Source organism: Mercenaria mercenaria, chromosome 7 (assembly GCF_021730395.1).
Source record: "Mercenaria mercenaria strain notata chromosome 7, MADL_Memer_1, whole genome shotgun sequence".
In the NCBI taxonomy this organism is placed as follows: Eukaryota; Metazoa; Mollusca; class Bivalvia; order Venerida; family Veneridae; genus Mercenaria; species Mercenaria mercenaria.
The window spans coordinates 1,825,416-1,893,141 of record NC_069367.1 but is presented as its reverse complement, the minus strand read 5'-3'; the positions used below and the strand labels follow the sequence as shown (position 1 = coordinate 1,893,141).

The 67,726-nt window shown below is 34.3% G+C and overlaps 2 protein-coding genes across 2 annotated transcripts; both read left to right on the top strand.

Moving 5' to 3' along the window:
* The first annotated feature begins 8,779 nt into the window (after nucleotides 1–8,779).
* LOC128558759 (uncharacterized) lies at nucleotides 8,780–12,292 on the top strand. Its single transcript, XM_053548961.1, has 3 exons — nucleotides 8,780–8,928; nucleotides 9,696–9,869; nucleotides 10,946–12,292. Exons 1-3 carry the CDS (start codon nucleotides 8,867–8,869, stop codon nucleotides 11,166–11,168), a joined length of 459 nt encoding a protein of 152 aa, XP_053404936.1. The 5' UTR covers nucleotides 8,780–8,866; the 3' UTR covers nucleotides 11,169–12,292.
* A 20,342-nt stretch (nucleotides 12,293–32,634) lies between these two features.
* Nucleotides 32,635–42,323, top strand: LOC128558386 (uncharacterized). The gene is made up of 2 exons (XM_053547363.1): nucleotides 32,635–32,768; nucleotides 37,265–42,323. Exon 2 carries the CDS (start codon nucleotides 37,274–37,276, stop codon nucleotides 39,362–39,364), a length of 2,091 nt encoding a protein of 696 aa, XP_053403338.1. The 5' UTR covers nucleotides 32,635–32,768; nucleotides 37,265–37,273; the 3' UTR covers nucleotides 39,365–42,323.
* The last annotated feature ends 25,403 nt before the right edge of the window (nucleotides 42,324–67,726 follow it).

Genomic DNA, 67,726 nt, shown 5'->3' with positions numbered 1-67,726 from the left:
TGAAACAGTTTAACTGTTCAGGGTCACTACTAACCTCAAAGTTGAACTTGACCTGATTTTTAGCCCAAGCTGAGCTTTTGTGATCGCCCTGTGTTGTTGTCCGTCGACAGTTTTCCGTCGTCAACAGTTTGACTGTTAACTCTCTAGAGGTCACAATTTTGGCCCAATATGAATGAAACTTTGTCAGAATGTTACGCTCAATAAAATCTTGGACGAGTTTGAAATTGGGTCATCAAGCTTCAAAAATTAGGTCACCAGATCAAAACAAAAGAAAAATTTGATAACACTCAAGAGGACACCAATTTGGCCCGATCTTGATGAAACTTGGTCAGAAAGTTACTCTCAATAAAATCTTGGACAAGTTCCATATTGGGTCATATGGGTTCAAGAACTAGGTCACCAGGTCAATAAGAAACGCTTATTAACACTCCAGAGGTCACAGTTTTGGCTCAATCAATGGTCAGAATGTTACCCTCAATAAAATCTTGGATGAGTTTGATATTGGGTCATCTGGGGTAAAAAAACTAGGTCACCAGGTCAGATCAAAGGAATAGCTTGTTAACACTCTAGAGATCACAATTTTGGTCTAATCTTAATGAAACTTGATCAGAATGTTGCCCTCAATAAAATCTTGGATGAGTTTGATATTGGACCATTCTGGGATCAGAAAATAGGTCACAAAGTCAAATAAAAGGAAAAGCTTGTTAACTCTCTAGAGGCAACAATTATGACTGTATCTTCATGAAACTTGGTCAGAATATTAATCTTGATGACCTTAAGGTCAAGTTTGAATCTGGGTCATGTAGAATCAAAAAGTAGGTCACCAGGTAAATCAAAGGAAAAGCTAGTTAACACTGTTAGAGGCTACACTTGTGATCATATCTTAATGAAACTTGGTCAGAATGTTAATCTAGATGAGGTCAGGTGGGGTCAAAAACTAGGTCACCGGGTCAAATTAAAGAAAAAGCTAGTTAACGCTTTAGAGGCCACATTTATGACCATTTCATTAATAATCTGTAGGTCATGTTCAAGTCTTGGTCAGGTGGGTTCAAAAACTAGTTCACTGGGTGAATCAAAGGAAAAGCTAGTAAACACTTTAGAGGCCACATTTATGACCATATCTTAATGAAACTTGGTCAGAATTTTAATCCTGATGATCTTTAGGTCAATAGGTCAGGTGAACCATATAGGGATTCATGGCCTTCTTGTCTGATGTTATTCCTGTGTACCAAAAATTATTTAAATTTGTCTAGCCTTTGATGAGTTATTGTCTAGAAACCATGAAAACCAACAGACCCCAAGACGACAGAAGAAACCCACAGACCGACAGAAAGACTGACCGACAAACTCACTCTATACATGTAATTTCCCCCCAAAATTTATTTTGTGGGTGTATCTAAATGAAAAACCCAAATTTTTCCAGGTTAGTTACTCATTACACCCTGGATACTATTGATATTTGAACATTCAAAGAGCTTCATTCAATTCAGGTGATTACCCGAGTTACCCGACCTTCAAAAGGGTGGCAATGCTGGTAGAGTTATTTATAGTAATTAGTATTACAGTGTCATATCTTACAATAGGAGCAGTGCTCCCCCATAAAAGAAGTATTTTTAAACAGTTATTAGTTCTGTATTGTGATTTAAGGTCAGTAGGTCATACGTCAAGGTCACAGTGCCCTTGAGACTGAAATCAATAAATGGTGAATGCTTTGGCCGCTAGATGATTATCCCCCGCCAATGAAATTGGGAGTAGGGTATTGAAATGGCGTTGTCCGTGCGTGCGTCCGTCTGTCTGTGTCCACAGCCATTTCTCAGTAACTAGCAGGTAGAATTTCATAAAACTTGTAATAAACATGAACCAACACACTACGATGATGCCCATCAAGTCTTTATCTGGGTCTGCCTCTTATTTCCAGAGTTATGGCTCTTGAAATAGTATCAAATGCACATTTTTGTCCATCTGCAGCCATTTCTCAGTAACTAGCCGGTAGAATTTCATAAAACTTAAAATAAACATGAACCAACATACTGAGATGCCCATCAAGTTTTTATCTGGGTCTGCCCCTTATTTTCAGAGTTATGGCCCATGAAATAGTCAAAAATGCACATTTTCATCCATCTGCAGTCATTTCTCAGTAAGTAGCAAGAAGAATATCATAAAACATGAAATAAACATGAACCATCATACTGTGATGATGCCCTTCATTTTTTTTTTTTTTTTTTGGATTGGTCAGTTATTGCCCATTGACTGTTTAAAAATCCACAGATTCGCACATAAGAAACCAACCAGTTTGTACAATTTCATTTAACTTTTTTCATTTTTTCCCATGAACATTTATTATAAACATGTGAAGTTGTGTACCAACACAAGATCACCACCTTGCCTTGGTCACACCCCCCCCCCCCCCCCCCCCTCCCCCCCCCCCCCAAAAAAAAAAAAAAAAAAAACATCATTTCTTTCATTCCTTTTTATGCCCCCGAAGGGAGGCATATTAGTTTTCAACTGTCCGTCCGTTAGTTCGTTCGTTAGTCACAACGTTAACTTTTTGCATGAAGGCACTTCACTCGCGAACCACTTGTCACAAATTGACATACGGGCCTTATTTTATCTGTATTGTAAATGCAGGTATTGCATCATCTTTTTGTAAATTTTTGAGTTATTGAGGTAAATGTCAGATTTCACGCATGAAATACCTCTCATGTTTTTCTGTATTTCATAACTTAAATTTCCATGTAAATTTCATTAAATTCGGTTCAGTAATAAGAAAGTTGATATTTTATAAACTTCAGTAATTTATGTTTTTATCCCCAAAACCACTATAATGGGCCTCAAATTGTCAATTTAAATCCGCGCCAAAGTAGTTAGATTCCCCGGCTATATCGTGAATCCCGTGGAAACACAAATAGTCGGAGTCCACGGCTTAGCCGTGAATCCCATGAAATTTAGTATTTGGCGGGACATTATCCTTTAAATAGACTGGACTAGATATGCCTTGGGCACACCACCTTCCGACTTTATAGACGAATCTATGTCTGAATTATTTTCTTGCTAGAAATTTATGCTCGATCGAGGTAAGAAATTTATTTGTTAGATTTTTGTATGATTTTTGCATTACGATTTTTATTTGGTAAATTTTTGTGCATTCTACAGAATTCTGTAACATTTACTTTTCGGCATATGATTTTGGCTAGTTTCGGTATGTCAGGATGATTTATTAAATTTTTCAGACTTTTGTAAATTATTTCGGAAGAGGAGTCTAAACGTTTCGTTTATATAAGATGTTAGATTTATACTGAAATTTGTAACATGATATTTATAAAGTACTTTGTTTCAAAAACTTATGTCAAACATTTCGTTATTATGGAACGCCATTACTGCATTGTATTGTTATGTATAAATCTATATGGCAAGTCTAGTACCATGTAATATATTATTGTAATTTGTAATTGTGTGCCAGTCTATAGCACATCTAATAAATGTCCGTTGTAGTGTATGGCATTAGATTATTATATGGATGCCAACTATCATATATACGTTTGATTTTACATTGAATTTTGTTAATTTGTAGTTGTAAATAATAGCTGCAGTTTATCATTTCCGTATCCATAATGTTTCATCATAAACTTTCATATCTTTTTCATACTTAACTTTTGTCTTTTAAGTAAGTAAATCTTTGTAATAATGGAAGTAATAAGTGACGTATTTTAATCATGTGACGTTTGAACTTAGTAGCACATATGTTTTGTATAAGTAGCAACGTATTATTTATGGGAGCCTACGGAGGTATGGTGTACCCAAAGGAGCAGTTTTATGCCCTGACTTATTTGTTTTGCTATGGTGCTTACCATATGTTTATATATTTTAGCTTCTTCCGCCAGACGATTTTTACTGGTGATGTCATAACCCGGAAGTACAATGCCGAGGTTCACTTGTCTTCACTCGCCTGGATGTGATATTCCCAGCGCAGAGCTTACGTCCCATGGTTGTGCCGTAAACCGCAAAGACGATGATTTTTTGTTATCCTCTGAAGTCAGCTCAGGGATGCAATCACCTACCACCATAGGGAGCCAACACGGAATCAACGTATTCACGGTTTTAAAGGACTGGATTTTGAGATATGTTTGTTTGTGCTACTTAAAGTTCACAATTACATTAAAGACCTGTGTCACGTCAGATTAGAATGGACTATAAGAACTTTTGTATCTAGAGATACTGAACTTTCTTTTTTTTTCTTTCTATAAATCAGTTTTTTTTTTTTTCATATCTATTCATTGTTAATAATCATCTTATGTAAATAAATTTGTAAATATTGTAAAGGGTGTTGATTTGTTTTGATGGTTACTGTCGCCGGTACGGCCTTTCTTGTCACACCACTACACCCAGGACCTTCAAACTTCACATGCTGATAGTACTTATTGAGTACACCACCCCTACTGACTTTGGGGTCACCAGGTCAAAGGTTAAGGTCACAGGGGCCAACGTTAACTTTTTGCATGAAGGCACTTTACTCACAAACCACTGCATCCAGGACCTTCAAACTTCACATGCTGATAGTACTTATTGAGCACACTACCTCTTCTGACTTTAGGGTCACCAGGTCAAAGGTCAAGGTCACAGAGGCCAACGTTAACTTTTTGCATGAAGGCACTTTACTCGCGAACCACTGCACCCAGGACCTTCAAGCTTCACGTGTTGATAGTACTTACTGAGTACACCACCTCTACTGTCTTTGGGGTCACCAAGTCAAAAGTCAAGGTCACAGGGGCCAACGTTAACTTTTTGCATGAAGGCACTTTACTCGCGAACCACTGTACTCAGGACCTTCAAACTTCACTTGCTGATAGTACTTACTGAGTACACCACTCCTACTAACTTTGGGGTCACCAGATCAAAGGTCAAGGTCACACGGGCCAACGTTAACTTTTTGCATGAAGGCACTTTACATGCAAACCACTTCATTCAGGACCTTCAAACTTCACATGCTGATAGTACTTATTGAGTACACCACCCCTACTGACTTTAGGGTCACCAGGTCAAAGGTCAAGGTGCTTTGGGGGCATTTGTCACCATTAGTGACAGCTCTTGTTTTCAATTATTTTTTTAAAATCTTCCATGAACTTTTATCAGTATGCAAAGTTGTACCGTTCCCCCACCTCACTCCTCCATCCAGTCATGCTTACCAACCAGATCATGCATCCCTCTACCCCTGCCCCCTACCGCATTTTAAAAAAAAATCCATTAATATTTATAATCAGTGTGTGAAGTTTTATACCCTCACCTGGTCACCCCTGCTGCTCCCCAACCCCTTTCCCACAAAAAAGAAAAAAGCATTCAATTTCTGTTAAATTGATTTTGACTAATGAAATTATTTGCTTCTTAGTAACATCCTTAAGTTTTGCTAGATAAACTTTTTTGCCATTTCTCACAACAAACCCTTACAGCGGGGAATACCAATTCATTGAATTTGATTGTTCAGTAACAGTTCATACTGTTTCAAGGGTCAGTGTGTCAAAGGTCAAGGTTGCAGTGACTGAAACTAAAGGTCAAATGATTCATATTTTTAGCTCGAATATTCGAAGAATAAGTAGAGCTATCCTACTCACCACGGCGTCGGCGTCGGCGTCACACTTTGGTTAAGTTTTTCGTACCAGTCCACATTTTGACAAAGTCTTTTGAGATAAAGCTTTGAAACTTTCAACACTTGTTTACCACCACCATGACCAGTTATAGGCAAGAGCACATAACTCCATCAAGGATTTTGGCTGAATTATGGCCCATTTTGACTTAGAAATCGTGGTTAAGTTTTTCGTACCAGTTCATATTTTGACAAAGTCTTTCAAGATAAAGCTTTGAAACTTTCAACACTTGTTTACCATCACCATGGCCAGTTAAAGGCAAGAGTACATAACTCCATCAAGGATTTTGGCTGAATTATGGCCCCTTTCGACTTAGAAATCTTGGTTAATATTTCGTACCAGTTCATATTTTGACAAAGTTTTTTGAGATAAAACTTTGAAACTTTCAACACCTGTTTACCATCACCATATCCAGTTATAGGCAAGAGTACATAACTCCATCATGGACTTTGGCTGAATTATGGCCCTTTTTAACTTAGAAATCTTGGTTAAGTTTTTCGTACCAGTTCATATTTTTTGTAAAGTGTTTGGACATATGGCTTTGAAACTTTTATCACTTGTTTAGTATAATAGTCCTATCTGTGGGAAAGAGTACATAACTCTGTCATCTATTTTGGCTGAATTATGGCCCTTTTGGACTTTGAAATTGGTTCTGTTTTATATAAGTCCACGTTTTGTCAAAACTATTTGACATATGGCTTTTAAACTTTGACACTTGTTTATCATTATGATTTCCATCTGTAGGCAAGAGTACATAACTATTTTTGACTGAATTTATGGCCCTTTTTGGACTTTGAAATTGGTTCATACATTGCCATTTAGTGCAAGACTTATCGAAATCAAAGAAATACAGGAACATTGTTTGTCTAATCTATTTATTTCTTTTGTCTGAATATCTGTGGAAATATTTTGACCCCATTCTTCAATCAATTCTTCGAATAGTCGAGCGCGCTGTCATCAGACAGCTCTTGTTTTTATAAACAAGTCAAAAGTTTTACATGTACTTATATAGGAAAAAAAACTTTAAAAATCTTCTTGTGTAAAACGACAAGACCTAGGCCTTTGATATTTGGTATGTAACATTGCCTTGTGGTCCTCTACCAAAATTGTTCAAATTATAACTCTGAGTTGAAAAGAGACCCTGCCCCAGGGTTGTCTCAGGTTTTTCATGTACATGTACTTATTTAGGTATTTAGGGAAAAAATCTTTAAAAATCTTCTTGTCTGACCATGCAAGGCCTAGGCTTTAAAATTTGATATTTGGTATGTTGCATTGCCTTGTGGTCCTCTGCCAAAACTGTTCAAATTATGCCCCTGGGGTGAAGAGGCCCCGTCCTGAGGGTGACTTGTTACATGAGTTATATAGCAATGCTCAGGTGAGTTTTTCTGATCGCTCAATGTCCGTCGTCTGTTGTATTTTGTCTGTCAACATTTAGCTTGTGTATGCAATAGAGGCTGTATTTTCCAACTGACCTTCATGAAATTTGGTCAGAATGATAACCTTGATGAAATCTAGGCCAAGTTCGAAAATGGGTCATCGCGGATCAAAAACTAGGTCACTAGTTCAAATCAAAGAAAAACCTTGTGTATCCCATAGAGGCAGTATTTTTCAATTAATCTTCATGAGTATTGGTCAGAATGATTATCTTGATAAAATCTAGACCAAGATCGAAATTGAGTCATCTCAGTTCAAAAACTAGGTCACTAGTTCAAATCAAAGAAAAACCTTGTGTATGCGATAGAGGCTGTATTTTGCAATTAATCTTCATGAATATTGGTCAGAATGATTATCTTGATGAAATCTAGGCCAAGATTGAAAATGGGTCATCTCGAGTCAAAAACTAGGTCACTAGGTCAAATCAAATAAAAACCTTGTGTATGCCATAGAGGCTGTATTTTTCAATTAATCTTCATGAATATTGGTCAGATTGATAACCCTGATAAAATCTAGGCCGATTTCAAAAATGGGTCATCTCGGGTCAAAAATTAGGTCACTAGGTCAAATCAAAGAAAACCCTTGTGTATACCATAGAGGCTGTATTTTTCAATTAATCTTCATGAATGTTGGTCAGAATGATAACCTTGATGAAATCTAGGCCGAGTTCGAAAATGGGTCATCTGGGTTCAAAATTAGGTCACTAGTTCAAATCAAAGAAAAACCTTGTGTCTGCGATAGAGGCTGTTTTTTTTTTAATTAATCTTCATGAATATTGGTCAGAATGATTATCTTGATGAAATCTAGGCCAAGATCGAAAATGGGTTATCTCGGGTAAAAAACTAGGTCACTAGGTCAAATCAAATAAAAACCTTGTGTATGCCATAGAGGCTGTATTTTTCAATTAATCTTCATGAATTTTGATCAGATTGACAACCTTGATGAAATCTAGGCCGAGTTAAAAAAATGGGTCATCTCGGGTCAAAAACTAGGTCACTAGGTCAAATCAAAGAAAAACCTTGTGTATGCCATAGAGGCTGTATTTTTCAATTGATCTTCATGACATTTAGTCAGAATGATTGCATTGATGAAATGTAGGTCAAATTTGAATATGGGTCATTTCGGTTCAAAAAATAGGTCAATATGTCAAATCTAAGAAAAACTTTGTGTATGCGATAGAGGCAATATTTTTCAATTGATCTTCCTGAAATTTGGTCAGAATGATTGCCTTGATGAAATCTAGATCGACTTCGAATATGGGTCATCTGAGATCAAAAACTAGGTCACTAGGTCAAATTAAAGAAAAACCTTGTGTATGCGATAGAGGCTTAATTTTCAACTGATCTTTATAAAATTTTGTCAGAATGATAACCTTGATGAAATCTAGGTCAAGTTCGAATATGGGTCATCTGGGTTTAAAAACTAGGTCACTAAGTGAAATCAAGGAAAAACCTTTTGTATGCAATATGGACTGCATTTTACACTGGATTTCATAAAAATTTTGTCAGAATAGTTGCCTTGATGAAGGCTAGGTCAAGTTCGAATATGAGTAGTCTGGGGTCAAAAACTAGGTCACTAGGTCAATTCAAAGAAAATACTTATTTATACTGAAGATTTTTTGCTCCAATTATAATGATAATTGGTCAGAATATTTTTTTCCATGAAATCAAAAAGGTCAAACATGTTTACACTGTTATGGTGTGTTTCTCAGGTGAGCGACTTAGGGCCATCTTGGCCCTCTTGTCTTTATTTCAGTAAATGGATGGGTTAATTCTTTCTGGACCAAAGATTCTATGGCAACATACAGGGATAAACTGAAATCTCCAACAAAATGTTCATGTTGTACCTCACAATGGTGAGTATACCTCACAGAAAATAGTGCCAGTAGCCATGTCATTGATGTTGCTGACTTAAATCATTTGTTCCTAAGGTAGCTGATTGGTTTAAATTGCAGACTTAAAAAGCATTTGTACCTCACAAAGAGTAAGGGTAATTCACAGAAAATAGTGTCTGAGCTAATTGGTTAAAATAGCTTACTTGAAAGTGCTTGTACCTCACAATGGTGAGTATACCTCACAGAAAATAGGGTCATTAGCTGGTTGGTTAATGTTGCTGACTTGAAAGCGTTTGTACCTCACAGTGGTGAGTATGCCTCACAGAAAATAGGGCCAGTAGCTGGTTGGTTAATATTGCTGACTTGAAAGCGTTTGTACCTCTCAGTGGTGAGTGTACCTCACAGAAAAAAGGGCCAGTAAATGGGTGGTAATTATTGCTGACTTGAAAGGGTTTGCACCTCACAATGGTGAGTATGTCTCACAAAAGATAAACCCAGTAGCTGAATGGTTAATGTAACTGACTTGAGCCATTTGTACCTCACAATGGTGGTAATGCCTCACAAAAAATAGTTCTAATAGCTGAGTGCTTAAAGTTGCTGAGTTAAAACCATGTGTACATTTTTGCTGCTGGTTAAAGCCTTCATATTGTCATATCACATGTATATCATGTGATAGTTTCTGGTTTATTAACATTTCAAAACAAATCAAATATAAAGAAATTCTAATAGAGTTGATCCAGTCAGGCTTTGGCTGGGAAATTGTATATTCTTTTGCTTTTGAATTTCAGTATGTGCAATACAATGTTATCATTCCTGGTGTTTGGTATCGTGTTCTTTATTGCAATGATGGATCCACAGGGCTTCCTAGATATGCTAGAAAAATTTGCCTCTTTGACAATTAACCTTGAGGTTGCACTCTTCATCTTCTTGGTGTTTATGAAGTCAAGGAATAAGGAAAATAGGTAAGAGATATAACTTGAGAATATCTATTTTTTTTTGTCTGAAATCATTAGTCGTCCACCTCTGATTCATGTGGAGAGGTTTACAGTTACTTGCAGAGAGCAGGTTTGTACTGGTACAGAGTCCAGGAACACTTGTTAACTGCCTGCTGATACATGACTGAAATACTGTTAAAAATGGTGTTAACCCCAAGACAAACAAACTTTATTTGGTTCTACCTTGGCAATAAAATTATGAAATAGATAAAGAACCAAACTAAGTTGCAATGAATTTTTTTACATTTTTCTACACATCTAAAGCTTCCGCTTTCAGTGCCACCTTTTTGTACTATTTGGTGTATTATATACCTGTATCACTGGAACTAAAATTCAAACTTCAAGTAAGCCCTTTTTATTTAGATATATTTGTAGCTAACTGCATCAAAGTACACTGTCTGAACAGATATTTAAAATATAATTTTCTGAAAAAAGAGTTATTTTATCTGGAAAAAATGATTGTGATCCTGTAAAAAGGCTTGAAAAAAATGGAGACAATTCTTAAAATTTCATTGTAGGTTTGATGACTATGTACATAGTATCTCATGCAAACCATGCACTTTTTACTTCTAGGCATGAATAAATCATGCATAATTACTGCAGTGGTTAGCAGTTTGTAGAGAAAAAATGTAAATATCAAATGCAGTTAATGCCCTAAGGAAAGTGCGACATTTGTTATGGTTAAAGTTGTCAACAGACAAACAACTTTTAAATAGAAGTTGAAACTCACAGAATTTCACAAGGTAAAATGTAAAATATGTTAAGAATGCTGTTGATGCTACCAATATATATGCATTAAAGAATGGCAAATATATCTAGCAATATGAGAAAATCAAAGGAAACAATTTCAGTACTGTTAGATGAATGACAGTGTTATCCTGTGTAGCAGGTAACATAGATAGTTTACTTTACCATTGCATTCGTATCACATTGACAGGATTAGGTGTTTACTTATCAATTTTATTCTGTAAACAGATAGTTTCCCTTGAGTAAAGAGGGCTTAGTGTAAGTCTCTAATACCTGTATAATTTGGTTTGTTTCAGAAATTTAAAGATTCCACTTCCAATGCCACCATTTGTGTACTACTTGGTGTATATCATACCTGTATATTTTGGTTTTGCTGTGGGGTATGATATTTACAACACTATACGAGACATTGTTATAGAACAGACTGGATCCTCACAGGGCAAGGTCATCACCCAGGGAATTACTGGCATAGCCAAAAATATCACTGGAGTCGTGAAAACTCAACAGAACATACGCTGATTAACTCAACAATGACTTCTTTAATTAGTACAGAATTAACAACATTGTCTACTACTTCTCTATTGCTAAGGTGATATTTGCTCAAAATATTTCAAGTACAGTGCCTTTATTATAGTATTTGATATGGAAAATTATTATAGTATTTATTATAGAAATTGCTATGGTGTAAGTTGACTGTTTGATTTACTTTTTCCGTACTTTGTTTCTATTTAAAGAAAGGACAATTATATTTCTATTATACATCCTTTGAAAGATTTCATATCTAAATATGTATTAGAACTTCTTAAAACTTCCAAAATATCTTGAATAGATTTGATTACTTTTACAAATACGAATTTGATAAGCACTTTCTAATATATACTTTAGTAATATATCTATAGAAAATAACTTTTATGTATACCACAGTTTATAGCATTATAGCAACATTTCCATTAAAAATGGAAACAATGGTACTTGATGTACGTGTACTTATTTTGTACAATAAAATGAATACTCTCTTAAGAAAAAAACACTGTTAGAGATTAAGTGGATCAAACTGTAAGTTTGAGCTATGTTATGTTTGTGACAGTTTATGTTATGTGTTATATAGATCTATATTTAACAGAGAACCTCGTTTTGACTTTTTTTATGCCTATCCTATGAATAGGTAGACATATTGTATTAATAAGAATAGGCAGACATATTGTATTAATAGTTTCTTTTCTTTTCTTTTTTGTTAAATGGTATATCCTTTAACACTCGGTTTGAATGAATTGAAATTTTACACAATTATTGACTTTTGGTGATCTGACATTTAGTGCACATGTTCCATAATTCTACTTTACTGTTTTAATAGTCCTTTTCATCGTCATTTTTGATTATTTTTTCTATGTAAACTATTGTTTGTGACTCCTATTTAAGCTAAAACTTTGTCTCTTTAGCTTTCGTTTGTTCATGTCATTTTGTTCATTCATTTTGATAGTAGCTGTCATCTGACAGCTAATGTTTAAATAAACATTGATTTGGTAAATGGGGAAAATAGGTTTTAGCCAAGAAAGCTACATAGTCACAAAGGAAAGAAATGCTCAAGAAAATAACCATGTTTACATTGTTCATTATAGTATAGACATTAAATTAATCATGACTATCTTCACATTCCATTGTTAAGGTAATAAAAATGAGTTTGAGGTCAGTCTGATAAACTTAAGCACCTGATTGGCTGGTTTGAACTCAGTCTTGAATTTGACCAGTGACAGTACAGCATAATTGGATTTGATCTCTATTGTATAGGAACCAGATCTGCAGTATTGGCTCAAGTAATGCAACATTTCCGAATCGTATGAATTTCATATATCTTGAAAGAAATGCTCAAGAAAATAACCATGTTCAGATTGTGCATAATAGTATAAACATGTCATTTATTCTGATTCTTAATATATCTTGAAGGAAATTTTTGTTTAGTAGAATTCAAGCAAATGGAGAATTTATCAATTTTGTTGGAACAATATTTTCTTGGACCATTAAAAGTAGAAATCCACAGAAATTATTCCTCATGAACATTAATGATTTTACAATATAGAACATATATTATTAAACTTATTTCTAGGATTTTTTGTAAAACAAAGAACATACAATTTTCTATGACATTTTTACTCTCAAGGAGAATTCAGAAAAATGTGAAAGCGCATTAAGGTTTTTCGATGTTTAATTATAAAGTTTAGGGTGGCAGATTCAGACAGATACAGTAAACAGTCAGGTTCAATGCTTTCCAAGTTATAAGATGTCTCAAAGAATTGTTTTAGTCGACTTTTAAGTACTTCGTAATGCTTTTTTTCATGCTGATTTAAGCAAATTGAACATACTGATACTTTCGTGACCAGGTAAATTTGATGTCTCGTCTGGTCAAATTCCTTTGTAGTTATAACTCGTTATGTCGAAACTAATGTATATGTTAGCTAAATACAGATTTGAGTTTATGTTACGAATATAAGACATATCCAACGTTTTTCAAAAAAAAAAATGTATATTTTAGAAATAATAAGTTCCCAAACGTGGTTTATCATAGAATAACCCGAGTTTTGAGTATATATCACGAAGGCCGTAAGCCTGAGTGATATATTATTTCGCATTAGAAGGAAAAATTCCGGTTATTCTAGGATAAATGACACTTGGGAATTTATCATTTCGATTCTAACACGACATACTAGTATCAACAGTGTTAGAAAAATATGGTAACTACTTTTTACAGACGTGCTACGCACCTGAATCGGATGACATCATTTCGTGAGTGGTTTATTGCAGAATAACTCGAGATACATTTTTCTCTACATTAATGTAGGTTATTTGCTTGTCGTGTTAGAATAAACTTTTTTGCGGTGGTTGCATGTACATATATAAGCGTGGAAATATTTTCAGTGAAAACGCTACCTCCAATTAACATTTTTAAGTCAAGTCCGGGTTATCTCAAAGCAAAAGTCTGTTCCTATGAGTTTATACTGTTTATAGCTTACAAAATACATGTAATTTAGTATTTGTGATGTTGAGTGAATTTTAACACAGTTTTCTGGAGTGATATATCGATTTGTTTGCGTAATGTAGTTTTTATATACTTATTGATTTGAAACAGGTTTCATTGTGATACACTGCATTGGAATACTGTTTTGACAATATATTATTTATTTTGGTGTGGAGTATAACAATTTATTCATTGTATATTTCTAGCCTCCTTACTGAAGAGTTCATAAGGCAGTTCTATGAATGTGCAGTCCAGTAGTTTATTAATGTTGTTTTGTTATTTAAGAAACTTGACCAGCTGCAAAGAAAATGTTATTATTTAGACGTGCTGTTTAAAGATGTTATTTTGCAGGGGGAAAATGTCAAAACTTTTCTGTTTAGTCAGACCTGTCATTAATAAAACAATGACTAAAACGTACACTTGGGAAATGAAAAATACTAAGTCTTTATCATAGGGAATCATGTGCATTTTCAAGTGAAAATTTAGTCGAAAAGCTGTTTGTGTAAAAAGGGTGGAGGAAATCAATATAGGTTTTAATGAAATGGTAACTTTCCAAATATAACTTTTCTTATTTTAACTGTGTCAGTCTCTTTTTGAAAAGTCAAACTGCATGCAGGAGTTGCTTCCCTTTAACTTCAGAAATCTCTAGCTATAGGTAGAAGAGATCAATGCACAGAAAATTGAAAAAAAAACTATTATGTTATAAGTCCGATGTCTTTATTTCTAAAGCATCAACTTCAAAAACTGATGTGGTATCAATGTTAATTTAACACATTTAAATACACTGCAACCAAAAACAGCTTTCACAAATCACTCACAAAAACACAGTATGTGCAATAAGGTGTGCATAATGCCTCCTGAACATGTGGTCTCTAGCATTTTATTTTGAATATTTATTAATATACATATTTTTGCAGTTAAATTCAAAGTACATTTGCTCTCGTACATTTCATGTATAATTTCTGAGAAAAATCATTTGATCACGCTATTTATGTACTTTTCTGAGGTCAGATTGAGTCCACAAAATGCCAAACGTTTAGACATTATGAAAGGTGTATTTTTGTTACCAGATTTACATATGCAGTGTGTATTGGTACATTTGTATAACTAATTACTCAATTATTTGATATAAAATGCAAATACAAACGTATTTTATCCTGTTTTAATACCAGTTTAGTTTGTGCTTGCATTTCTAGCAAAACAAAGGTATTACATTAATTGTACTGTAACATTTATTCACTTCTAACCAGTGAGAAAATCAAGAAGAGGAAGAAAATGAATGATTTAACAATTGCATCCTTCATTGACGATTCCAGTCCAAGTATATCTAACATTGCCATCAATGATCCAGTACTTAGGATTTTATTGAAATCATGCTGGTATTGGTTATATTGCAAAAAAATGAAACATATAATTTTAGCTTACCTGAGCCAAGGGCTTCTGGTGAGCTATAAGGATCGATGAGTGTCTGTCGTCTGTTCATATTTAGTTTGTTTCAACTTTAGCAGCCACAATTTTGAAGCAATCTTAATCAAACTTGGTCAAAATGTTTTGACCACAACACCTCTTATGAGTTTGATTGTGAATTAGATCACATCAGCATGTCAAGGTTATGTGCCTTTGATTAAAAAATGCGATATTTCACTTTGTTTATACACTAGCATCTTCATTGAATATTTCCTCACCAAATCCTAATAATATTTGTGTGTAATGTGTACGACTTCAAGGTTATGGATTAGTTAAATTATCAGCAAATCGAGATGGTCAAGAGTTATATGCCCTTGATTGATAATTTAATTCCATATTTTATCTTGTTTACACACTATCACCTTCATTTCTTCACCAACCGTAATCATATTTACATAGAATACCTTAGATAGGATAGAATATGGGCAAAGATAGGACGTTAGGGAGTTCAATTTTGAACACAATGACACAAGTAGGACCAGAGTTATGGGCCTTTGACTTTGCAAAATTCCTATCCCTAACCTTTTACTTTAGACACAGTTGTGACTTAATCTTAATGAAACTTGGTCAGAATGTTTGTCTTAATGATTTGTAGGTCAGATTTGAAACTGGGTCATGTGGGATCAAAAACTAAGTCAATAGAACACTCTAGTGGCCACAGTTGTTACTCTCAATATTTAGGAACTTTGTCAGAATGTTTGCCTAATAGTATGTGACCTCCAGGTCAAGATTGAATCTTGATTGTTGGTTTAAAAACTATGTCATCCAGTCAAATCAAATGAAAATATATTGAACACTATAGAGGCCACAGTTTTAATTCAATTTTTACGATCTTGGTCAGAATGATTTATTTCATGATCATTTGGACAAGTTCCAAACTGGGTCTCTGCTTGTGAACACTCTAGAAACTACAATTGTTTATAAAACTTAGTCAGAATGTTTGTCTTGATGATTTCTAGGACAAGTTTGAAACTGGGTTATGTTGGTTTAAAAACTAGGTCACTAGCTAGATCAAAGGAAAAACTTTTTAACACTTTAGAATCCACAGCTTAAGTTTGAAACTCGTTAGAATTGGTCCGAATATTTGTCTGGATGACATCTAGGTCAAATTCGAATCTGGATTTTTAGGGTTAAAAGCTATGCCAACTAGTCAAATCAAAGGAAAAGCTTGTAATTTAGAGGCCACATACATGACCTTCTGATGAAAGTCAGAATGTTAATCTTGATGATCTTTATGCCAAGTTCAACCCTTCAAACCTGGGTTATGTGGGGTCATTAACTAGGTCACTACGCTAGATTAAAGGAAAATCTTGTAATTACTCTTAACTAGAGACGAAACTTAAGTTTCAAGTATAAAACTCATGAGAATTAGTTACTGTCAGAATGTTTATTTTGATAAATTTTAGGTCAACTTTGGATATGGATTATCTGAGATCAGAAACTAGGTCTCTAGGTCAAGTCAAAGAAAACTTGTATATTTGCTATAGTGGCTGCATCTTTGGCTGGATATTCGTGAAATTTCTTCAGAATGATTTTCATGATGTAATCTGTGTCAAGTTTAAATCTACATTGTCTCGGTTCAAAAACTAGGTCATCCGTTAAAATCAAAGAAAAAAATATGTATGCAATAGTGGCTGCATTTTTTCATTTGATTTGCAAGTTGGTCAGCATGTTTGTCTGCACAAAAGCTCGAAAGAGTTCTTACATGTTCACATTAGGTGAAAAAAACTAGGTCCAGTACTTGACCAAGTTTGACAGAAATATAATCTGGATTTTTATGACTAAACAAAATTGTGCTCTCATCAGCATATCAAATAAGTCTGCAGTCTTTATCTCTACTAGTAATCATGACATTAACATAGCACAGGATGTAAAAATATGTTTGTTGTGCCCCCATGTGTGCTGGGGGCATATAGATTTGGTCTTGTCCGTCCGTCTGTGCGTCCGTTCGAAGTTCGTGACTCGCCTAGTTCAGAAAGTATTTAATATAAATTTATGAAACCTTGCATGAGTCTTTATCATGATATGAACTTGCGCACCTCCTATTTTTCGTCTGGCTCTGCCCACTATTTTTTTTAGAGTTATTGCCCCTGAAATAGTCAAAAATGCAGATTTTCACATTTTGACACGCCTAGCTAGGAAAGTACCGGTATTTGATATTGATTCATGAAACCTTGCATTAGTCTCACTCATGATATGAACTTGCGCACCTCCTATTTTTCATCTGGGTTTGCCCCATATTTCTAGAGTAATGGCCCCTGAAATAGTCAAAAATGCACATTTTCACCTTGTGACGCGCCTAACTCAAAAAGTATTTGATATAAATTGATTAAACTTTGCATGAGTTTTTATTATGATATGATACGCCTCCTATTTTAGAGTTATGGGCCCTGAAATAGTAAAAAAAGTAAATGATATAGATTCAGGAAACCTTGCACGAGTCTTAATCATGATATGATCTTGCACACATCATATTTTTCATCTAGGTCCGCCCCCTATTTTCAGTGTTATGGCCCCTGGAATAGTCAAAAGTGCACATTTTTACCTTGTGACGCGCCTAACTCAAAAGTATTTGATATAAATTGATTAAACCTTGCATGAATCTTTATCATGATATGGACTTGCACACCTCCTACTTTTTATCTGCCTCCGCCTCCAATTTTTAGAGTTATGACCCCTGAAATAGTCAAAACTGCACATTGTCACCTTGTGACGCACCTAGCTCGAAAAGTAAATAATATAAATGGATGAAAACTTACATGAGTCTTTATCGTGATATTAACTTGCATACCTCTTATTTATTTGCTGGTTGCTGTTCCTTATCTTATGTTTAAAATTATTGCCCCTGAAATTGTCAAAAATGCACATTTTTCACCTAAGGCCATACCAAATTGATTTGTCGTTCGTTTTGATTACGCGGTCCGGAATGATAACGGCGAAACAGGTTATATCGCTGTTTTAATGCGTCAAAGTGATATTGATCGGAATTCATGCGTTCGTAATACATGTAGCCTCAAACTCAAAAAGTCAGGAATTTATGATGTTGTTCATCATTTGTTTTAAATCTGGAGTGTCTGTGCTAATGCCTCAATTGGCCTTCGATGTGCCGGTAGGTGATGAAGTAGGCACGTTCTACGATTGTTCAATACAGAATACAGTGAAAAGAACAGAGCCCGACTTGTAAGACGTGCACGGGGATTCAATTAAAAATATTTGGATTAAACATAGAAATATTGTTCAGATAAAGTTTTCAAACTATTTGTTATCAGTTGTTTAGTTCAATATGTTAGATCTAGAGCCAAAGCAAAGTGCTTTCTTTAAAAAAAAAGGTTTGTTCACAAATCCTGACTGATCCATCACATTAAATTTAATTGTCTTGGGCCCAAATCATTTTGATTTGAACGTAACTTCTTTAGTACGGCAGTCAGATATTCTGTCAAAATACATATATTCAATTTAAAAAAAATGTTTAGCTTTTCAAATAAGTAGTGTAGATATAAAGATAATTTCTGTCGTATTGTAACCCCAATTTTCCCTGTTTGTATATTAATTGGCTGTGAATTGATTGAAAGAGGTAGGTGATGAAGTAGGCACGTTCTACGATTGTTCAATACAGAATACAGTGAAAAGAACAGAGCCCGACTTGTAAGACGTGCACGGGGATTCAATTAAAACTATTTGGATTAAACATAGAAATATTGTTCAGATAAAGTTTTCAAACTATTTGTTATCAGTTGTTTAGTTCAATATGTTAGATCTAGAGCCAAAGCAAAGTGCTTTCTTTAAAAAAAAAGTTTGTTCACAAATCCTGACTCCTTCTTAATTGAAAGACGGACAAGTCCATTATAAAAAATTATCAAGATAAGGGTTAATGTAAATTTTACTGTAAAATGATCAATATTCATAAGAGACTATTTTTTCTGATCGAGACAGTCGACAAAAATGAATATAGATAAATAAAACTCAAATTCATTTTACGATAAAAAGAGAAATCTACGAACTCTTATCCCCTGTTGATAGCTATTCTTGCTGAAACTACGGAATTTAGTGCAAACTAACATAAAAGATTTTACAGTTATTCTGAACAAATAGACAATATTCTTAAATCAAAAAGTGATTTTACAATAAATTCCGAAAAATAAACAAGATCCCTCCCTCTCAAAATAGAAAGATTAAAATTAAAAAAAAATGGTTTTTAAGGTAATTCTGAAAATAAGTTAAAAATTTTCTTCTTATACTTTTTCAAATTTTATGAATAAAACATGTTAATTGCAGAAACCCCTGACAATAAATTATGTAACTGACTTCACTTTTTAACGCTTGTCGAATGATACAACGGTATAAAACTACCTTAACAAGTAACACCCATTTTTGGACGGATTGTCGAAGACAATTTCGTCCAGTGGAACCACAATAATACGAGTTTCGGCTTTTCTAATCGATTTCTTGATAACCACCATAATTATATTTCACACTCCTCCGAAAGTATATAGTTCCCGAATTGCAGCACATAGAACAACTGAAATTACCACGCTTCACTGCGCGCTTTAATTGAATGCAGACGGTAAATGTAGTATTAACGCAAGCTGACCACTATACTAAACACGCTTTATATACAAGACAGTGTTTTTATCGTTGGATGACGGAGTTTACATTACAAAATGTATGAATGTTTTGTAAATGTGTGTATATGTTTGTACATGCACATTTGTGAAGTCTGATCATAATAGTCTGCATTGTTCATATTTAGTCATTTAATTCACAATGAACAGAGAAATATGGTAAGAAGATGATTACCCTGTTGCAGAAAAAACGAAAAAAAAAAACAGGAAAAAAAACGAATAAGACATTTACTTGTTCAACAGTCCCATCAGAAAAGGGATAATGCTGACAGAGTCAATACATTTAATGACAATCGGTCCTCCAGTGTTTACAATGCTTTGATTCTAACGCGCCAACATTCAAAGAATGTGTTGTTATGTATTTATAAATTACGAGCATGACATTTATTTGAAATAGTACATAACAAAGTAGTTTCACTTGCTGTATACTTTATTATAAAACATTTGAAATCTTTTTATTGTTATTCAAGAGCATATCTTATCGGAGTCATTTGTTTCAATCAAAGTGTTTAACTTGAGCAGAAGAACGCAGAATGTATTATTTATAGTACTATATAGACTATACTCTAAGCTTTTGTTCATAGAAATGTACGATGTTTTTAAAGAGTTGTGACGCTTTTTCGTAAAAATGACTTTGGGTGTAAAAAATTATACAATAGTGATAATGACAAATTAGACAATTTAGAAAAGTATTTAAGAGATGATTATGAAAATAACTGTCTGTTTGATATACTCAAAGAAGACGTTAGTTTTATTAGAGACGGGATCGAAAAACTTGTTAATGACTTTATAATTTATGGAAGTGATCACATTTCTAACAGACTTGTTAACAAAGTACAAATTTATGTTAGTGAAAACTACAACAGTAGAAAGTTTGACAGAAGTAGTGAGTTTATAAGAAGGATTTCCGGACGAATTTGATTTCCTATTTGTGATATGTACATTTGAATTCATTGGAAAATCTCACTTGATATTAGGGCAAGTTTTAAGAGACTTAGAACGAATTTTAAAGAATGAGTGCGTCTCAATTTTCAACCTTACAGTAGGAGACAGGAAATGGATTTACACTGATGCCAAATTCCCAGACAAGAAAATTGAATATGACTTCAAAGTTCAACATCACGGACCTGCAATAAACTGACATTTAGTTATATGCAGACATATAATAAAGGGAAATTGATGTTGATCTTACTCCAGCTTTAAGATTTGTTGATTCAAACTTGAAGAAGAATATCGGCAGCTTATCTTGCAGTAATGCAAGTCTCACAAATGCCGTCGTCTCTACTGGAAACTATTAAACTGTCGGGAATCAACTTTACCCAGGGACTATTTCTTTCCGAATTAAAGGTATCATTCACTAATTTTTGAAAAGCAGTTCATGATAGATAGTTGTCAAACCGCCATTTAAAAAAGGGAAATGTGAAAACTTCAAAGGTCGCTCAACACGACAAAAATAAATATGTTGCAGGCTCGGTTTGATTGAGCCTGTTCATGGACGGTAGTGGAAATGCATGCTATCGTCCACGCCCTCTAGCCCCCGGTTGAGCAGAACATTTACACATGCTAAAAGGACAAAAAACAATTTAGAGGCATCCGCAGATGTATTCAAACGGAGGTAAACATGGAACCTTCAATGATACACGTGTTGAGGCGTATAATTCCATGAAGAGCGGCGTTTGGTCCCCAGATAAAGTAAAGGGTTTGCCCTAAACGAGAAAACAATGGGCAGAAATAAACAAACTGGAATTTAGGAAGAGGATCTGAGGTTATGGAGCCTGCGTATCACAGGAACTGTCAAAAGACAAAATTAAAAAGCAGGCACCATATCCAAGGGGTGATTAAACAATACCCAAGGCTATGAAAGCGGGAGTATTGAAACCTCCCAGGCCGAAATGGTCATGTTGAGAAACTAAACAGTACCAATTACACGAAGGTATACAAACTGCTTAAGTACCTTATCAATGGGCGCAATCAGGGCGAGTCAATGCGCAGTGGAAATCTATCTGTTGGGTATTCTGCTTATATGATCAAGATAGCAGTGATATTTCATTATTTTGACTGCGATGTTCAAAACGAAGACAAATTAGGAGATTGCTGTTTGGCTGTGATGGCACGCTTAAGCATTTAAGAAAGCACATGTTATTTCCTAAAACTTGCGATAAGAAGATCTTCCGTATTCAGAGTTTGTGTTGAAGAAAAATAAGAGGATGAGAAATGTCTGAAACTTCTTATGAGCATGAAAAAAATCTTTCAAGGATATGCAAAGATGCTACAAAAACTACAGTTATTCCGAATGTCATTTGAAACCATTGGCGGTGAACCGGTTGGATGATAGAATGTACATGGAACAGTACTTTTCACAAGAAATGGAAGAAAAAATAAACAGAAAATTAAAATGTGTAGAAATGTGTCTAGCTATTTTTTGTATTTCATTTTTTTGGAGAAATTGTAAACTTCAGTATGTACACCTAGACATGTCTGTAAAACGGCTGTTGGTGTAAATAATGTTAAAACATCTAGTGCATGTATATCTGTTCCTTTTATAGTAGATACAAAAGAAAAAATGTCCAAGGCATTATACCGGCCAATTCATTTGGTTTTGATGTTTTCTATCTTGGTTTTGGTTTGATTGATTATATGGATGGGAATAATAAAATTTGCCCAGGTACATTGATATGTTGCATTTATAAGTACTTCCATAGCAAGACGTGAGAACAGAACAAATTTATAAAGAAATTTTCTGAAATTGGAACATTTTCTTATCTTCAGACACATACAATAACTAGCTTCTGTCCGGCTTGGAAACTCGTAGTGACTTTGAAATAAACTTGGAAACAAAATTACCCTTACTATTTACTACTTACTATTTATTTAAAAACTAGTAAAACTGTTAAACACATTGCTGCAGTGAAAATTTACATTTACATTTGGAAGTGATGCATAATAACATTGCAACACTCACATTGGTAAAGAAACTCTTCTTTAAATTCAGTGTGTACACTTGGTAGAAAAAAGTATTTAAAAAAAATATGATCCTACATGTAGTTTAATATCAGGTAGCTTTTGCAGTTAAATTGGTTTCAGAGAAAATATTTCTTTTACGTCTTCTATCATTGTTTTCAATTTTCTTCTAAACATATCAAGAATGAAATAAAACATTCATCTTTCTTAAAATGTGTATATTATTTTTTTAGTTAATTAGACGGCGAATTGCGCTCTACCTCTCTTCGGTGTCCTTAAATGAAAACTGATATTTCAGTTACCACTGGCGAAAATGGATTGTAATTTCACGCCCTTGTTTATGCTTCTGCTTCGATTTTGTAATTTTAGATTGCATTGATGCTTAATTCTAACACAATCTGATTCATTTTCCTAATAAACAAAGAAGGCTGAAAACAGTGCAATATTATACAACAATTCACTTTTCTGACGTCACAATCATTACGTCATGGCGTCAAAAGGCATAGTGGCGCGCTGGAAAAGAATCCGATTGAAAATGGACAAATATTCAATGAATGCCGTCAAGTATGTACTTTAAAGTCGCTGGTAACGTGTTAGAATCGAAATAATATATATCATTTAGTGATTTGCTCTTGAATAAAATCATTGTTTGTCGTTCAGAGGTGCATTATTATATCACTCGGGCTGAAAACAAAATTCTATACCTGCATGAGTTACAGCAAAACAAATCATTCACTCTCTATAAGTCACCTCTTATGATCATATGAGGGAAGGACATTTTTTTTCATAAACAAAATTCGTTACAGATTTTATGAGATTATATCATTAGATCTAGTATAATGATTATAGAATACTGCATCATGGAGATGAGATAGAGGTTGTGATGCGCTATGAAGTGAAAATGAGCTAGAAATCGAGGGTTTGGATACTATGGCTTTTGAGATAGATAAATATAGGAATCGAGTTTAGAAATCGAAAGCATGATTACTAATTCATAAATTGTGTCGCCCAGCTGTAGGAGTTACCAGCGTGGTTACTAGATCAAAAGGTTGGAGAAATCGACTTTGTTACAGATATTTCATTTTGTACTTAATGTAAATTTAATCATCTGCATAGATCATTTGAATGATGTATTATTATTATCAAATATGTGCGGTAGCCTATAGTAAGATAAGTATAACTGTGATGAAGCTCTGCTGTACACCGAGACTGCTAGTCTAAAACTAGAATTCTCACGAACTGTCACTCTTTACTGAATCGATCAAGAGAATATCGTAGGTCCCCTGGATTCTTTTAAAGATCTTTAAATGTTTAAAATGACAAGAGAATATAATACTAACATGCGTTCTTTTCAATATCATCAATTTGTTTGTTTAGTATTATGAAATGACTTAGCATTTCAACGATGGTAAATAGTTATATAAATTATCTGATTAAGGTAACAAAGTCCATATAGATATCTGTTCGACAAACGTCAGTGTCAAATTTTGCACATGGTAGAAATGTTGCCAAATTGATAAGAAAGTAGGACAATCGGTCAGATGATTGGAAATCCCCGGGTACATTTTAGATAAAACTGGAAATTTTACTGTACTTTCTCTAGTGTAGATTTAAGATTGTTTTTTCAATCCGCAAAAATCGTTAAAAGGTAAAATGAGAAAGATACAAGGTAATAGTAGATTTACGTGACATATGACTCGAAGTTAGATGTTGTTTTTTAGATTGATCGCCCTGCTTATTAAAACGAAGGTCGTGCGTCCATATCTAAGTACGATCATTGCAAGCCGAAAAGATTATTGAAACGTGCATACAAGTTGCAGAGTGATGTTTATCTTATCACATACATCATAAAACATAAATTAAAACCGAGTACAAAATTACAGCAAACTTGGTTTGATTAGGTCTGTTTGTGAGCGCTAACTAAATGCGTAAAACCCTTTCAATCGAATAAAACTTTCAATGGTGTAAATATCGAAACAAAGAACGCTCTTGGGACATGTTGTTGGACATGTAATTAGGAAAAAAATAGCAAAAGCAAAACTTAATACACTTGATCATTAAAGACCATGAACATTGTTTTGTTGTATTTGTGTGTTTGCATAGGCAGACAGTTTAACAACTGTCGTTCCAGAGTATAGGAACAATGTAAACGTAATATTCAATATGAGGTGGACATAGTAAAACAGCCATTTTTAACATGCCCTTAAATGTCGCATAAAAATAAACTGAAAGTTCGCCCTCTTGATGTTAAATGCTCGATCCGCCCATGAAAAGATACAAATATTAAACCTTGTTTTGCCTCATATTCTTCACGAATGGACCGGCCGGATACTTATTTTGTACATCGGCCTTCCTTACACAGAAATACCTCATCCTATGATTAATATACATTGTCGCTATAAAAAAATAGTGTTTGGCCGAAATTTTGTGTTGTATTACGCTTGAAAATTAATGTTGAATTGAGATATGAGATAACATTTCGTGTTTTGAATAGAAACAAATGCTAAGCTGCATAATCATTAAGGGTAATGCCCTGAAGAAAACAACAAGTTATTAGAGGTACAGATATTTTAATTGTCACCAATAGATTAGTGCTTACGACTCGAGCTTTAAACGTAAGGAGGCAATAGCGTTTAGTCATGTTTTGAACACAAGAGCTCCTTGATACGGATCGGTGTATCATTTCACCCATTCTACTGAAATATCAATTGAACAGTTTTAATTTAATCGTAGGAAAGTGTACAAAATGCATAAGATAACGGGAAACATTAAAACACTGATACACACTTCTACTGACATATCAATTGAGCAGACTTGATTTGTTCGTAGGAAAGTGTATAAAATTTATAGGATAGCGGGAAACATTGAACCAGCGGTTGTCACGAGTTGTACAGATTTCATTCGTGTGATATGACAGCGTCATTATGACGTCTGGCCGCTTAACCGTCTTACTTTCAAAGTTTAGCAAATAAGGACCAGAAATAACGGTATTAAAGTTTTTCGCGGGGTATTTTTAATAATCCGCGTAACAGTCAGCTTTGCAAATCGTGTTGCGGACCGGAAAGGCTCAAGTGAATGATTGAGTCGTCATGCATTCAGGACCAGGATGTTGAGTGTGGGCAACTGATCATTACGACAGAAGCGTAAAATTGACGACCCGTAAAACTGAAACCTATAGTAAAACTTTATTTTGGTGAAATGACGACGATTTCCATATAATTAAGACATGCATTTTATATCAGATCAAAACAGGAAACCTGTAAACAAGCATACACATTTTAGGCAATGACGCTTCAAAAACCCGATAAAAAATTTGTTCAGACAGCCTTTAGATTATTTGAAGAGTCGAGTAATACTTGTTTTAACGTTTTGTAGGAAGAAATGAAGAAAAGTAAATTACTTCCGTATATAAATAAACAGGGCCGGGTGTAGCATGGTAATTCTAATACTTTGTTACTGTGTATGTAAATTCTATTGTAGAAATCAAATTGAGAGAAAAACGATGATGTCAAATAATAGCTTTTATTTAACTCCATTTAACTCCTCCTACGTATCTGTTGAGCAGGCGGCATTACGGGTTCAGGTTGTTCATTTGGTTCACGAACTTCCAAAGAAGCCTGTTGTTCCCTCTGCTGACGAGGTACAGGTGCTGGTTGCTGTCGTTGTTGCTGCTGCGGTTGAGAATTTTGTCGTCGTCAGATAAATCTGCAATTATCTGATTGCGTCTGTCGGTGATATCTGGTTGGACAAAAGCATTTACAGTTTCAACTAAACGTCTTTCCTGCAGTTTTAAGGTGTCTACCTTAGTTCTGTGAAATGACAAAGTGTGTTTGCATTACAAAAGAGAAATGACTCTTATTATAAACATGAAATTTGTTATTATTTTTTATTGTTGTTTTAATTTCTACTGATTTTTCTTACATCTTTCAGACTCAGGAAAAAATACTAGTTTTAGCATTTATGGGAGAAATATAAACAAGGATGATTGACAACATTTTATAATGATCATGCACGTGTGTGTTACATGTTACTACTAAATTTGGTGGTCTTGGTATCTATTGAAACTATGTAGGGTCATTGTCATGTCGTATTGTCAACTGCAACGCGCTATGGTACTATGCAACTTTACGACACGACATGTATAAATCAACACAATTGACCAAATCATGTATTGTTAAGATGAGATGCATAAACGTAAAATGTTTTCAGTGCAATACGTTCTATACAAAGACACATAAAGTCACTGTCGTAACGTCGAACCATGACCGTACATTTGTCAGTATAGGATTCCATAGATGTCAACATTTCAATTCCCAAATATGTATTTTGAAAGTTTATTTAAAAATGAAACACCGTATTTTTGGATCATGTATATCGCCTGATCAAAAGTTTTCCAAACTTGGAGGACATCCGGTCTCTCAACTGCTTAGAACTTACGGTCTCGTAAACCTCTTGGGGAAATTGCTGGAGGTCCCATTTGACATTATACAATACTCCACTCCATTTTTTGTTGTATGTGCTTGCTAATCTCTTAAAATAAGAATTTCCACTTTCGATTCTCTAACATTCTTGCGTGCCTGACAGGATTTTCCCGTGTTTTTTCGGTGCTATAAAAACAGATCTTACAACCAGGGGTGTAAGATGATTAAGTGCTATATTTTATGAATGCATGCGTAAATTCATACAATATTATAACAAAATAACGCCTTAAAATTGACCTTCGTTTTTCTTTATATCTTCTACATATTGAAGGGTAAAGCATTCAAGAAAAACAAATCACTGCCAGCGGATAAAGAAGGGGATATCCGGTACTCGAGTAACTGTTTAGGCGGAAACGAGGCTACTGCCAAGTAACCACCTAAACAGTTACCCTCGTTCCGGATATTCCCATCTTTTCCCGCAACAAGTGAAAGGTTCTTATACTCTGCTTAGATAATAGTCCCTGCTAGAATCAACATAATTTTTAAATGCAACATTTCTAAAAGGACATTATATTTATTGCAAACAGATTTTATGATATATCAGTTCGTATACTTTTACTCCAATGGGAGGCATATGAATCAACATCGATAAACAGTCTTGCGTCTTGCGATAATGATGGTACGATAACGAAAACGCGAAATCACGGAACTACAATAACGAAGGCGTTGGTTTTAGGTTTAACGCCGTTTTCCAACGGTATTTCAGTCATGAAATTTGGGCCGGGGGGGGGGGGGGGGGGGGGAAGAGTTCTGTATCAGTATAAACCTGTTCTCTGCAAGTAACTGCCAACTTCCCCACACGAGTCAGACGAGGAGGACTAATGATATCAGACACAATGTCGTTTATGAAATAGTCACGCAGAGAATACGCCCTGCCCGAGGATCAAACTCACGACCACACGATCCGTGTACTAGATCGCGAAGACGTGATAGTACGATGAATTATGCGAAACAACGACAACGGAAACGCGATAATACTATTTATTGTCGTGTTTCGTTATCGTAATGTCGCATTGCAATCATCGTACCAACACTTTTTCCCCATCGTACTATCGTCTTATCACTATCGTTATCTCGCGTCATCGTCATCCAACTATCGTCATTATGTTCACTAGAAACATTACTGCTTATTAGCTCACCTGTCACAATCAAGCTGAATTTGTAACCACGAGTCCGTTCTTTTCCTCGTTTACACGCTAGAGAATGCATTTATTTATTTATCTATTTTTGAAATTTACCAAACATGCACAAAACTTATACCACCGTAAGATCTCGGTCGAGTTTATCAACCGACTAGACCCAAAATGGGTTCCAAATTTATTGTCCCTGACAGTGCTAAATGGCTATTTTAGCTTTTGTTGCACGAAAATACTTTCATTTAAGTTTTGATTTGCTCCAATTATGCACACAACTTATATCAGAATTAGTTCTTAAATTCTGTGTTCAATTGGTCAGATCTAGTCATGAGTTCGAGAGTTAGGGCCTCAGATTGGTCCCCCAACGGGTCGATTATGTCATTGAGAACATTATAGGGACCGCATTTATATTTTTTCTTAACAACTAACATAAGATCTCCATCAAGTTAAATAACCTGCCAGATCCACCATTGTTTCCATAGTTATGACCCCTGGTAGGACAAATATGGTTATGTAAAACAAAATTATTCGTTATTGCTCATATCTACACACACAGAAATTGTATATTTAGTCAGTGTGTACCTGCTATTGAGTTCTTTAAATCTGGATAACTTAAGAGTCACCAGGGTCAAGGAGTCACTATTTTTGCTCACATCTCGCTAATTAATCCACATAGATACTTCATATTTGGATAGATCGACGCCCCAGAATTAGAAGGGCGTAAGTGGAAAATCATAGTTTTCGGCAAAATGAAAAGAAACTGTCTATGACAGATACGCCCTTTCAATTCTAAGGGCGTAAGTGGACTTTTCTGGTACAACAATTAAGTGCAGATACGCCCTTCTTTTACTGGGATTCTGAAAAACTTTTCACTTATGCCCTTTTATCATTGGTCACAGCAGTTTGTGACAAAAATATTTTTACAGAATTATGCCCCTTGGTGTATAGTTTCTAAAAATGTATGATTCATAAAAGAGCGTAATTAACACTTACGCCCTTCTTATTCTGGGGCGTCGAGATGTGGAAAGGACATCGGACATTATGCTCGGGATTTTGCCCTAAGTTCAATGCTATTTCTTGACTTCAGTAGCTGATAGTTTTATATAACAGCTTTTAATACTGATAAATAAGTTATATTCCTATCAAACTGTCACAAAAAATAGTTTTATTTTATTTTCGTTTTCTTGAAATTCGAACAGTTTGTAACTAAGGATCATATTTTTGAAAATTTTAAAATGTGCATTTTTAGTTAAAATAAGCATTGGTATTTAAGGTATGTCTACTATGAAATATTTTAATACAATAAATAAACTGATACCATGCAGATTATCGGTTTTATTGACATTTTTCAAAATAAACGGAACGGAAAAAATAAGAGTGGAACAAAACATTTGGTCCCTAACTGTACTTCAGTTATTACCACCCGAGTGCCCATGATAACACTGATGCATATCCTATTGTTTGTTTTCTATACATCTATTGCTATACTGTATTTATACACATGTACAATACTGACCGGGCATTATGTGGAGGATTATTATTGTATACATGCAGTGGTGTAGCTGGACTTACATTGGTGTAGTTGGCCTTTTTCAGTTGAAACGGAGGGGTGCAGGAGACTGCCTATTCCACTGCGGGTTCAGGGATACCTTACTTATAGCATTTTATATCAGTGGAACTTCACTAGCTAGTATTAACATTTATATAGATATTCTTGGGGTGTCTGCGTTAGTTCTTAGAGGTCCTTACTATTTCGGTTGGCTTCGAAATAAGTTTCAGACGTGTGAGCGAATTGATGTTAATTCTGTGGGTGTTAGTGTTAGTTATGGGCGAGTCAGTATTAGTTATATGCGTGTCAGTGTAAGTTTTGGAAGCAATCAGGTTAGTTAATGAGATGGTGTCTGGTGTAGTTTTTGTTAGGGTATAGGAAATTGGATCGAATAAAAGCAAATGTTGCTCTTAAAATGCATTCTAGGTTCGCTTCAACTGTGTCCTACAAAAGTTTACATTGAAGACACATAATTATGTAATATGTCGATGCCTCTTGCTTGGTTCTTGACTTATGACAGATGCAGTTGTTTCAATCCTGATAACACTCAATCGACGGACTTAGACTGTCAAGAGGTAACAGATCTGATTGCAAAATTCATAAGATATACTTATAAGGATCTGTCTGCTTTCTAGCTTCACTTTCTATGTCCCCTATTTATTTAATTTAGTGTTTTCTGTGCTTGAAATATTTACAAAAATGAATAAAGCTGTATATATGTAAGGTTTAGGAAACACATGCAATAATTGTCAAATATTTATGTAAAAATTTATTTGCTGACACCCTGTACGTAGTTTTTTTTCAATTTTAAACACTTTCCACCCGTGACCAAGTGTCATTTTTGCAACATACGTATATAATAATTATTTACAAAGGCAGGTGAACTATTTTGTTGCGTCACTGGTGGGAAAGATGTTTAAAACGTAAAAATGATTTATGTTCATATTTTAATAGAAAAGATAATGAGAAATGTCTACAAAGTCTTCTTTTTTGTTCATAAACTTGTAAAATGAAGTCGCATTTATCAAGAAATGGTCTTCAACTATCATAACTATGCAATTTCAGAAGTCTATCTTTATACCACATTTTCCTTAATCGGATAGGCAATCTGAATATGAAAATGTCCGAGGTCATTTTTCTATTCGCATTGACACCGTAAGGCGATAGTACGATGATGATAACGCGGCAGTGCGATATTGAAATATCTCCGTCTTGATGCTTCTATAATAATCACAAGTTCAATAGATGTTGAACACGCTATAGGGGAGATAAACTATTACAAAATATTAAGCATTCTGGAGTTGAATATTTGAATTATGCGCAGGACCGATTTCCAGGAGAAAACTAATAGCTTTAATACTTTTAAATGTTTGAAAATAGTTATTACGTGGGCTGAACACGACATGTCTCTTTTAAGTATGATTTTGTGAAATACATGTGCAGGGAAATAAAATTGACTGTGTAAAAGAGATAAACACAGTTAACGTATATTTTGTAATATACTAACCTTAAGTATTCCAAGACCACCCTAATTTAGTCTGCCATCCGGTGTCCGCAATCAACGTCGATGTTAGTTGATAATATCAGTTCACAGGAGCCTGAAATTCTATCTATAATGCCCAAAAATGGCTACATATAGAAATGACCCCTCCTATATATATATAAAAAAAGAACTTTTTATAATGTTTTTCTTTTTATATATATAGGAGGGGTCATTTTTATATTTTGCCATTTTTGAGCATTATAGATAGAATTTCAGGCTCCTGTGATCAGTTACACTGCTTGTTGGTGACAGGATACGGGATATACGCTGTCGAAGAAATCCATATGAGGCGAGAGCGTAGCTCAAGCCTGATATGGATTTTCGAGACAGCGTATATCCCGTATCCTGTCACCAACAAGCAGTGTAACGATTTTATCTTGCCGACTACCTTTTACATTCTCGCTGTACTGATTGACACAGATTTTATATTATAATAAAGCTACTTACAGTGCAGACTGGAATCCTGAAATCTTCCCTGGTTTTCATGCTTTGATTATAGTTGATTAACACCAGCCATAAAATGAAAAATGAACTGTATTTTGACAGAATCACAAAACACAGAGTCTCATTTATACAGGTTATGAACTGGTTTTGAAAAACTTTTACGTTCCATCCTTTCGAAAAATCATCAGATTAGACGATGTCAGAAATGTCTTTTAAAACTTCCGCTTTAGTTCCGTTTCCTGTTAATTCCTTTATCTTGTAGGTAGATTAAATGATCCTACAACAAACTGCTGTCTTACAATTGCGTTAATTCCTTTGCTTTCCGATGATTTTACTAAAACAACATTAACATGTCAACGGTCAAGGTCAATCGCGGCCGTGCCATACAGAGTTACTGTTCTTCTATATATAATTCACTACTCACTTCACGAACCTAAATTAGACAGGAAAAATAAGAGCGGCAAGACAACACTAACTTTTTTTATCTCGGAAATGATATCTATAGCTTGGGCTTATATTCTGACTTGTTTTAATTACCCTAGCGGTGCGGCAGCCATTTTGTTTTTAATCAAATTTCATGTCTGTAATGTACTAGCAGGATATGGAATATATCCTGTCTCCACGTGACGTCTGTTGACCAATAGAAATGCAAGAATCTTGTAGGAGGCGAGATAATCTTTTATACTTGGTCATATAAAACTTTTATAGCTTTATTTCACTTGGATACCGAGTCTCATATACAATCACAACACGGGGAATTTTCAATAGATAATAATAACTGGGTCGATATGTCGTTTAAAAATCTGTTTGTACTCCTACTGATAACGTTGCATAGAATGAAATTTTATGAAGGAGAAGACAATTTGAAATTTTAACAAAAGGATTGTGTATTGCTCATCGGAGGTATGCACGTTTTAGTACAAATCTTGTGGAAAAATACTATAATGATGTATTCATGAAGTTGCTCTCTAATGTGTGTAAATAATAATGTAACTGAAAATATCTAGTAGTTGAATTTTCTCACGTTTCAGGCAACTATGTATGATAACGAGCTGTTCAGTTTATTTTCATTTCTTTAAATATTAAAGCTTGAAATGCTTACTGCATTAATCCTCATCCGACTTGTATTATGTAAAAGTCAGTGAGCTTGCAATTATTAATCTAGTGGACCATATTTAAATACAATTAAAATGCTGAACCACTGTTCATTGTAAGTGCAAGTGTCAAATTCTCTGAATTTTGAATTTAGATAAATAAGTTGTGGTATTTGTTTCCATGTTAACATTGTTTTAATTCAAGATATGACTAATTTCTACTGAGAAATGAACATTGTCAGTATACTTTTAGTATATAAATACCAAATTATCAAAGGAAACGGAAAATGGATTTTTTTTTTGTGGGGGTGGGGGTAGGAAATAGCCAAAATAGTAATCTTGTACCCAACTATATTCACAGTAACATCAGTAACTATCACCTATTGTCTTACATTTTATTTCAATCTAAGAACATAAAAGTCGCTAACATTGATAATTATTCAAAGCAAATTAGTCATAAAAATATTTGTGCAACTTGTTCTGAAATGCTCAGAACTGCTCTTTCAGGCTAAAAGCAATTTATTTTGCGCGGTAACTGACACGTCACCTCGTGACGTTGATGACTTCATTTTACCGCAACAAAGTTTCTAGCGTTTCTGTAATAATTTATTCATATATTATTGCAGCATAATTAAACCATAAAACATTACATTGTATTCAGGTTGGTTTTATTTTCAAGCACATTTAGATAGTCGTGAATATTGTTGTAAACTTTCATTTAAGGAAAATGCGCGTAAAATAAAGGGGAAAACGCATAATGGCGGATTCAGATAGACCCAGTTTTTATTATTGCTTTGTAGAGCTATTTTTCTTATTTCTTTGCATTTTTTGCTGACATTACACGATACATATATGCTTTACATGTAGGTAGGATGTTAATTATGAGATAATACCTTGACAGAATTTGTCGTGGATACTTAGATCATACACCACTACTGCAATTAAGGGTTTCATTCTTAATCTGAATTTGCAGTTTGTATATTTGAATAAAAATATTTTTCTTCAAACATGACCCCAACCCCTACCCCCAACTTTTCTTTTTCTTTTTATACAGAATTGACACTCTTCTTAAAGAGAATGTAAGTTATAGATATTTAAAATAGGCCCTGATGTGTGCTGCAACCATTGGATATATTACAATTTTATGTAGTATAAACAAGAGCATTTCTTTAGTTTGCTGTTTAGCTTCCGGTCAGGAATGCGCATATTGAAATGTTATGGTATACTACTTCCTGAAGTAAACCTGAGCATAGTAATGATGATTATAATAATAATAACGATAATGATAATAATAATAATAATGATAATAATGATAATAATAATAATAATGATAATAATGATTATAAAATAATAATAATAATAATAATAATAATAATAATTGCGAAAGTTAACTCGTTATGCAATTACAAATGAAATCACATATTAACAATGAGGCCTTCAACAAGGTACAAATTATTAAAATACATATTAAAACATAATGACACAAAAAAGAACGTATTATGTCTGAACATCTGTAGAATTTCGATTAACATATGCAGTGCAGAATTCATCAAATAAAAGCTTTTGTAACTGATTTTTAAAAGAGTTCACATTCACTGCATTTCAGATTAAAACTTGTAAAGAATTCCACACTTTCATTGATAAGAATTTGAAAGATTCCATAGCGTCTTTGTTGATTAACGAGATCTTCTTCGGTTGCCTGGAGATTTCAGGATATTTTTGGTATGATCTTTAGAAATTTAAAGGTATGTTTTATTGTATAGAAGCCCTGGAGGGACAATTAATTTCAGTACTTCCCACTTCTGACTTCGAACTTTTGCACTTGGGACTTCCTACTTCCTGCTGCTAACTTCCGCACTTCTGACTTCTAACTTCCGCACTTCTGACTTCCAGCTTCCTGACTTTCGACTTTCGACTTCTGATTTCAAACTTCCATACTTCTTACATCCGAGTTCTTGACTTCTTACTTCTTTCTTCTAACTTCCGCACTTCTGAATTCTAACTTCCTGACTTCCAACTTCCACACATCTGACTTCAAACTTTCCCTCCTTGGAAGTCGGAAGTTAAAAGTGTGAAGTTGGAAGTCGTAAGTAAGAAGTCAGGAAGTTGGAAGTCAGAAGTGCAGAAGTAGAAAATCGGAATTCAGGAAGTTGGAAGTTAGAAGTTAGAAGTTAAAAAGTCGGAAGTAAGAAATGTTAAAGTTGAAAATCAGAAGTCAAAAGTCAGGAAGTTGGAAGTTACAAGTGTAGAAGTTAGAAATAGGAAGTAAGAAGTCAAGAAGTTGGAAGTGTGAATTGCAAAAGTTAGAAATCAGAAGTGGGAAGTATGGAAATCAATTGTCCATCCATGGCTTCCATATATACCAAATGGAAAACACTGCGGTTAACATAGCCAGCAATATTTTGCAATTTCGTGAAACTGCTTGTTATTTACGTCAACCTTGAAGTATTTATATAAATTCTCGTGTTTTATAGCTGCGTTGTAAGTGGCTCTTATCAGTGAATAAATTTCGTGGTTTCGTATTGACATATTTTACCATAAAATCTCTTTTAAGATTAGAGCTAATCAATATAATACGATTTATGTTACATTTCCACAACTTTGTTATTACGTTACTCATTTTATAAATCGTCGGTCCATAGTTTGTGCTACTAACCATTCTGCAATTCAGCATTAAATTTTGATAGGTTAAAGTCAAAGAACATTTTGAAAAAAGAAATTATAAAAGACTATTTCAGTAATAAAACACTTCGGAATTCAGGTAACAGTTTTAACTATAGACCGGCAAGCCATTCAATGAGGATATATTCTTTGTATAGCATTCGTAAGTCTGAACAAGGTTTGGGTTTAAGTTACTCCATATAAAGAATTAGTTGGCATGTTTTATAGTGTAATCTGTTGCTATTTTGCATGCAAGTGAACTGTTTATTGACAAAAAATAGGAGATAAATAATAAAAATATCAATAGTTTTATACAATATACCAGGGGCTGTTCAAATGGTTGTACGTAAAACGAAAAAAGAAAACAAAACCGGCGGCAGTCGTATGTTTTTACTGATATGATTTCACACAAAGGGCTTTAATATATATTGATAAGATGTTGTGCGCATGAGATAAGACGTTGATCGCTCAAGATAAGATGTCAAATTCACGAGATAAGATGTCGAGCACACGAGATAAGTTGTCACGCACTCGAGATAAGATGTGCAGCGCTCGAGATAAAATGTCGAGCGCTCGAGATAAGATGTCAAACGCTCAAGATAAGATATCGTGTTCACGGGATAATTCACTCTGAAAAAAATGATTGCATGGCCTAAATATATCACCATAGACACCAATAGGTGTCCCGACAAACAAAATATAAAAATAAAATGTTCCGGGATCCGTTTCATTCTGTCTGTGCCTGAAAATGGAAGGTAATTCAAATCCATGAAACTCGTGTTACAAAACCCAATATTTAAAGGCATTCACAGATTTGTTCGTGGAGTATTTTCCTGTCATAAAATTGACCAATGTGTAGATAAAACGATGCAAAAGAAAGAAATAATTTGCAATTTTATGTTTTCATTATAATATGGGCATATCAGCTTGACAAACTGACACTTTGAAGCACCCCGATTTAGTACAATAGATAAACTTTAATACATCCATTTATAGGTTGCAAGTAGGAGGTTTAGACGGAAACAACATTTACAATATCGTCCGTACTTTATCTCTATAAAATATCTGAACTGTTATACTCAACCTGGTGCCGGCGTCGGTGTCACACATTTGTTAGTTTTGCGTGAATACTCGTATTTCAATAACCATTAAATGTATTAGACTGGATTTCACACATTTACCTTATAACCTGACTTAATCTTGTTAGCTAAAGTTAAAATTCATTATAAACCATAGTCCTATTTTAACAGAATATTTAGCTATTAAATCAAGCTCAGCACCTTCTATTTGTATTAAATCAATCTCCTTCCAGTCGTTAGCTCTACTGTATGAACAAAGATAGACAACTCCTTATGATTATAATGTTAATTATTGCTCTTTTCACAAACTATAAAACAGACTGCATAATTCCTAGATAGCAACTTTTTTCATAATAAGAAAACAACGCCTTTTTATTTTTAGAGGGTACTTATAATTATAGCATGTACATGTATAAGAAATAAGAAATATATGACATTTTTTATTGTAATTGAATGTTTTAATATGTATACATATCCCGTTAAAGTATGTTTTCTAATACGATACTTGTGATCAAACCTTCTTCTTTTTATAAAAGGATGAATTTACCCTTTGTTCTATTTGCAGGACAGAATCATGGATAGACTAGCAGACGAGTTACGTGTTTTTTCGCTCCGCCTGTCACGTGTCCTGGATGATATAGGAGTGAATGAGAGGACAGTTATGATAAGGAGAAGGACTGGACTTTTATTGGAAAGTCTATATACACTGGAACATTATGTCATCAGAAAATTTAATGGTGATATCACAGTATTTAAATTTGGCAGTCAAACAGAAGGAACTACTACACTAGGACTGAATTCTGACACGGATACATTAATTTGCTACAGCAGGTACAATATAATACAAGACTGGTGGCAATGGGAGCAAGGTAAAATAAACTTACTGATGCTTCGAGACAATGCAGCACCTGGTTATTGTAGACTTCAGCTGTTAAGGTCGGATATTCCTGAAGCAAGGGAAGATTTACCTGATTATAGCTTTGAATATGATGATGAAGGACGAGTTCTGATGAAAAATACACTTTTACATGTTCTTCAACCGGGAAAGATACGACATGGTCCTTCTTCATCAAGTGCAGAATTAAACGATGATCGTGTGATTGGTCTCCCTTGTAAGAGCTGGCCAACAGAAGCTTTACCATGGGTAACAAGAACTATAGCAGGCCAATGGCCTGGCAGGAATCTCAAGTGTTTTTCAGTAAACAGTGGATGCTTTGTCGTGTCTACTGGACACTGCTTGAGTGAAACTGAAAGACTAGAATGGAGAATATCTACGTCTATAGCAGAACGCTGCCTGATGTTCAACATGAATATTACACAGATCAGATGTTACGTTGTTCTAAAAATGATAATGAAAACATTTCTAAATGGAACTGTGACAAGCTATCAATGTAAAACTGTTCTGATGCATTTAGTTGAAATAACAAACTCGGAACTATGGAGAGAGGAAAATCTTATTTTTTGTATTATAATGAGTTTGCGACTTCTGCAATTACGCGTATTCATAAATAATTGTCCGCATTATTTCGTTCCAGAAAATAATTTACTAGATGGGCGATTGAATCTAGAAGCGAGACAAAATATAGTGTTCATGATAGGAAATATAATTGACAGTAAATGTATCGCAATATTAGGTATAAACATAGATGATATAGGTGATCGGCTTAATGCGACTTTGTTCCATAGGATTAGTCATTATTTTATGTCTCCAAAAGATGTTCGTTTGAACATATACAGGGGGCTACAATATGATTTGTATCAAGACACTCATATAATATTTCAGGAAATAGTAAATGGTTTAGATAATTATACTCATATTATAAATTGTAATGATATGAAAGATAACATTCGGAGGGTGTTGACATTTCGCGCAAACGGCAGATGTTCTGAACTTGCTGCAGCCGAGATTTTAGCACCTATACTATGTACAACATTAGGTACAATGTTAGCGTCTGCTGACATATCAGGTGGTCGGTGTATTTCTGCTGAATCATTACAATGGCTGTCGTTAGGTACTGACTCTGATGTTGCATCCGGACGTCTGAAACTAGCGTCTGTTCTATTCTGTTCTGGAGACATACATAGGGCGTCAGTGACTCTTCATGAGGTGGAACAAAGGTACGATACAAGAGTTACTCTGCCAATATGTGGTTACGCGAGTAAAGACATGTTTGTATATTTTAGCAACTTAAGATTTTCAGACAACTGTTTGTTGTGTTATGATTACAAAACTACATTGAATATAAATGTTGCTTTTGGGGTTGTATTTACCCGAGAGGAGAAACATTGTGTTCCCAATGGTCTGAAGTATGAAATGTTCAGATGTACAGAAGAAGAACGCCAGACCAGAGATAGAAAAGACTACTGGGTGGATTGGGCGGTTGTTGATTCACTTCCATACCTATACTACCTACAGTATATGACATATAGAAAACTTGACAATCGCGCTGGTCAGCAGAGAGCTCTAGGCAGACTGATTCATACAATTGATACTGAGCCCTACCTCCAACACAGGGAAACAGCACTGAATTTACTAGGTCAGTGTATGGAGATTGAGGATAGATTAATGGACGCATTAACCTGTTATAGACGGTCACTGAACTGGAAATCCACCCATAATGTCGCTAGATGGCATATTGTACATCTGCTTTACAGGTTTTTGTAAAGGAATAGAAGCAAAACATTTTAGATTATACTGGATTATTTTATAAGCAGAAACTTTGTTTTTACAAATTTACCATACTTGGACTCTGAAGTTATTTGATTAAAGGAATAATAAAAACAATCTTTTGACCTCTTCTGTTGTATTTTTTTCCAGATATTATCTAGATGCGCGGGACCATAGCGTGTATAGCAAAAAAGTCACCTCATCAATATAAAATAGACCGTATATAAACTAAAATGTGTCTGTAGGACACAGGGTGTGCCCCCACTGGTACATTTGTCACAAATAAGGGGAAATAATTCAAATGTTTGCAGTCTTAATGGGATATAGCCTCAAAAAATATTATGAAAAGGTTTCATTATTCTATACCACATACATGTACTTTTTGAGCTATGAGCATCACAAACAAAAAATCCACTATTTTGGCTATTTCAAGGACTTTAACTCAATTTACGTAATAAATGCTAAGATTCTCAAGAAGAATGCCAAGTGGGCAAGGTCACATTATGATATAGACTCAAGCAAGGTTTTATGAGTTTACATTAAATATTTTGAGGTATGCACATAATTAGGTAAAATATGTGCATTTTTGACAATTTGAGGGGCAGTAACTGTAAACATAGGGTAAGGAACCAGCAAATAAATAAGAGGTATGCAAGTGAATATCATGATAAAGACTCATGTAAGTTTTCATCCATTTATATCATTTACTTTTTGAGCTAGGTGCGTCAAAAGCTGAAAATGTGCATTTTTGACCATTTCATGGGTCATAATTCTGAAAATTGGAGGCGGAGGCAGATAAAAAATAGGCGGCGTGCAAGTCCATATCATGCTAAAGATACATGCAAGATTTAATCAATTTATATCAAATACATTTTTGAGTTATCTGCGTCACAAGGTAAAAATGTGCATTTTTGACTATTTTAGGGGCCATAACACTGAAAATAGGGGACGGACCCAGATGAAAAATAGGATGTGCTTAAGATCGTATCATGATTAAGACACGTGCAAGGTTTCATGTATCTATATCAAGTACTTTTTGAGCTAGGCATGTCACAAGGTGAAGATGTGCATTTTTTACTATTTCAGGGCCCATACCTCTAAACATAGGAGGCGGAGCTAGACTAAAAATAGGAGGTGTGCAAGTTCATATCATGATAAAAACTCATGCATTGATTAATCAATTTATATCAAATACTTTTTGAGTTAGGCGCGTCAAAAGGTGAAAACGTGCATTTTTGACTATTTTAGAACTATAACTCTAGAAATAGGGGCAAACCCAGATGAAAAATAGGAGGTGCGCAAGTTCATATCATGATTGAGACTAATGCAAGGCTTCATGAATCTATATCAAATACTTTCTGAGCTAGGCGTGTCAAAATGTGAAAATGTGCATTTTTGACTGTTTCACGGGCAATAACTCTAAAAATAGTGGTCAGAGCCAGACAAAAAATAGAAGGTGCGCAAGTTCATTCTTCCAAGTTCATATCATGATAAGGTTTCATCAAATTATATTAAATACTTTTTTAACTAGGCGAGTCACGATCTTCGGACGGACAGATATGACCAAATCTATATGCCCCCAGCTCTCATGGGGGTGGGGGGTGATGAACAACAAACATTCTTACATCCTGTGCTATGTTAATGACATGATTACTAGTATAGATAAAGACTGCAGACTTATTTTATATGCTGATGACAGTACAATTTTGTTTAGTCATAAAAATCCGGATTTTATTTCTGTCAAACTTGGTCAAGTACTGGAAAGTTGCTCAGCCTGGCTAATAGACAATAAGTTATTCCTTCACCTAAGTAAAACAGAATAACATTCCCCTTGGTCCAAAGCGCAAGCTAAGTAAGCTTAGATCAGCGTCTGTAATTTGCAATGGTCATAGTATAAATAGTTCTAGTCAGGTAAAATACCTTGGTTTATCAATAGACAATTTTTTATCAGGTGACTCAATTGTAAATAATATTATAACTAAAGTCAATAGAAAAGTTAAATTCTTATATAGACAAAACGGATGTCTGGATTTTAACACAAGGAAACTTTTATGTTCTGCACTTTTACAATGTCATTTTGATTATTCTTGTTCGTCCTGGTATGAAGGTCTGAATAAACGTTTAAAACACAAATTACAGGTAATGCAAAACAAAAATATTAGATTCATAAAGGGTTACTCTCCTAGGGATTCTATTACTTGGCAAGATAATGTGCATCTAAAAATGTTGAACATAGAGTGAAGTAACTAGACTCAGTCATATGCATAGAGTGTTTTATGGCACTTGTCCATCATACATGAGTGATAATTTTGTTAAAAGTTCCAGATGCACTCAGAAGAATTTTATGTTACCTGGTATTAATAATAACACTAATAAACAGACATTTTGTTATACTGGATGTAAGAAATGGAATTTTCTTCCTGAAAACATAAAAAATATTAAGAATATTAAAACTCTCAAATGGTTAGTTAAGAAATTTCTTTTGGATAAGCAAACTTCAGAAAGTAAAAGTGATTTTGTATATTACTGATTATGTATGTGATAAGTGTATCTGTGATAAATAAGTTAAACACAAATGTGATAAGTTGATAATAAAACAATGTATTAATTGTGATAAATTTTATGTAATCTGGGTATTCCTTATATTATTTTTCCTTTCTTATACTGTATCTTTTGTTAAATTAGCATGGACCCTATTGGAAATAAGCTTTTAGCTTAATGGGTTATCCATAGGTCTTTAGCTTTCTCTAAAGTATAACACCTGGCTTAGAATTTTCTGTTTTATTAAAAGTATGCATCTTACCCTAGTTTTAAATTTAGATTTGTTTTTATAACTATGTAAAGAAATTGTTTTTATATGCTGTGATATTATATTTATTGCCTTGTGTTGTGTTTTATGTTATTGATCTTAAATGTCAATAAATAAATAAAAAAATACATAGTTTCGAGAAATATAAAATCATCTAATACTTCATGATAACAAAAATTCTGACCATGTTTTATTAACAGAGATTAAAAAAGTGGCACATAAAAGGTAAACAAGCTTATTCTTTGATTTGACTGTGACCTAGTTTTTTTCACCTAATGTGACCATGTAAGAACTTTTTCGAGTTTTTGTGCAGACAAACAAGCTGACCAACTTGCAAATCAAATTAAAAAAATGCAGCCACTATTGCATACACATTTTTCTTTGATTTTAACAGATGACCTAGTTTTTGAACTGAGACGGTGTAGATTTAAACTTGACATAGATTACATCATGAAAATCATTCTGAAGAAATTTCACGAATATCCAATCAAAGATGCAGCCTTTTCCTTTGATTTAGCCAGTTGGCACAGCTTTTAACACTAAAACAAGAGTGCCATGAATGCCCTGTATCGCTCACCTGACCTACTGACCTAAAGATCATCAAGATCAACATTCTGACTAAGTTTCATTAAGATATGGTCATAAATGTCATAGATTTAGCCTCTAAAGTGTTAACAAGCTTTTCCTTTGATTTGACCTAGTTTTTTACTCCACATGACCAAGATTCAAACTTGACCTAAAGATCATCAAGATTAACATCCAAATTAAGTTTCATACAGTCATAAATGTGGCCTCTAGAGTGTTAACAAGCTTTTCCTTTGATTTAACCTAATGACCTAGTTTTTAACCCCAACTGACCCAGATTTAAGTTTGACCCACAGATCATCAAGATTAACATTCTGACCAAGTTTCATTAAGATACGGTTATAAATGTGGCCACTACAGTGTTAATAATCTTTTCATTTGATTTGACCTGGTGACCTAGTTTTTAACTCCAGATAACTAAATATCAAACTCCTCCAAGATTTAATTAAGGGTAACATTCTGACCAAGTTTCATTAAGATTGGGCCAAAACTGTGACCTCTAGAGTGTTAACAAGCTTTTCCTTCGATTTGTCCTGGTGACCTAGATTTTAATTCTACCTAATCCAGATTTAAACTTGACCTATGGATCATCAAGATTAACATTCTGACCAAGTTTCATTAAGATGTGGTCATAAATGTGGCCTCTAGAGTGTTTACTTACTTTTCCTTTGATTTGACCTGGTGACCTAGTTTTTAACACTACATAACCCAGAATTAAATCTGATCTTGCAATCATCACAATTAACATTCTGACCAAGTTTCATGAAGATATAGTCATAAATGTGGCCTCTACAGTGTTGACAAGCTTTTCCCTTGATCTGACCTGGTGGCCTAGTTGTTGACTCCAGATAACCCAATATCAAAATTTTCCAAGATTTCATTGATGGTAACATTCTGTCCAAGTTTCATTAAGATTAGGCTAAAAATGTGACCTCTAGAGTGTTAACAAGCTTTTCCTTTGATCTGACCTGGTGACCTAGTTTTTGACCCCAGATGACCCAACATAAAACTTGTCCAAGATTTTATTGAGGGTAACATTCTGACTAAGTTTCATTAAGATAAGTTCAAAATTGTGACCTCTAGAATGTTAACAGTCAAATTGTTGACGACGGACAGACGACGATGGACAACGGACAAAGGGCAATCACAAAAGCTCACCTTGAGCACTTCGTGCTCAGGTGAGTTAAAAATCCAGATTCGAATTTGACTTAGATGTCATCAAGACAAATATTCGGACCAATTCTAATGAGTATCAAACTTAAGCTGTGGACTCTAATGTGTTAAAAAGATTTTCCTTTGATCTAGCTAGTGACCTGTTTGTTTTTAAACCAACATGACCCAGTTTCAAACTTGTCCTAGAAATCATCAAGACAAACATTCTGACTAAGTTTTTATAAACAACTGTATTTTCTAGAGTGATCACAAGCTTATCTTTTTATCCGGCCTACTGACCTCGTTTTTGATCCCAGTGACCCAGTTTGGAACTTGTCTTAATGATCACGAACGAAATCATTCTGACCAAGATTCGTAAAGATTGAATTAAAACTGTGGCCTCTATAGTGTTCAAGATCTTTTCATTTGAATTGACTGGATGACATAGTTTTTAAACCAACATAATCAAGATTCAAACTTGACCCGGAGGCAAACATTCTGACAAAGATTCTTAAATATTGAGTGTAACAACTGTGGCCACTAGAGTGTTTGATTTGGTCGACCGACTTAGTTTTTGATCCCACATGACCCAGTTTCAAACCTGACCTACAGATCTAAGACAAACATTCTGACCAAGTTTCATTAAGATTAAGTCACAACTGTGTCTCAAGTAAAAGGTTAGGGATAGGGATTTTACAAAGTCAAAGGCCCAAAACTCTGGTCCTACTTGTGTCATTGTGTTCAAAACTGAACTCACTCACATCCAATCTATCCGTCTTTGCCCATATTCTATCTCATCTAAAGTACTGCGATAATACATATTCTATGTAAATATGATTAATGTTGGTGGAGAAATGAAGGTGATAGTGTGTAAACTACGCGGTAGATAAAATATGGAAAAAATATCAATCAAGGGCATATAACTCTTGTCCAGCTCAATCTGCTGATAATCTAACTCATCCATAACCTTGAAGTCATACACATTACACACAAATATTACTAGGATTTGGTGACGAAAATTCAATGAAGATGCTAGGGTATAAACAAAGTGGAATATAGCAACTTTTTTCAATCAAAGGCACATAACCTTGACATGCTGATGTGATCTAATCCACAATCAAACTCATAAGAGGTATTGTGATCAAAACATTTTGACCAAGTTTGATTAAGATTGCTTCAAAATGGTGGCTGCTAAAGTTGAAACAAACTAAATATGAACAGACTACAGACATTTATCGATCCTAATAGCTCGCCAGGAGCCCTCGGCTCTGGTGAGCTAAAAATATATATGTTTCATTTGTTTGCAATATAACTAACACCAGCATGACTTCAATAAAATCCTAAGTACTGGATCATTGATGGCAATGTTAGATATACTTGGACCGGAATCATCAATGAAGGATGCAATAAATTTCTTCCTCTTCTTGATTTTCTCACCGGTAAGAAGTGAGTATGTGATACAGTATAAATAATGCAATACCTTTGTTTTGCAAGAAATGCAAGCACAAACTAAATTGGTATTAAAACACAATAAAAATACATTTGTATTTGCATTTTTATATCACATGATTGAGTAATTAGTTATACAAATGTACCAGCACATACTGCATAGGTACAGGTGGATGTATTAACAATATTCCATAGAAATCTATCTTATAATTTTATCATAGTAAATAAATCTGGTGGAAAAAATACACTTTTCATAATGTCTAAATGTTTGGCGTTTTGTGGACTCAATCTGATTTCGGAAAAGTACATAAATAGCGTGATCAAATGATTTTTCTCAGAAATTATACATGAAATGTACCAGAACAAATGTACTTTGAATTTAGCTGCAAAATAATTAACAATGATACCACATCAGTTTTTGAAGTTGATGCTTTAGAAATAAAGAAATCGGACTTATAACATAATAGTTCTTTTCTTCAATTTTCTGTGCAGTGACCTCTCCTACCTATAGCTAGAGATTTCTAAAATTAAAGGGAAGCAACTCCTGCATGCAGTTTGACTTTTCAACTCAAAAAAAATGACACAGTTAAAATAAGAAAAGTCATATTTGGAAAGTTAACCATTTCGTTAAAAGCTATATTGATTTCCTCCACCCTTTTAAACAAACAGCTATTTCGACTAAATTTTCACTTGAAAATGCACATGATTCCCTATGATAAAAAACAAGTATTTTTCTTTTCACAAGTGTACATTTTAGTCATTGTTTTATTAATGACAGGTCTTGTTGTTGTTGTTTTGGGTTTAACGCCGTTTTTACAACATTATTTCAGTCATGTAACGGCAGGCAGTTAACTCAACCAGTGTTCCTGGATTCTATACCAGTACTAACCTGTTCTCCGCAAGCAACTGCCAACTTCCCCACATGAATCAGAGGTGGAGGACTAATGATTTCAGACACGATGTCGTTTATCAAATAGTCACGGAGAACATACATCCCGCCCGAGGATCGAACTCGCGACCCCGCTATCCGTAGATTCACGCTCTACCTACTGAGCTAAGCGGGCGGGCGTAATGACAGGTCTGACTAGACAGAAAAGTTTTGACATTTTTTCCCTGCAAAATAACATCTTTAAACAACACATCTTAATAATAACATTTTCTTTGCAGCTGGTCAAGTTTTTAATAACAAAACAACATCAATAAAATACTGTACTGCACATTCATAGAACTGCCTTATGAACTCTTCAGTAAGGAGGCTAGAAATATACAATGAATATTATGTTATACTTCATACCAAATTAAATACTATATTGTCAAAACATTATTCCAATGCAGTGTATCACAATGAAACCTGTTTCAAATCAATGAGTATATAAAAACTACATTATGCAAACAAATCGATATATCACTCCAGAAAACTGTGTTAAAATTCATTCAACATCACAAATACTAAATTACATGTATTTTGTAAGCTATAAACAGTATAAATTCATAGGAACAGACTTCTGCTTTGAGATAACCAAGCCTTGACTTAATTATGCAATATCTTGTGTGCGTCAAATTGAAATGTACTATGTCAGTGCATGCGGGGGGTATATTCATCACCTTAAGTGATAGCTCTAGTTCCTCTTACTATGTTAAATTACATGGATAAATACGTAATGTTAAAATATAATGTTAATAAGTAATATATCCATATAATGATCATGTATGTATTACCGTAATGTCAATGTACTGAGATGAAATAAAAATTGGAAAAACAAAAAACCAAGCCTTGACTTAAAAATGTTAATTGGAGATAGCGTTTTCACTGAAAATATTTCCACGCTTATATGCAACCACCGCAAAAAAAGTTTATTTTAACACGACAAGCAAATAACCTACACACAAAATCTATCTCGGGTTATTCTGCAATAAACCACACAAGTGCAATGATGTCATCCGATTCAGGTGCGTAGCACGTCCTTAAAAAGTAGTTACTATATTTTTCTAACACTGTTGATACTAGTATGTCGTGTTAGAATCGAAAAAATAAATTCCCAAGTGTGATTTATCGTAGCATAAACAGAATTTTTCGTTCTAATGGGAAATAATATATCACTCAGGCTTACGACCTTCATGATATATTCTGACGCATAAGAACTCAAAATTCGGGTTATTCTATGATAAACCACATCTGGGAACTTATTATTTCTAAAATATACATTTTAAAAATATTTCGCAAATGGAAAACGTTGGATATGTCTTATATTCGTAACATAAGCTCAAATCTGTATTTAGCTAACATATACATTTTCGACATAACGAGTTATAACTACAAAGGAATTTGACAAGACGAGACATCAAATTTACCTGGACAAGAAAGTATTAGTATGTTCAATTTGCTTAAATCTGCATGAACAAAAACATTAAACAAGAGGACCATGATGGTCCTGAATCGCTCACCTATCCCCACATGACCCAGTGTTGAACTGAGTATGACGTCGTTATTTCTATTATTTGACAAAGTGACCTAGTTTTTGAGCACATGTGACCTAGATATCATCAAGATAAAAAATTCTGACCAATTTCATGAAGATCCGTTGAAAAATATGACCTCTAGAGAGGTCAAAAGGTTTTTATATTATTTGACCTACTGACCTAGTTTTTGAAGGCATGTGACCCACTTTTAAACCTGACCTAGATATCATCAAGGTGAACATTCTCACCAATTTTCATGAAGATCTCTTGAAAAATATGGCCTCTAGAGAGGTCACAAGGTTTTTCTATTTTTCAACCTACTGACCTAGTTTTTGACTGCACATGACCCAGTTACGAACGTGACCTAGATATCATCAAGCTGAACATTCTCACCAATTTTCATGAAGATCCATTGAGAAATATGGCCTCTAGAGACATCACAAGGTTTTTCTATTTTTAGACCTACTGACCTAGTTTTTGACCGCACATGACCCAGTTTCGAACTTGATCTAGATATTATCAAGATGAACATTCTGACCAACTTTCATGAAGATCTCTTGAAAAATATGGCCTCTAGAGAGGTCACAAGGTTTTTCTATTTTTAGATCTACTGACCTAGTTATTGACTGCACGTGACCAAGTTTCAAACTTGACCTAGATATCATCAAGATGAACATTCTGACCTTTTTCAAAAACATCCCATGAAAAATATGGCCTCTAGAGAGGTCACAAAGTTTTTCTATTTTCTGACCTACTGACCTAGTTTTTGACCCCACATGACCCAGTTTCTAATTTGACCCAGATATCATCAAGGTAAACATTCTGACCAATTTTCATGAAGGTCCATTGAGAAATATGGCCTCTAGAAAGGTCACAAGGTTTTTCTATTTTTCAACCTACTGACCTAGTTTTTGACTGCACATGACCCAGTTACGAACTTGACCTAGATATCATCAAGCTGAACACTCTCACCAATTTTCATGAAGATCCATTGAGAAATATGGCCTCTAGAGACATCACAAGGTTTTTCTATTTTTAGACCTACTGACCTAGTTTTTGACCGCACATGACCCAGTTTCGAACTTGATCTAGATATTATCAAGATGAACATTCTGACCAATTTTCATGAAGATCTCTTGAAAAATATGGCCTCTAGAGAGGTCACAAGGTTTTTCTATTTTTAGATCTACTGACCTAGTTATTGACTGCACGTGACCAAGTTTCAAACTTGACCTAGATATCATCAAGATGAACATTCTGACCTTTTTCAAAAACATCCCATGAAAAATATGGCCTCTAGAGAGGTCACAAAGTTTTTCTATTTTCTGACCTACTGACCTAGTTTTTGACCCCACATGACCCAGTTTCTAATTTGACCCAGATATCATCAAGGTAAACATTCTGACCAATTTTCATGAAGGTCCATTGAGAAATATGGCCTCTAGAGAGGTCACAAGGTTTTTCTATTTTTAGATCTACTGACCTAGTTTTTGATGGCATTTGCCCCAGTTTCGACCTTGACCTAGATATCATCAAGGTGAACATTCTGACCAATTTTCATGAAGATCCATTGAGAAATATGGCCTCTAGAGAGGTCAAAATGTTTTTCTATTTTTAGACCTACTGACCTAGTTTTTGACCCCACGTGACCCAGTTTCGAATTCGACCTAGATATCATCAAGGGAACATTCTCACCAATTTTCATGAAGACCTCATGAAAAATATGGCCTCTAGAGAGGTCACAAGGTTTTTCTATTTTTAGATCTACTGACCTAGTTTTTGAACCCACGTGACCCAGTTTCGAACTTGACCTAGATATCATCAAGGTGAACATTCTGACCAATTTTCATGAAGATCCATTGAGAAATATGGCCTCTAGAGAAGTTACAAGGTTTTTCTATTTTTAGACCTACTGACCTAGTTTTTGACCCCACGTGACCCAGTTTCAAACTTGACCTAGATATCATCAAGGTTAACATCCTGACTAATTTTCATGAAGATCTCATGAAAAATATGGCCTCTAGAGAGGTCACAAGGTTTTTCTATTTTTAGATTTACTGACCTAGTTTTTGACCGTACGTGACCCAGTTTCGAACTTGACCTAGATATCATCAAGATGAACATTCTGACCAATTTTCATAAAGATCCCATGAAAAATGTGACCTCTAGAGTGGTCACAAGCAAAAGTTTACGCACGCACGCACTGACGCACGGACGACGGACGCCACGCGATCACAAAAGCTCACCTTGTCACTTTGTGACAGGTGAGCTAAAAATACTTGGAAGTCGACTAAAACAATTCTTTGAGACATCTTATAACTTGGAAAGCACTGAACCTGACTGTTTACTGTATCTGTCTGAATCTGCCACCCTAAACGTTATAATTAAACATCGAAAAACCTTAATGCGCTTTCACATTTTTCTGAATTATCCTTGCGAGTAAAAATGTCCTAGAAAATTATATGTTCTTTGTTTTCCAAAAAATCCTAGAAATAAGTTTAGTAATATGTTTTCTATATTGTAAAATCATTAATATACTTAAAGAACTACGTTTGGAGATCAAGTCCAATTATGCTGTACTCTCATTGGTCAAATTCAGGACTGAGTTCAAACCAGCCAATCAGGTGCTTAAGTTTATCAGACTGACCTCAAAACTCAATTGTATTACCTTTAACAATGTAGAAGATACTGTGATCAATTTAATGTCTATACTATAATGCACAATGTGAACACGGTTATTTTCTAGAGCATTTCTTTCATTTGTGACTATGTAGCTTTCTTGGCTAAAACCTATTTTCCCCATTTACCAAATCAATGTTTACACATGAGCTGTCAGATGACAGCTACTATCAAAATGAATAAATAAAATGACACTAACAAACGAAAGCTAAAGAGACAAAGTTTTAGCTTAAATAGGAGTCACAAACAATAGTTTACATAGAAAAAATAATCAAAAATGACGATGAAAAGGACTATTAAAACAGTAAAGCAGAATTATGGAACATGTGCACTAAATGTCAGATCACCAAATGTCAATAATTGTGTAAAATTTCAATTCATTCAAACCGAGTGTTAAAGGATATACCATTTAACAAAAAAGAAAAGAAAAGAAACTATTAATACAAAATGTCTACCTATTCTTATTAATACAATATGTCTACCTATTCATAGGATAGGCATAAAAAAAGTCAAAACGAGGTTCTCTGTTAAATATAGATCTATACAACACATAACAAGCACTGATGTGCATCAACTGTCACAAACATAACACAGCTCAAACTTACTGTTTGATTCACTTAATCTCTAACAGTGTTTTTTTCTTGAGAGAGTTTCCATTTTATTGTACAAAATAAGTACAGGTACATCAAGTACCATTGTTTCCATTTTTAATGGAAATGTTGCTATAATGCTATAAACTGTGGTATACATAAAAGTTATTTTCTATAGATATATTACTAAAGTATATATTAGTAAGTGTTTTATAATCAAATCTATTCAAGATATTTTGGAAGTTTTAAGAAGTTCTAATACATAAAGATATGAAATCTTTCAAAGGATGTATAATAGAAATGTTATTGTCCTTTCTTTAAACAGAAATAAAGTTGGGAAAAAGTAAATCAAACAGTAAACTTACACAATAACAATTTCCATATCAAATACTATAATAAAGGCACTGTACTTGAAATATTTTGAGCAATTGTATCATTAAGCAATAGAGAAGTAGTAGACAATGTTGTTAATTCTGTACTAATTAACGAAGTCAATGTTGAGTTAATCAGCGTATGTTCTGTTGAGTTTTTCACCACTCCAGTAATATTTTTGGCTATGCCAGTAATTCCCTGGGTAATGACTTTGCCCTGTGAAGATCCAGTCTGTTCTATAACAATGTCTCGTATAGTGTTATAAATATCATACCCCACAGCAAAACCAAAATATACAGGTATGATATACACCAAATAGTACACAAATGGTGGCATTGGAAGTGGAATCTTTAAATTTCTGAAACAAACAAAAATATACAGGTATTAGAGACTCACACTAAGCCCTCTTTACTCAAGGGAAACAATCTGTTTACAGAATAAAATTGTTAAGTAAACACTGTTTGTTAAATCCTAATCCTGTCAATGTAATATGAATGCAGTGGTAAACTAAACTATCTAATAGTATGTTACCTGCTATACAGGATAACACTGTCATTCATCTAACAGTCCTGAAATTGTTTCCTTTGATATTCTCATATTGCTAGATATATTTGCCATTCTTTAATGCATATATATTGGTAGCATCAACAGCATTCTTAACAAATTTTACATTTTACCTTGTGAAATTCTGCGAGTTTCAACTTCCATTTAAAAGTTGTTTGTCTGTTGACAACATTAACCATAAAAAATGTCGCACTTTCCTTAGGGCATTAACTGCATTTGATATTTACATTTTTTCTCTACAAACTGCTAACCACTGCAGCAATTATGCATGATTTATTCATGCCTAGAAGTAATAAGTGCATGGTTTGCATGAGATACTATGTACATAGTCATCAAACCTACAATGAAATTTTAAGAATTGTCTCCATTTTGTTTTTCAAGCCTTTTTACAGGATCATAATCATTTTTTTCCAGATAAAATAACTCTTTTTTCAGAAAATTATATTTTAAATATCTGTTCAGACAGTGTACTTTGATGCAGTTAGCTACAAATATATCTAAATAAATCGGGCTTACTTGAAATTTGAATTTTAGTTCCAGTGATTACAGATATGCAATACATCAAAGAGTACAAAAATGGTGACACTGAAAGCGGAACCTTTAGATGTGTAGAAAATGGTAAAAAAAAATCATTGCAACTTTGTGCGGTTCTTTATCTATTTCATAATTTTATTGCCAAGGTAAAACCAAATAAAATTTGTTTGTTTTGTATCTAATACCATTTTTAACAGTATTTCAGTCATGTATCGGCAGGCAGTTAACCTAACCAGTGTTCCTGTATTCTGTACCAGTACAAACCTGCTCTCTGCAAGTAACTGCAAACCTCTCCACATGAATAAAAGGTGGACGACTAATGATTTCAGACATAAAAAAATAGATATTCTCAAATTATATCTCTTTCCTATTTTCCTTATTCCTTGACTTCATGAACATCAAGAAGATAAAGAGTGCAACCTCAAGGTTAATTGTCAAAGAGGCAATTTTTTCTAGCATATCCAGGAAGCCCTGCGGATCCATCATTGCAATAAAGAACACAATACCAAACACCAGGAATAATAACATTGTATTGCACATACTGAAATTCAAAAGCAAAATAATATACAATTTCCCAGACAAAGCCTGACTGGATCAAGTCTATTAGAATTTCTTTATATTTGATTTGTTTCTAAATGTTAATAACCCAGAAACTGTCACATGATATACATGTAATATGACAATACGAAGGCTTTAACCAGCAGCAAAATTGTACACATGGTTTTAACTCAGCAACTTTAAGCACTTTAAGCACTTAGCTATTGGATTGTTTTTGTAAAGCATTATCACCATTGTGAGGTACAAATGGCTCAAGTCAGTTATATTAACCACTCAGCTTCTGGCGTTATCTTTTGTGAGGCATACTCACCACTGTGAGGTACAAACGCTTTCAAGTCAGCAACGTTAACCACCCAGCTACTGGCCATTTACGTCAGCAACTTCAATGACTTGGCTACTGGCACTATGTTTTATGAGGTAAACTCGCCATTGTTAGGTTCAACATGAACATTTTGTTTGAGATTTCAGTTTATCTCTGTTGCCATAGAATCTTCGGCCCAGAAAGAATTAACCTATACATTTACCGAAATAAAGAAAATATCGTATAATGTCTTTTCCGTTATACTCATGCTTTATTAAACTGTCAATTACATTCCTCTGTGTTTCTTTTGTTGGGTTAACATCGCACCGACACAATTGTAGGTCATTTGGCGACTTTCCAGCTTTGATGGTGAAGGAAGTCACCAGGTGTCACTATGTTCATAATTTGGTCACGGGCGGGTACATGGGTAGAACCAACAAACTTCCATAGGCCAGCTAGATGACTTTCTCACATGAAAAACTTCAATGTCTTGAGTGAGGCTCAACCCAACATCAGTGTGAGGCCCATGATTCAAAGTCAGTGACCTTAACCACTCAGCCGCTGAGGCCACCCTGTCCATTCTTAATCACACTTATTGCATAATTAGTGCCCGAGAGTAAAATTTTATGTAGTGACTCAGTTCAGAAACATTTTTAAGCGAAAATGCAAACAAATTAACGTTTTGTGAACTATTTCTATTTTGCCTGCATAAAACTGTTGCTTTTTGTAGACAAAACAGCCTTTCTGGGAGGGCTTGTGGATTTGAAAAGTAAAGATGAAATATATAGAATTTTAATATAACCAAAGGTCCATGAATTTCCATATACTTAAAATTTAAAAAGAAAAAGTATCATCTCTTATTCACTGTTTTCCACAGTTTTGAAATCCGTAAATATAATCCCTTTTGAAATATTGTGTTCAGAACAGCAATGACTAAAACAAAAACGTTCTTAAAACATATTGCCAGCAAAATGGTATGTCAGGGCAAATGATTGTGAATTTTCTATCTGAAGTATGCTGTAAGCTTGGCAGGGGATCAATTGTCCTTACCAATCTCAATGCTACTGTGACCTTGAACTTTGACGTACTGACCCTTAAAACATTAGGAACGTGAAACATTACGTTCTGACCTACAATCACAATACCGAAATCACAAGTACACACAGTGAATCTGCTCAACTGACACTATTATAAATGATTATAGTCTGTCCCACTGGCACTAGAACCGCAAATTTAGCTTTGAGTGGCCTGTTTTCATAAATATGTGCATTATTTTTTTAATTTATAAAGGAATATAAAAGAATTGGTGCCTTCTTATATATTACGTCCCACCCTCTATTCTTATATTAAAACATGGTAACGAACGGAATCCGACATCGCTCCGTTTCGCCGGTCATAACTTTCCATAGAAATGAGCTATCGCTGATACTCATGTACTGATCGGAAGGTCTTACATTAATTTAACAATGACAACAAGAAATCCCCACCAAAGAAGGCTATTTTTGCAGAAATCAAGCGAATTTCATCGCTTTCGGAATTATTTACACCTCGATAACCCATCAACTTCCGCGTTTACCCAGTGCGAGCGATCTCATTGGATGGAACAAAAAGAGTCAAATGGCGCGATATTTGAATGTAAAAAATCCAAGCAAACCAGAATAGTATTTTTTTCTGTATAACTTCTTCTTGAAAAAGTCATGAATGAGAAAATATCCAGAACGATTTGTCCAACAGAAATAGTAAAACGGTATCCTGCTTTTATGAATAAAATAAGATACTTTTTCAATTTGATTTGCCATAGTACTAAGATGTAATTGATTGGGCAAATACAATTGAAAAATTATCTTATTTATTCATAAAAGCAGGATACCGCTGTAGATCTACTAGATTCAGATTAAGACCTAAAAATGCACCAAATGTCACCATTTTATACCTATATTTCACAACTATTAAGAGGAGGGGGGTAGGGGCTGACCCCCCTTGTATGAGGGAAAGTACATCCATCTATAAATACACTAAAGGACAACATTTTATACATGTATTTAAAAAATTCCAGGAGATGACCCTTGTGCCCCACCCCCCAGTCAAAAATTTCTGGACCCAGCCCTGATGCGTTATATTTATAAAGGCCTACTCCCACATCAAGAGAGGAGTAAGGAGTAACCCTCGATTATTAGATCTATAACTGCACCGGAAGCAACCATTTTATGCCTGTATTTCAAAGATTTCCAGGGGAGAGCCCCCTGACCCCACTAAAATGAGGGGAGTACACCTACTAATAAATGCACCAGAGGACACCATTTCATACCCCAAAGAAAACAGAAATAAATATGTTAAGGGGGTATGTGGGTTTGTGTGCGAACAGGCTCATAATGTATTCAGATTAAAAACCATCCTAGATAATTAGCAAAATTAATCGGCCATATCATTGAATTACTGGATAGGCGTATTAGTAATTGTAACAGAATTATCAGCATGTAAATTGTCGAATAATGGTAGATCTATAGTAAACAACTTCACAAATTTATAGATTAATAACAACTTCACTAAAATAAAATTCATTTGGCATTTGACTGTATCACGGCTTATGTACATGACCGCAGTGATATTCCGTGTAGACTATATGTTACATTAGTTACAATTTGTGGCAATTGATACCGTCATTTTTGTTAGAGTATATTTTTGTAATGAACTTGATGGGTAGATGTATTTAATAAGTTAGTTATACACAGTACGGTAAAGTTCATGCAAGTACGAATTTTTCGACTGAATACATAGCGGGGTCAAGCGGGGTCAAGCCACACCCCCCCCCCCACACACACGCAAGCTAGGAGAGGTGGGTCCAAAATATAGTTTGCGTATAATTCTTTTCAGCCTGATTTCTGATTTGCATTTGGCCTTCCCTTGTATTCTGACTTGTCTCTTTCCGTAGTGTGAGTACTGAAAACTGTACGCGCGACACCAAGGATTGTTTGGTTACATTTTATCAAAATAATATATCATTGAGCGCAATCACTACAGTTCCGGTTTGAGCGTCTGCAAAATCTATGTAGGCCTATCCTAAACGTTATGTATTTTTTTTGTTTTTCATTGTCCATTCAAGGGAAATGATATTTCCACAACTTTATATCACAATAAGACAAATGCAGCGCTAATTGATTGTATGTCAAGGGCTTCAACAGAAGAATGTAAAAAATGGCACACTTAATTAGAACAATACATAATATGACTGATTAAGACAGTGTCTAGTCGTATGTGTATCATTAGAATAACTCAGTGATTGCTAAAACATAAAGGCTTGATGGGGCCTATGGCCCATTTGGCCCCTGTACAAGGCTTAGAGGCTTTGGCATGAATAACACCAGGGATACCTCCCCCCCCCCCCCCCCGCCGGTCGAAAAGGTTTGTCCCCCCCCCCCCCCAAAGTTAAACTCGCTCCTACGCCCATGGAATATCTATATAAAGTTTGAATTGCTACAAATCATTTTTTAAGGAATAACTGTTTTTTTTTTGTTTTTTGTTTTTGTTTTGGTGTGTGTCTGTGTGTGCTTTTTTTGGTTGTTGTTTTGTGTTCAACGTGTTTTTGGTTGAATGTTCAATATAGCTATGTACTGCCCCGTTTGTAATAGAAGTAAATGTTTCGTATACGTAGATCTACTTCTTGGTGAAAAAAACACACACACACACACACACACAAAAATGTTTATATCATCGAAAGTGAAAGTAAATGACGCGCTTGAACATGCTTCTTTTATCTAGCTGAAGAACAAAATATCCCTTAAAAGGTCACATGAGCCGCGCCATGAGAAAACCAACATGATGCATTTGTGACCATCATCCGCGCAATCTGGTCAGGATCCATGCTGTTCGCTAACGGTTTCTCTAATTGCGGTAGGCAGTTGACCAGATTGCGCGGATGCTGGTCGCAAATGCACTATGTTGGATTTCTAGAGATATTAACCGTCTGGTATTAACGATGTCATTTTTGACAATTTTATATACAGTATAAATAAATTATCGGAGGTCCAATATTAGGTGGGACAGACTATAGTTCAGAAATAAATCGGATCAACTGACGCATTATCCTTAATGATTAGTACACAAGTGTATCTACTCAACTGACACTTTATCCTAAATTATTAGTACAAAAGCTTATCTGCTCAGCTGACACTTCTGTTAAAAGCAGTAACTTCATGATTATCAACAAGAATGATGTCAACTAATAGTCCTTGAAAATATTTGATAGAACTGTAACATAAAAGGGGCATTACTCACGAAAAAAAAAACAATGAGACATAACAGCGCACTTATTACGTACAAGTCATTACCACTTTACGCCGATGATTTAACAAGTTTCGTTGGACTTAAGAAACCTTTAGGAGTTGAGTACAAACGAAAGTGTGCCTAGCGTACTGTCAAATCAACGCCAAATATACCACTTGTGCCCTTGGCACTGTGGTGTAGGCTGATGGGCCTTAGAATGAATGAACATACAAGATATGTTCAATAAATACCTCGAAAAAGGCCTCATGTATTGACATATCATCTGAAATAGATTAAACTATAATCAGTATAATCCATCATTTTTTTTACATTTCCATCAACATAGGAACATAAATAATGTTTGTTAACTGTCCCATTTTGATATATACTTACAGTTGATAATATGAAATAAGGCAAAGCCTCAAAGCGAGCTCAAAGAAATCGGATTTATCTAAAAAATATTATGCATCATTTATTTGTCACAAAGAAACTATTCACTAGTCACAAGAACTCAGGAGAACCTATTCACTGAAAAAGTCTACATTTAATGTCACCATACCTATAACAGTGAATATCATACGTTGCAAAATTTATGGGAAGCCGGTGTCACGGTGACGTCATTACCGCGTTCCCGTTTCTTTTTGCTTATTATGACATTTTTTCCATTTTCTGGCCGATGCTTGATCTTTTAAATGAAAACAATATTTTTTTCAAACAACTGGAAATCATTTTTTCATTATTGTTAAGTAATGAATAATTTTTAGCAATTGAATGAAGTTCTGTATTCACTCCGGAAAGAAGTACTTCCTGTGAGCACCAGTCCGCTAGGGTGCGCTTTTTAAAAACTTCCGACGAAACTTTTCAAATCCATCACCAAGTGTGAAAGTATACTTGCGTTACCGTAAAGCTCGATTCTCGAGCAGGCCCTTCGGGCCTGCTCTTCGAGCTCGCTATAAGAATTGCTTAGTGAACTTGTTTCACCATTGAAAGCTGCACTGAAAATGTAAGATAGATCTGAATCATGTTTTAGACTTTCTGTTTATTTTTATAAATATTGTTTTCCTTTCAACAGTAAAAAAATATGACATCAATCAATTTAATAATTTTCTGAAACACTAAATTCAGAACAGGGTCAACTTCATATATTGATTATAATATTAACCTTTGATGAGTGTGAAAATTGTTTTATTACATACTCGTTTCTATTCCCCGTTAAGTTACACTGATACCGGAAACGTCAATATTTTTTCATATACTGACGCCTGAATTTCATATCGGGTGCGTGACGTAATTCAATGTGTGTCGTTGCACTATTTTCTCTATTTTGTTCAGTATTGTCAATACTATTCAGGCTATTGAGCATATATATGATATTTACATAATATTTATACGTGCAGATGCGTATGTAATAAAAAGGTTATTATCTTTGCATCGGGAAATATGCACTCATTCTTCAGCAGAAGAATATTGCGCTCCTAAAGTCGCGCAATATTTCCCCTGAAGAACTCGTGCATATTTCCCGATACAAAGCTAATAACCTATAAATATGTGTAGAGGGTAAATATGCGTGTGCTTTATGGCTGTATTAATTCACTGAATGTACCAATTAAATTGCTATTGATTTTATTTTCAGAATTTAACACAAACGAATTAAATGCACTGGCTTCTAGATTTTGACTGAAAATGATCGTTATTTAAAATTTATGTATCAGGAAATAAATGATAGTTTACTTAAGAAGACTTTGATACTTAATAACTGACAGACTATATGTTATCAATTTTTTTTTATAGTTGGCAGGGGCAATAGACGGTGGTGGGGTATCCCGACCTCAAATGCCTGTGGGTCTGATTAGAATTTTGAGAAAACTATCTGAGTAATATGCATTGAACCTTAAATTAAGATTTTAGTTTCATTTTCTTTCGATTCCAATGCCCTGACCAACATTCCGAAAAAAAAAGCCTAATATTTTGGGTATCAAAATAAGTAAATAGAAGGTTAATAGCTAGGTGATTGTTTCAAATATATTAAAAAAGCATCGTTAAATTAAAATCATATTCTTCAGGATTTCCAATTATAAATGTTTCAGTTGATTGTTACGTTGCAAAATGCTTTCGTACATGGCGTTGGCGTAAACGAAAACGTTGGCGCTGATGTCACACGAGGTTCCGTAAAGATGTCACACGAGGTTTCGTAAATGTCAGTTTGTCCGGAAACTTCGCTCTATCAAAATTACTGAATTGTGATTTGTTATGTAACATATTATAGTTTCAATTAGATTTCGATTTTTTTGGAAATGTTTCTTCTATGAAACTGCAAAATGTTTCCTCAAGTATTGTTATTTAATCGAACAGGCTTTTAAAACGAATATTCCTAGTAAAATATCCTGCAAAAGAGTCTAAACGTTTCATGCCCGAATAATGATAATGAATATGGATCAAAACAGACGCATTTTGGTTAAGACTTTTGACCTACTTTTGACTACCGACAAATTTCAGTAAGAAATTGCATTGGAATATTTGAACTCTTTGTCTTACTTCTTGATCATTTATAGATCAAAAGGATTTAAAATTACCAAGACAACACATTCTTTACTAGTTTCGACCTTTATGTTTTCGTCAGAAATAACAACGTACAATACAAACGACGTCACGTCATCGTGACAAAACGCGCAAATATAGAATATATTTGGGCCATTCCATGAGAAAACCTGTATTAGTGACATGATATAACGATTGTGTAATTAGTAATGTAAATACTGGAAAATCGCCGTTTTTCTTATGTTGCTCCAGAAACTAGAAACAAATATATTGTTATTCTGTCATCTAAGACAAATCAAATTCTACCATTTTTTCCATATAAATGTTGTTTCTGTTGTCATAGCAACGGAAATTCCAGAGCACCTATGCGTCATGAAAATGTACAGGTGTATAGATAAAAGGCTCCTGATGAAACTAAAAATATACGGTTAAGTTATTTTTCAGTAAAATCGTTTTAAACTCCTAAATATTCAAATGTATGATGTTAAGTAAGTGTTACGCATAATTTGTTCCATTATTCTTGCATGAAAACTACTTTTTTCACTGGATCCGCTCATGTATTAACGGGAGAAAAATCGTGTGCAAACAAGGCAATTCACGTGCTGTTTATACCCGATTTTTATTTTTGAAATGCTTTGCCAGGGACATATGTATGTATTTCTGCGCAGACTGATATTTGGCATCTGCATCTTGTTTCTTCCATAATAACCTCTTCTTGTAGCATTATAGACACAATGTAATTCATAATATGTTTAGCTGTATCAGTTTCCAACCCCAAACGTACTGCCCCCATCAATGTACGCACTAGCTTCTCTTAGAGTTTACTCCCTTTACAAAGCGTCTGTTCAGTTATTGTAAATAACTGTGAATAAATAAGTATCGCGTGTAACTTGTGCTATTGCCCGTTTTTAGGTATTATATTAATGACTTTTGTTAGTATCAGTCGGTTTGTTTTTACTTGATTGTTCGCAGAATTCATATAATAAACCTCGAAAGCTAGTCACTACCTTCGTACTCATCCGTACTCTGTTTGTTCGTACTCAAAATAATTCGAATGTAAAGTTGTTATTCTTAAAATAATTGTGTTCCTGTTTATCAAATTTTTAAGTTATATGCAAAATTATGTGTAATGTAACGTTTGTAATAACTAAACATAAAAATAAGATGCTCAAAAACCTCCAAATCACGCTTTTAGTAGTGTTGTTGTTATGTGTGCCCCGGTTATGGATATTTAAAACATGTTTACCGTTTCCAAGAACAACAAGAATGGTAAATAAAAAATGTACCGGAATCGTCAAGTCATCACATATGAAAACAATGCATTTAGTCGTCGTGTAATGTTTTTTATGCAAGAATAGCGACAATACACGTTTGTTTTGTGTATTAACGCCTGCAGAAGCCCTTGGGATATGTTTGTGACCTCGACCTTCGGTCTCGGTCACAAACAATCCCGCGGGCTTCTGCAGACGTTAATACACAATGAAACGTGTATTATCCCTACAATGACTTGAAAAATACACGCCATGCACAACGACGTCCCACTGCTTCCATGACGTTCTTAACGTCACGTCTCAAAATACCCTCGGTGACTAACTTAAAAACATTGTATATCTTAAGATAGTGAAGATAATCACTTCAAATTTTCGGATTTGATAAAAGAATATTCTTCATGAATATGTTATTATCTCAATTTTGAAATATTTGTCTCTAATACAGGTTTTCTCGTGGAACGCTCCATTTGTATTAATGTACATAAAGATACGGATCATAATGATACGGCGGGTATTTATCGAAAACATATTTCTTCAATATGAAGTACAGAAAAAATAAAACTCAGCATATCTACATGACAAATTTAGAAGTATACATGTGAAGCATAAGCCAGAATTAACAATAGATCTTCTTATAATTATATAAGTAGTAAAATAACATTAATTTAAAAGCTAATCACACAAATATAATTACAGAAACAATGAAAAAGTTAAAAACTTAAAAAAAACGATTGAAAGAAAAAATGCAGTCAAACGGCAGAAAAGGGGACCTTAAAGCAGTAATAAGGGGAGGTAATAAAACGGCAATAAAATATCAAAATGCTGGAAATTAGAGCAGATATATTCTTAACTTTTAAACAAGTTTTAAATATTATTTTAAAGTTAGAAAATATGTTAAAAATAATACTATACAGTTATAATATTTAAGCTGTAGGGATATTATGAAAGTGTTAGTATATAATACCCCCATTAAATTTTACTCGGTAACTCTAATCGTACAGTAAACATTACGGTGGTGTCCATGCCACATGGGTACCCGGTATTTAACCGGTGAAACCAGAACGTTTCACATAATAACCTGTCTACTCCATATCATTATCAACTATGTTATTTGGTAAAAAACTGAATTGAATCAGTACTGTTGAAATGTGTAGCCACACTACTAGCATATGCAGAATTTATGACTGTTCATACGTTTAGAAACCTGGGACCGTATTCACGAAGCAACTAAGATAAAAAATATTTCTTAAATATTAAGTTTTTCCTTATATTCTAAGATTTTTCTTAGTTTTTACAATTTTCGTCTTAGTTTTAAGAAAATATCTTAAGTCCTATTCACAAACATTTTAAACTTAAGTTTGCTAAGAAATTTCTTAAAACATGCATTTTTCACTTAAAATTTAAGATAACTAGGCAGCTATCTTAACTTGTAAGAAATTTCTTCATTATGAATAAATGGTATTTTCGGCCACTTTCTTAAAACAATCACCGACTTCGACTAATTGTTGAAAATGTTATTTGCTGAAATCTGTTTTAAAATATAGCTGAATAAATTTTCTAAATGAATATGAAAATAATTATTTTTTTCCGTTGGTTGCTCCATCGGGGACATTTGCTTAACTTTTACAAATTTGATTTTAAGATATACTAAACAAATAGGGAGAAAACTTCTTATTTCACATTAATAATATTAAGAATACCTTCTCCTTTCATAGAAAATAATATCTAAACGTTCGAAATAAAACAAACCTCATATGAGCCGTGCCGTGGGAAAACCAACATAAGTGTTTTGCGTCAGCATGGATCCAGACCAGCCTGCACACCCGCGCAGTCTGGTCAGGATCCATGCTGTTCGCTTTCAAAGCCTATTGCAATAAGAGAAACTATTAGTGAACAGCATGGATCCTGACCAGACTGCGCGGATCCATGCTGGTCGCAAACCCACTATGTTGGTTTTCTCATGGCGCGGCTCAATTATGTTTGCCTGTCTGTACAAAATATAGTTTGTGTACAGAAAATGATTTGTCAGCTTAAACAATTATTGTAGAATGCTCTGTCGGGTATGTGATTTAATGAAAACTTCAATAATATAACCGACTACATTTTGAAATCCTTATGTATGTCCTAGCGAGCACGCTGTTTGTGAAAAATATGCTTATTTGTTAATGTATTAGCGCTTGGGATGGACGTTGTGTTCATACACTACAAATGATACACTGTTAGAAAGGGCTGACGCATATCATTGGGTCTAAGGTAAATATATGCTCGAATCCGATCAGAAAGTCCCAAGGTCAGAGTCCATTTATCATGCCGAAATATGAAATTTTCCGTACAGTCAACTTGTCACGGGTACTTTAAGCTCTCATAAACGTAGTAACATGTTTGGTACCAATGTTGACTCCTCCTGACCTACAGTAAAAATGTAAAGCAGGTTCATTTACGTACACACTCATGCCGTGTGCATTACCTGCAGTGTCGCGTTTTTTTTCTCGCCAGACCACGATGCTCGAAGTCGTGATGATGGAAGTCGTAACTATGGTGATGAAAACATGAATATGGACGATAAAGCCGACAACCGAAATTATGATGTTGGGAATACGATACAGTGTTGATGAAAACACGACATCACTAAACCATGATCATAATTCAACATCATAATTTCGACATTCATCATCGCAGTTTTCGTGATTTTAACTTCCAGGGCATGGGGCTCAGAAGATAAGTGATAGGCCAAACTTAACACCAAAATAAAGGGATTCCAACATGGGTCAAAACATTCCATTGTATCATACCTACAGAGTTTCACTTAAAAGTTATCCTATCAACATTTGTGCATGACCTGCGCTAACCTCTAGGCTACCAAAAGTCACTTGTGTTTCGAACTGGAGCCAATGACATACAAACAATGAGACTCGTTTATAGTATTGGTATATGTTCAATTTACAATGTGTTCCCGTGAATACGAATGATTCATTAAATTATAACCTATAGCGTCAATCATTAAAAAGAAAGATGTAACATTTCGCAAGATGCGTATACATAAACTTTAAAAAATTGTAGTTTGCATGAACTGATGAATAAAGGCAGCTTATCAATCTTGAATGATAAATATATATATATTTTTAAAGTTATTCAGCAGTTGATAGAAATCCATTATGCTGTTACTGTGCCCTGAACCTACTACCCATTAAAGTGAGAAGGGTTCTTTGCAGGCCACATGCAAATGTTTTCAAGCCTAGGTTTAATTAGTTATCTAATAAGACCTAATTAAGTCATTAGAAATGTTTTTCTGTCTCCTACCACATTGACCTTGACACGCAAAAATGTGATCTACTGACCAACTGACATAAATAAAGCAATATGCGTCTTCTCCATTGATGGGGAATGGGAGGTGTGTGTGGGGGAGGATGGAGGGGCATGGGCATAAAAATCTAGACATTGAGATTTGGCCAAATAGGTGAACTGTTTTAATACTGCTCATAGACAAGCTTAAGTTTCAGGTCTTCACTCCTCTTTTTTTCATTTTGTACATACCAATGAAGATAATGAAATTGAAAACAAAACATCGAAAGAATTATGTTTTACTGAACATATCACTCATTGCATATTAACATGATATGTACCTAGCAAGATCTGCAACAAGTGCCATAAAAGATGAATTAAGCGCAAGACATTTGTCTACCAGAAAATCAGACAACAAAAATGCATTTAAGCGCTTTCCAGGGATCAAGGTACCATCTACAAGGGCAAAGTTCGTCTTTTCACTGACCAAATCATGGTTTTCACACACACACATCTATACTGATATTATTCAGCGGAGATAATTACACTCTTCCTTGCATCTATTTTAAACTTAACAAATATTTCTTTGTTAAAATGGTATACAAAATTCGTTCACAGTATAATAAATGTTTCATGCATAACTACATGTAAAGTGAGCAAATTAAGCAAAATATTTCAAGACAGTAAGATTTCTTGAAACTTTTTGAGAGTAATCAATTTTCAAAGTCTCTGACTTTCCAAAGCTGATAATGTTCATTAATTATATTTGCTGTATCAGGCACCACCTTTGACCCTGACCCATTGAAACACCATCTTGTTGGACAATTATATCTGCCAAATAAAAGGGCTTCATGCATGTCATATTTACAGTCAGGCCAAATATCTGACTTGACCTTTGACCTGTAAATGTGGCCTTGACCTTTGAGATATGAATTAAGGGTTAGTGTGATATTTGTGGCATTTTTTCTGATAAGTATAGAAACACTTCTCAATGAGAAATTTAGACTGAACAATATTTCACAGACTGACTTACTAGTGAACATGGCATCAAGCAGTAATTTACCACAAGCAAAAAAAAGTTCGTAACTAAAAAGAATCAGTGCACTTGACTATATGATGCAGGCAATAAAGTTTGAATCACTCAGCTAAAACTCATTAGCTATATCTATGTCAATAATTTTGGTGTAAGCCATACAGTATTCTTGAAATTTCTTCTATTTGAGATCAAGTTTTACTGTCTAGATACTGCATAAGATATACAGATTTTCCATTTACATAACATACTCTACACAAATGTTAATATGTTTTTAATATCAGGCTTACACTGCTAAATTTCTTCCTGTGTTTTGTACTGGTGATTTTGGAGCAGAAGTCACCTCAACATACTGAAATGTAGAAAACATGATGTAAGTTTATATATATCCAGATCATGAATTGTAAAAAATTTACATATAAAGTGAAAACCTTAAAAACATAAACAAGAAAGCCTTCACCTGACCTAGTTACCCAAGATAACCTAGCATCTAACTTGGTCTAGATTTCAGGGACAATCATTTTGACCATGATTTATGAAAATCAGGTAGTTCAGTATGTTTTTCAATGACTGACCAAGTGACACACATTTTTGACCTAAGGTAACCACTTTTGAACTTGACCTAGATTTCATACAGACAAACATTCTGAAACGATTTATGATGACCAAGTTGAAAAAGTAACCTCTGAAGTATTTACAAAAAGTGACATCTGAAGTATTTACAAATGTTTTCCATGATTTGGCCCAATTTTTGGACTTGACATAGATTTCACATACACAAATATTCTGATGAAGTTTTATGAAGATTAAGCATAAAATGTGGCCTCTATAGTGTTAAAAATGTTTTTCTGTGATTTGACCAAGTGACCCTGTTACCTTAGGTAACCCAGTTTTCAACCTGACTTATATTTCAAAGAGAGAAACATTCTGACATATTTTTATGTAGATCTAGTAGTAATTGAGGCCTCTGGGGTGCTATCAATGTTTTCGTATGATTTGACCTGGTTTTAGACATTGAGTAATCAAGTTTTAGACTTGTACTACATTTTTTAGACATAGACATTCTGACAAAGATTTATTATGACCAAGTAGAAAATGTGGCATCTAGAGTTATCAACAACCTCTTTCTCTTTCTAGTGACCTAGTTTCTGATAAAAAATGTAACCAAGTTTTAAATTTAATCTAGATTATAGAGATAAACATTCTGACAAAGTTTTATGAAGGTTATATATAAAATGTGGCCTCTGGAATGTTGATAAGTTTTTTTGTTTTTTTACATTTGACCGAAAGACCTAGTTTTTGATCTCATGTAATCCAGGTTTAAATCTGCTCTAGAATTCATGATGACAAACATTCTGAAAAAAAATTATGAAGATGAAACACAAAAAGTGGCCTATAGAGAACTAACAATATTTCCTATTGACTGACCTAGAGACCTATTTTTTTACCATAGATGACCAAGTAACAAAGGATGGAGGACAAACACAGGGTGATCACAATAGCCTAACCTTGAGCATTCTGCTCAGGTGAGCTAAAACCAGTACTGCTCTTATGTATATACCAAAGTATACAAAATTTAAAATTGTAGATATTGTTGCACTTAATTCTTCGCAAGGGAATTTATCTGGTGGTGTTTCCGGGGAATTCGTCGGGCAACTATTGTGCATGTCGGTATGTGTTGATACATGATATTTGGAAGTAATTAGAATTTTACGTTTGTTTAATCAAAATTAACCAAACTGTTTTTAAACAGTTAGACATGGCAGATTGTGTTTGCATTTTCATGTGGAATATTTGAATGGCACTTTTCTGCGTGCCAGTTCATTCATTTCATTATTGCATGTGGAATATTTGAATGGCACTTTTCTGCGTGCCAGTTCATTCATTTCATTATTGCATGTGGAATATTTGAATGGCAC

What these genes read in the sequence shown, in the direction of transcription:
- LOC128558759 (XM_053548961.1), top strand. Translation starts at nt 8,867, where the DNA reads ATGGCAACATACAGGGATAAACTGAAATCTCCAACAAAATGTTCATGT. An exon ending in TCATGTTGTACCTCACAATG is followed by an intron (nt 8,929 to 9,695) that starts GTGAGTATACCT and finishes TTTGAATTTCAG; the next exon opens with TATGTGCAATACAATGTTAT. An exon ending in TCAAGGAATAAGGAAAATAG is followed by an intron (nt 9,870 to 10,945) that starts GTAAGAGATATA and finishes GGTTTGTTTCAG; the next exon opens with AAATTTAAAGATTCCACTTC.
- LOC128558386 (XM_053547363.1), top strand. Translation starts at nt 37,274, where the DNA reads ATGGATAGACTAGCAGACGAGTTACGTGTTTTTTCGCTCCGCCTGTCA.